Below are 72,089 nucleotides of genomic sequence, written 5' to 3'. Positions count from 1 at the left end.
TGGACTGCCATTTTGGAAGATCACCGTGTAACTATTCGCAACCTAGTCCAAGGTGTAAAGATTAGTGTGGAGTCCGTGGAAAAAATCATCCAAGACTATCTTCATATGCATAAGCTATCCGCTTTCTGGGATCCCCAGCTGCTCACACCTTTCCAGAAGCAGGAACGAATCGAATGCTCCCAGGCTCTTTTGGTGATGTGCTATAGAAACTAGGAGGGCTTTTTCAACAGACTGATTACACAGGATGAAAGTTCCATCACTATGATCCAGAGACTAAAGTCCAGTCGGTGCAATGGAAGCATGCAGACTCTAAGCCTCCAAAGAAGGCACACGCCTTCTCGGCAGGCAAGGTCATGCTTACAGTCTTTTGGGACCAGCACAGAGTAGTCTTAATGGATTTCCTAGCAAAGGGTACCATGATTACTGGGGAATACTATGCATCACTGCTGCAGAAATTGCGGGAGGTCATCAAAACCAAGAGAGATGGCATGCTCACCAAAGGTGTCCGCCTTCTGCCACACAATGCCCCAGTTCACAACTCAGATGTTGCCCAGATGGAAGCACACTGCTGCAGGTATTCTACCGCATCCCCCTTATTTACCCAACCTTGCACCATCGGACCTCCACCTCTTTCCAACAATTAAGTCGTTTTTGAAGGGCAAGCATTTTCCAGATGATGAGACTATGATTTCCAAAGTGATAACATGACTTTTGGAGCAAAATGTCGACTTCTACAAGCGAGTTTACAGTTGCATAAAGAGATGGAAGAAGTGTGTGCCCCCCGGTGGCACTTATGCAGAGAAGGACTAATAACTGTGCCAAGTTTCATTGCTCTCAGTCCACAGGAAGTGGGAGAGGGGAAATCTTTAATAAGCGCCCGTTTATATATATATATATATATATATATATATATATATATATATATACACACACTTCTACAGATCTATCCTATTAGGAGCCTGATGACCATTCTTAAAAGTATTCTAAAGCTCGCTATAACATCTCTTTTTGTCAACCATTACAGGGTATCATATCATAGAATGATAAAGTTGAAAGGGACCTCTAGGGTCATTGGGATCAACCCCCTGCTCAATGTAGGATTCACTAAGTAATCCGAGACAGATGTCTGTCCAGCCTCTGGTTGAAGACTTCCATTGAAGGAGAACTCACCACCTCCCATGGTAACCTGTTCCACTCATTGATCACCTTCATTGTCAGAAACTTTTTCCTAATATCTAATCTGTGTCTCCTCCCTTTCAGTTTCAGCCCATTGCTTCTAGTCTTTCCTTGTGCAAATGAGAATAGGGCTGATCCCTCTGCACTGTGACAGCCCCTCAGATATTTGTAGACAGCTATTAAAGGGGTTGTCTCGCAGCAGCAAGTGGGGTTATACACTTCTGTATGGCCATATTAATGCACTTTGTAATGTACATCATGCATTAAATATGAGCCATACAGAAGTTATTCACTTACCCACTCCGGTGCTGGCGTCCCCGTCTCCATGGCTCCGTCTAATTCTGATGTCTTCTGGCATTTTTAGACGCGCTTACGCAGTCCGTGCTTCTGCCTGGTGAATGGGGCCACTCGTGCCGGAGAGCTGGTCACCGCGTCGTCATCGTAGCTCCGCCCCATCACGTGTGCCGATTCCAGCCAATCAGGAGGCTGGAATCGGCAATGGACCGCACAGAGCCCATGGTGCACTATGGGAGAAGACCCACGGTGCACCATGGGAGAAAACCGCAGTGCATCCCTGGGAAAGGACCGGCGGCCATCTTAGGGAGAAGAGTTTTAAAACTTCATATTTCGTCAGATCGATGAGTAGCAAGCGGTTTAAAAACCGCTTTAAATTGCTATTTTATGCCAGGGGGGTGACAGGGGGAATGGGCTAATGTAAAATTTTGATGTTTGCCGCGAGACAACCCCTTTAAGTCTCCTCTCAGCTTTCTTTTTTGCAAGTTAAACATTCCCAGATCCTGCTGCTTAGGACATTGCATTTCTCCTTGTTAAATACCATTCTGTTAGTCGTCACCCACTGTTCAAGGTTTTCTACATCCTTTTGAATCCTCTCTCTCTCTTCTCTAGTGTTAACTAGCCCTCCTAGCTCTGTGTCATCAGCAAATTTGATCAGTTTCTCCTGAATTCCCTCTTCCAGATCATTTATATAAAACACTAGGCCCAGTGTTAGTCCTTGTGGTTCACCACTTGACACTGTTACATACTGTTCAGGAATTCAGATGGAACATGGAAATAGACATAAATCAAGACAGAACCCAGAATCAGACAGAACTTGCCATGAGACAAACTCAGATAGAGATGTAGAAATGCGAAACAGACTCCATACTCGCGGACAGACATAAACCAATGACTGACAAGCACTCAAAACACTCACCTGCATACCTGCACACATAGCCAGATGGAATAACTATAGAATGTACAAGGTATTCCTTTGTATTTCGGCCAAGATACTTAAGCCTGCGAGCCCACTTCACAGGTCCTCGTTGTCTCACAGGTCCCTACTCTAACGAGACAACTAACCCCAGGAAACCTGTCAGCATGTGGGGCAATCATCCCGATAGGGACAACCCAACACTGGAACCTATGGACCTGCCTGCATCCTAGATGATGAAGAATCCACAGCAGGACACAGTTCACACTACCCAAAAGGCAAACTGCACAGACACGCTGGAAAATGACACAATTCACACTGAACATACTTAGCGAACAAAGGAAAGACCAGCAACCATAGCAGCTGGTCTGAGGGTTTGGCTGGCTGGAGCAATCCACACCCAGCCAGCACAATCATCCACTAAATGTGGAGCCGTGCTGCTGGGAACCATGTAGTACAACAGATTCCAGCAGAATGTTCTAACAGTCACAACATTCTTCCAATTGGATGTGCAGCCCTTTTGACCACTCTTTGAGTACAATCACTCAGCCAGTTGTAAATCCACCTAACAGATGCCTTATCAATCCCATTGGTCATTTTTTAATAAGAATGGTATGAGATACTTTGTCAAATGTTTTACTGAAGTCAAGATATACTATATCTACCACATTTTCCTGATCAACCCAGTCGGTGATTCTGTCCAGAAGGAAATTAGATTCGTCTGGCATGACTTGTTTGTAACAAACCCATGCTGGCTCTGGTTAATTATTCCATTCTCATCCAAGTACTTGCATGTATGCTATTTAATAGTTTGTTTAAAGATCTTTCCTGGTATAAAGGTCAGGCTCACAGGCTTGTAGTTTCCTGTATCAACCTCCTTCCCTTTTTTAAAAATAGGGAGAGCATTTGCCCTTTTCCAACCTTCTGGGACTTCTCCTGAGTCATTGTTTAACATGAGTCAACAATGTGATACAGCATCCAAAAAGGCAAACACAATTCTGGAATGTATTAAGAGAAGCATAGAGTCTAAATCACGTAAGCTAATTATCCCCGTCTACTCTTCCTTAGTCAGACCTCATCTGGAATACTGTGTCCAGTTCTGGGCACCCCACTTTAGAAAAGGCATCGACAAACTGGAGCAAGTTCAGAGAAGAGTTACCAAGATGGTGAGTGGTCTGCAAATCATGTCCTATGAGGAATGGTTAAATGATCTGGATAAGTTTAACTTGCAAAAAAGAAGGTTGAGAGGAGACTTAATAGCTGTCTACAAATATTTGAAGGACTGTTACAGTGCAGAGGGATCAGCCCTATTCTCATTTGCACAAGGAAAGACCAGAAGCAATGGGAAGAAATTGAAAGGGAGGAGACACAAATTAGATATTAAAAAAAACTTTCTGACAGTGAGGATGATGAATGAGTGAAACAGGTTACCATGGAAGGTAGTGAGTTCTCCTTCAATGGAAGTGTTCAAATAAAGGCTGGACAGACATCTGTCTAGGATGATTTAGTGAATCCTGCACTGAGCAGGGGGTTGGAGCAGGTCCCTTCCAACTCTAGCATTCTATGATTCCTGTTCTCCAGGAATTTTCAAAGATTATGGCGAGTGGTTCAGCAATTACCTCTGCTGCTTCCTTTAGTATCCTAGGATGTAATTCATCTGGCTATGGAGACTTGAGTTAATTTAATCTAGCTAAGTGTTCCCTCAGCATTTCTTATAGATAGCCTGCATTCTTGTATTCCACATAATATCATTAAACATGGCACCAGGGATGTGCTCTATATAACTGCCACCAACAAACTCAAAGCTTCCCAAAATAAAACTAAGAAAAAAAGACTTTTTTTTGTTAAAATACATTTAATTTTTGAAATAATAAAAAAATTAATACGATATATAATATCCCTGCTTTCATAATGACTGTAGAAAAAAGATAACATATTACATGGTGTGAAAAACAGCACAAGAACATTACAGAATTGCTGTTTCTTTTCGCATTACCCATAAAAAATGTTATGAAATTTACACAATAAATGATATGTATATATACCCCAACACAGAGCAAAAATCCCTAGAATGTGTCTCAGAAAGCAAGCTCCCTGTGACGACATTGTCAAAAAAAACAGGGTGACACAAAAATTATTATTTTTCAATAAACATGCTTTGATGCACCAAAGGTTCTAAAACATAAAAACTATAGAAATTTGGGGTGACTGTAATAGTACACACTTAAAGGGGTTGTCCCGCGCCGAAACTGTTTTTTTTTTTTTTCAACAGCCCCCCCGTTCGGCGTGAGACAACCCCGATGCAGGGGTTAAACAAGAACACCAGACAGCGCTTACCTGAATCCCCGCGCTCCGGTGACTTCTTACTTACCTGCTGAAGATGGCCGCCGGGATCTTCTCTCTCGGTGGACCGCAGGGCTTCTGTGCGGTCCATTGCCGATTCCAGCCTCCTGATTGGCTGGAATCGGCACGTGACGGGGCAAAGCTACACGGAGTCGCTCTCCGGCACGCGCGGCCCCATTGAGAAAAGAAGAAGACCCGGACTGCGCAAGCGCGTCTAATCTGGCGATTAGACGCTGAAAATTAGACGGCTCCATGGAAACGAGGACGCTAGCAACGGAACAGGTAAGTGAAAAATTTCTTATAACTTCTGTATGGCTCATAATTAATGCACAATGTACATTACAAAGTGCATTAATATGGCCATACAGAAGTGTATAGACCCACTTGCTTTCGCGGGACAACCCCTTTAAAGGATAAAGACTAGAGATGAGCGAACGTACTCGTCCGAGCTTGATGCTCGTTCGAGTATTAGGGTGTTCGAGATGCTCGTTACTCGAGACGAGCACCACGCGATGTTCGGGTTACTTTCACTTTCATCTCTGAGACATTGGCGCGCTTTTCTGGCCAATAGAAAGACAGGGAAGGCATTACAACTTCCTCCTGTGATGTTCCAGCCCTATACCACCCCCCTGCAGTGAGTGGCTGGGGAGATCAGGTGTCACCCGAATATTTAAATCTGCCCCGCCCGCGGCTCCTCACAGATGCATTCTGACAGAGATCAGGGACAGTGCTGCTGATGCTTCTGCTGCTATAGGGAGAGCAATAGGAGTTATTTTAGGCTTGAAGAACCCCAACGGTCCTTCTTAGGGCCACATCTGACCATGTGCAGTACTGTTAAGGCTGCTGTGAGCAGTGTTGCACTTTTTTTTTTTTGTATATCGGGCGTGCAGAGCATTGCGTCCTCAGTCTGCAGTCCTTGTACATAGTATAGGGCCAGTACTGGTGAGGCAGGGAAAGAGATATACTGTCTATATAGGCAGTGGGCTTTTTCAAACAAATTTGGGAAAAATACTATCTTTGGGCTGCCTGTGATCGTCTTGAGTGTACTGCGTCTCTGCTGGGGGTAGTAGTCCTAATTATTACGCAGCTAAGTGTTACAGCAGGCGTGCGCAAAATTGTTTCCTGGCTCTGCGTTGCCCGTTACATCACCGCCGTCATCGCGTCCAGAGGGAAACAGTCTGCAGTAATTTTACATAGTATAGGGCCAGTACTGGTGAGGCAGGGAAAGAGATATACTGTCTATATAGGCAGTGGGCTTTTTCAAACTAATTTGGGAAAAATACTATCTTTGGGCTGCCTGTGATCGTCTTGAGTGTACTGCGTCTCTGCTGGGGGTAGTAGTCCTATTTAATATGCAGCTAAGTGTTACAGCTGGCTTGCGCAAAATTCTTTCCTGGCTCTGCGTTGCCCGTTACATCATCGCCGTCATCCCGTCCAGAGGGAAGCAGTCTGCAGTAATTTTACGTAGTATAGGGCCAGTACTGGTGAGGCAGGGAAAGAGATATACTGTCTATATAGGCAGTGGGCTTTTTCAAACAAATTTGGGAGAAATACTATCTTTGGGCTGCCTGTGATCGTCTTGAGTGTACTGCGTCTCTGCTGGGGGTAGTAGTCCTAATTATTACGCAGCTAAGTGTTACAGCAGGCATGCGCAAAATTCTTTCCTGGCTCTGGGTTGCCCGTTACATCACCGCTGTCATCCCGTCCAGAGGGAAACAGTATACATATATACGCTGCCTACAGTATCTGTCTGCTGTCTCAGCTCAGCCTTTAAAAAAATAGAAGCAAAATACTTAAGGCCTACTAGTGGCCTTTGGATACTTGACTGCTTCTGCGCTGTGAATTCCACTAGCTCAGTCATACGCACCTACGTCTCACTACAGGCTTGCGCAAAATTCTTATCTGGCTCTGCTGTGCGTTCCGTAAGCGAAGTCAGCCTCCAACCACAGGCCAATAAGCGGCACATTTAATTACAGCGTTCTGTTTCTGCACTACTGGTAATACACCATGCTGAGGGGTAGGGGTAGGCCTAGAGGACGCGGGCGAGGACGCGGAGGCCCAAGTCAGGGTGTGGGCGCAGGCCGAGCTCCTGGTCCAGGTGTATCGCAGCCGACTGCTGCGGGATTAGGAGAGAGGCACGTTTCTGGCATCCCCAGATTAATCTCACAATTAATGGGTCCACGAGGTAGACCTTTATTAGAAAATGAGCAGTGTGAGCAGGTCCTGTCGTGGATGGCAGAAAGTGCATCCAGCAATCTATCAACCACCCAGAGTTCTACGCCGTCCACTGCTGCAACTCTGAATCCTCTGGCTGCTGCTCCTCCTTCCTCCCAGCCTCCTTACTCCATTACAATGACACATTCTGAGGAGGAGGCAGACTCCCAGGAACTCCCGGGCCCCTGCCCAGAATGGGCAGCAATGGTTCCTCTCCCACCGGAGGAGTTTGTCGTGACCGATGCCCAACCTTTGGAAAGTTCCCGGGGTCCGGGGGATGAGGCTGGGGACTTCCGGCAACTGTCTCAAGAGCTTTCAGTGGGTGAGGAGGACGACGACGATGAGACACAGTTGTCTATCACTCAGGTAGTAGTAATTGCAGTAAGTCCTAAGGAGGAGCGCACAGAGGATTCGGAGGAAGAGCAGCAGGACGATGAGGTGACTGACCCCACCTGGTTTGCTAAGCCTACTGAGGACAGGTCTTCAGAGGGGGAGGCAAGTGCAGCAGCAGGGCAGGTTGGAAGAGGCAGTGCGGTGGCCAGGGGTAGAGGCAGGACCAGACCGAATAATCCACCAACTGTTTCCCAAAGCGCCCCCTCGCGCCATGCCACCCTGCAGAGGCCGAGGTGCTCAAAGGTCTGGCAGTTTTTCACTGAGAGTGCAGACGACCGACGAACAGTGGTGTGCAACCTTTGTCGCGCCAAGATCAGCCGTGGAGCCACCACCACCAGCAGCGCAGGCATATGATGGCCAAGCACCCCACAAGGTGGGACGAAGGCCGTTCACCGCCTCCGGTTTGCACCACTGCCTCTCCCCCTGTGCCCCAACCTGCCACTGAGATCCAACCCCCCTCTCAGGACACAGGCACGACCGTCTCCCGGCCTGCACCCACACCCTCACCTCTGCTGTCCTCGGCCCCATCCAGCAATGTCTCTCAGCGCACCGTCCTGCCGTCGCTAGCGCAAGTGTTTGAGCACAAGCGCAAGTACGCAGCCACGCACCCGCACGCTCAAGCGTTAAACGTGCACATAGCCAAATTGATCAGCCTGGAGATGCTGCCGTATAGGCTTGTGGAAACGGAGGCTTTCAAAAACATGATGGCGGTGGCGGCCCCGCGCTACTCGGTTCCCAGTCGCCACTAGTTTTCCCAATGTGCCGTCCCAGCCCTGCACGACCACGTCTCCCGCAACATTGTACGCGCCCTCACCAATGCGGTTACTGCCAAGGTCCACTTAACAACGGACACGTGGACAAGCACAGGCGGGCAGGGCCACTATATCTTCCTGACGGCACATTGGGTGAATTTAGTGGAGGCTGGGACCGAGTCAGAGCCTGGGAACGCTCACGTCCTACCCACCCCCAGAATTGCAGGCCCCAGCTCGGTGCTGGTATCTGCGGCGGTGTATGCTTCCTCCACTAAACCACCCTCCTCCTCCTACGCAACCTCTGTCTCGCAATCAAGATGTGTCAGCAGCAGCACGTCGCCAGCAGTCGGTGTCGCGCGGCGTGGCAGCACAGCGGTGGCCAAGTGTCAGCAGGCCGTGCTGAAACTACTCAGCTTAGGAGAGAAGAGGCACATGGCCCACGAACTGCTGCAGGGTCTGACAGAGCAGACCGACTGCTGGCTTTCGCTGCTGAGCCTCCAACCGGGCATGGTCGTGTGTGACAACGGCCGTAACCTGGTGGCGGCTCTGCAGCTCGGCAGCCTCACGCACGTGCCATGCCTGGCCCACATCTTTAATTTGGTGGTTCAGCGCTTTCTGAAAAGCTACCCACGCTTGTCAGACCTGCTCGGAAAGGTGCGCCAGCTCAGCGCACATTTCCGCAAGTCCAAGACGGACGCTGCCACCCTGCGCACCCTCCAACATCGGTTTAATCTGCCAGTGCACCGACTGCTGTGCGACGTGCCCACACGGTGGAACTCTACGCTCCACATGTTGGCCAGGCTCTATGAGCAGCGTAGAGCTATAGTGGAATACCAACTCCAACATGGGCGGCGTAGTGGGAGTCAGCCTCCTCAATTCTTTACAGAAGAGTGGGCCTGGTTGGCAGACATCTGCCAGGTCCTTGGAAACTTTGAGGAGTCTACCCAGATGGTGAGTGGCGATGCTGCAATCATTAGCGTCACCATTCCTCTGCTATGCCTCTTGAGAAGTTCCCTGCAAAGCATAAAGGCAGACGCTTTGCGCTCGGAAACGGAGGCGGGGGAAGACAGTATGTCGCTGGATAGTCAGAGCACCCTCATGTCTATATCTCAGCGCGTTGAGGAGGAGGAGGAGGAGGGGGAGGAGCATGAGGAGGAGGGGGAAGAGACAGCTTGGCCCACTGCTGAGGGTACCCATGTTGCTTGCTTGTCATCCTTTCAGCGTGTATGGCCTGAGGAGGAGGAGGAGGAGGAGGATCCTGAAAGTGATCTTCCGAGTGAGGACAGCCATGTGTTGCGTACAGGTACCCTGGCACACATGGCTGACTTCATGTTAGGATGCCTTTCTCGTGACCCTCGCGTTACACGCATTCTGGCCACTACGGATTACTGGGTGTACACACTGCTCGACCCACGGTATAAGGAGAACCTTTCCACTCTCATACCCGAAGAGGAAAGGGGTTCAAGAGTGATGCTATACCACAGGACCCTGGCGGACAAACTGATGGTAAAATTCCCATCCGACAGCGCTAGTGGCAGAAGGCGCAGTTCCGAGGGCCAGGTAGCAGGGGAGGCACGGAGATCAGGTAGCATGTACAGCACAGGCAGGGAAACACTGTCCAAGGCCTTTGACAGCTTTATGGCTCCCCAGCAAGACTGTGTCACCGCTCCCCAGTCAAGGCTGAGTTGGCGGGAGCACTGTAAAAGGATGGTGAGGGAGTACGTAGCCGATCGCACGACCGTCCTCCGTGACGCCTCTGCCCCCTACAAGTACTGGGTGTCGAAGCTGGACACGTGGCCTGAACTCGCGCTGTATGCCCTGGAGGTGCTTGCTTGTCCTGCGGCTAGCGTCTTGTCAGAGAGGGTGTTTAGTGCGGCTGGGGGAATCATCACGGATAAGCGTACCCGCCTGTCAACCGACAGTGCCGACAGGCTTACAATCATAAAGATGAACAAAGCCTGGATTTCCCCAGAATTTTCTTCTCCACCAGCGGACAGCAGCAATACATAGGCTGCACCCTAAACAATACATAGGCTGCACCCGCGGATGGAAGCATCGTTCTCTATCACCATCAAAAACGGGGACGTTCTAGCTTCATCAATCTGTGTATTATATTCATCCTCCTCCTCCTGCTCCTCCTCCTCCTGAAACCTCACGTAATCATGCCGAACGGGCAATTTTTCTTAGGCCCACAAGGCTCAGTCATATAACTTTTGTAAACAATGTTTATATGTTTCAATTCTCAATTCAATAAAGCGTTGAAACCTGCACCTGAACCAATTTGTCTTTGAACTGGGCTGCCTACAGGCCTAGTTACAAATTAAGCCACATTAACCAAAGCGATTAATGGGATTCACCCGCCCTCTTGGTTGGGCATGGGCAATTTTTCTGAAGTACATTTGTACTGTTTGTACACCAATTTTTTGGGCCCTCGCCTACAGTGTAATCCTACTAATTTTTAGCCCACCTGCATTAAAGCTGACGTTACCTCAGCTGTGCTGGGCACTGCAATGGGATATATTTATGTACCGCCGGTGGGTTCCAGGGAGCCATCCATGCTGTGGGTCCACAGGGACTTCACATTAGGGATTTGTACCTGCCAGTGTCTATGTATTAAAAACCCCGGTCAGACTGGGGCATGCAGTGTGGGCCGAAGCCCACCTGCATTAAACCTGACGTTACCTCAGCTGTGATGGGCACTGCAATGGGATACATTTATGTACCGCCGGTGGGTTCCAGGGAGCCACCCATGCTGTGGGTCCACAGGGACTTCACATTAGGGATTTGTACCTGCCAGTGTCTATGTATTAAAAACCCCGGTCAGACTGGGGCATACAGTGTGGGCCGAAGCCCACCTGCATTAAACCTGACGTTACCTCAGCTGTGATGGGCAATGCAATGGGATATATTTATGTACCGCCGGTGGCTTCCTGGGACCCACCCATGCTGTCGGTCCACACGGAGTTGTAACTCCATGTGTCCACTTCTAAAGAACCCCAGTCTGACTGGGGCATGCAGTGTGGGCCGAAGACCACCTGCATTTAATCGGACGTTACCTCAGCTGTGATGGGCACTGCAATGGGATACATTTATGTACAGCTGGTGGGTTCCAGGGAGCCACCCATGCTGTGGGTGCACACGGAATTCCCATTGCGGAGTTGTACCTGCCTGTGACTATTTATAAAAAAACCCGGTCTGACTGGGGCATGCAGACACCTTGACAGAATGAATAGTGTGTGGCACATAGGTTCCCCATTGCTATGCCCACGTGTGCAGCTCCTGATGGAGGTGGCACAGGATTGGATTTCTCATTGCTTCTGTACAGCATTATGGGCTATCGCCCCGCCCCTTTTAAAGAGGGTCGCTGCCTGGCCGTGCCAACCCTCTGCAGTGTGTGCCTGCAGTTCCTCCTCATGGCAGACGCACTTATAGATAGACATTTGGGTGGTGTGGCTATGAGGCCAGCGTGTGGCATGAGGGCAGCTGAAGGCTGCGCAGGGACACTTTGGTGTGCGCTGTGGACACTGGGTCTTGGGGGGGGGGTTGGGCAGCATGTTACCCAGGAGAAGTGGCAGTGGAGTGTCATGCAGGCAGTGATTGTGCTTTGTTGGAGGTAGTGTGGTGCTTAGCTAAGGTATGCCTTGCTAATGAGGGTTTTTCAGAAGTAAAAATTGTTGGGAGGGGGTGGCCCACTCTTGCCGCTATTGTGGCTTAATAGTGGGACCTGGGAACTTGAGATGCGGCCCAACATGTAGCCCCTCGCCTGCCCTATCCGTTGCTGTGTCGTTTCCATCACTTTCTTGAATTGCCCAGATTTTCACAAATGAAAACATTAGCGAGCATCGGCGATATACAAAAATGCTCGAGTCGCCCATTGACTTCAATGGGGTTCGTTACTCGAAACGAACCCTCGAGCATCGCGAAAAGTTCATCTCGAGTAACGAGCACCCGAGCATTTTGGTGCTCGCTCATCTCTAATAAAGACATATTATTTATACTGCACAGTCCATGTTCTTGAAAAGATTAAAATTAAAAAAACACAAAAAGCAATATGTAAATTGCGAAATTGCAGTTTTTTCCATTTCCAAGCAAACAAAATTATTAAAAGTTAATCATTAAATTACATCTACCCCAAAATGTTGGAAATAAAAGCAACAACTCCTACAAAATAACAAGCCCCCATACTGCTTTGTTGACAGAAATATTAATATAGTTATGGCTCTTGGAATGGTCAATGAAAAATAAAAAAAAAATACTTGGCCCTGAAGGCACAAAATAGGCTGGTAAAATAGATAATGAGGCACATTTATACTGAATGATCACTGCATTAGGAACAACTGACACATGACATCTTGTGATCACTAATGTGGTAACATGATGCTGACCTCTCTTCTGCCCAGCAGAAGGCAACATTTGGTAGTTATAGGTAAATGTGGTACTTGAATGACTGACCGTGGGCAAATTGTTGGTGCCTAGAGATGTGGTGTAAGTACTTCTTAAACAGTCAAACTTATTGGCTTTTGCCAAACCACAGTATCCAGAGTTTACCAAGACTGGTTGAGCCATGGACAGACAAAAGATCAAACAGCTGCATGCCACATGTGGTTGATCCTACAGGTGAGAATTGGGTGGCATGCCTGGTATCTTAACAGTGATGTGTCCCAGTGAACCAACTTGACCCAGCAGTACAGCTGTGGAGAAATTAGACAAATTTCCAAAATGACCATGTGGCATAACCTTGCATTGACTGCGGTTCAACAGTTGAAGACCAACAAGGGTGCCCCTGGTAACCCAGCATCATCGCCAACACACCTCACATGGACCCAGGAAAGTTGTCAATGAATTTGTACACATGGCAGAAGGTCATATGGAGTGATGAACCACATTTCTTGCTGAACCATACAAATGGTCGGGTTCACATCTTGCCAATGCACCATGCAGCTGTATCCTATAGGTTCATCATTTGGGGTTACCAAGGCAGTGGTGGTGGCATCATGGTCTGGAGAGCATTTTCCTGGCATGGCCTATGACCATTGGTCATCATACCACAATCCTTGAATGGTAAACACTACAGGGACCTGTTAGCTGGCCATCTACACCTATAGCTTCAAAAAATCTTCCCTGACCACATTGCCATCTTTCACACTGCCTTGGCCCCCAAACTCACCAGACTGTAACTCCAAACTCCATTGAACGTCTTTGAGACATTCTGGAAAGGGCTGCCAGATCTGCTTCCACCTATTCACAAAATGTGCTCAAAATCACGGCACTGCTGCAGCGGGCATGGGTTGAGTTGAGAATGGAGGATGTTTGCCCCCTAATGGAATCTGTTCCCTTATTACCAAAGTTGTGATCACCAAAAAAGGTGGACCAACCCCTAATTAAGTAAGTGTTCCTAATGCAGTGATCGCTCATTGTATTACTGTTGTGCCAGAATTCTGGCATAGGTTGCACCTTTTTGACACAAATCAGTTTAGACAGATTTACTATTGACGGGTGTCTTAAAAGATAACAGATGTTACAGAGGTTATACTTCTCACTGCACTTTTCAAAAGTGTCTAGAAAAGGGAACGTGGCTTGCTGCTTGGCCAGAAGTCATTTATGACATGCAGCTTTTTAAAAGTCCGAATATTTTGTGAAACCTCACTCCTCTAACTTGGTGGTATACAAAATGGGGGGAGTTTATTATGTGGTTATTTTTTACGTCAGCTTTGCTGGAGGTCACATTGTTGTGATTTGCAAATTTATGAAATGTCCCGCACTGATGAGAAGTTAGTTGCATCTTTAAACATTTGTTTAGAAACATGGAGTCACTTTACACCACCCAAGATACTGGAGTGTGTTTTTAAAAAGTCACATTTCTGAAATCTGTGTAAAATCTTCACTACACATAGATCCTTTCCTCTTACTCAACACTTCGTTTCTCACCACAACAAAAGTCACAATTTTTTTTTAGCAAAACCCTACTTGTGCAAACATTTTTGATATTTTTGATGACAGAAACGTACTGCACAGCCCTTGACAAATTTCCGTCAATGACTTCACAGCTCTAAAACTATATAAAGATGCAACAAATTTATCATCATTGTGCGACATTTTATACATTCATCGCATTTTAAACTGAAGAAGGGAAATAAAGCTGCCGGAAAACTGGCATCAAACATTCTGCTCATGACAAATACCCCACAATGTTCGGAATTTAAATTTTTCTTTGCAATCCATTGGACACTGACCAAGCTGCTCATAATAAAGTATGTGAATAGTGCTTCCCTTTAGTACAACAGGAGGCAGTAAATACATGATTGTCTGCTGCATAGTTCTGATGCTGCACCTCAGAAACCAGTGAGAAGTGCATTCTCAAGAATCTGCTTTAGGGCTCCTGTCCACGGGGGATTGTTCACTGGGTTATCCGTGGCGATAATTTGGCAGCGGGTAACGCAGTGAACGCTTTCCATAGAGTTGCTATGGAAAGCACAGCCCCCTGTCCACGAGCAGAGAATCATAGCTATTCTCCGCTCGCGGGATTCAAATTGCGGCATGCCGCGATTTGCCACGATTCTCCGTGGTGACCCTATCTGTCACATAGGCTCACCGCAGAGACCTGACAGGTCTCCCCCCTCGCCCCCCGCAGCGGAATATCGCTAGCGATATACTGCCTCGCCCGTGGAAAGTGGGCCTTAGACACCAGGAAAGCTCATCCTTTTCCCTCGTGTTCTATCATCTATGATTGCTAGCTGCTAATGAAGAGCAACTGTCATCTGACTGATTCAACCAATCTATGTATTACATGGTTATCAAATTATATATATAGTCAGCATCTAGTACTATATTTCTCTTACAGTTAATTGTATGGCCAGACCAGGTCAGACTGACAGTGTAGTGGGCCTTAGGGTCCATTTACACGGGACGACTACCGGGCAAGCAATGCCCGACACTCGTCCCTGTGTGTTCGCGCTCCCGTGCTCCTGCATGGGAGCTACTATCGCTGGCTTGCTCACGGAGTGGCCAGCAAGGGGGCGGCGCAGGGCAGGATATTTCTCTCCTCTCGCTCCCCCGCCCCTCTCCATTGACATAACACAGCGAGCGTTCACTACTGAACAGCCGCTATTTAAACTAAACGATGAGTGATGAGCGGTAATACTTGGAAAATTAGGGAAGTAACATAGTGTCATAGGAAGGCACCCTATGGTAATGCACAAAGCAGCCATAGCTCCATAGTATGGAGCTGTAGGTATTCCATATGTCATTCTATGGTTGAAACATGTGCATCAATGGCTATCTTTGCAGATAGCTATTTCTCCAGGCTCTCCTATGCTCATAAATGCTTGGTTCCTGTGTTTTCAATGAGCAGAGGGGCTAATAATGATAAATCTTTATTTGTATAGTGCCAACTTATTTCGCAGCGCTTATAAGTGGATGTAAATCACTGCCAAATACCTCTCTCAGTAACGTATCTCCAAGGAGAACAAAAGGATCAGGCATTGAAATTCAGTGTGCCTGATCTTTATTTCAGCCAGCATCATCTTTTGGGGAGAGTGGGGAGGGCCCTATTAACCCCTCACTGACCACCCATTTGTGTTTTTACATCCTGGTGTCTGAGCTTTATTCTACAGGGCTGTGAAAACATGTCAGCCCTGTAGAATAAAGCTGCAGGCCAGGGAGTGTGACAGCTTGGAGCTGTCAGCGTGGGCTGCGGTGTGCGATTCCCGTTCGCATGATCTCCTTTATGTAACGGATAACGATGATCAGGTGAAAGCTAAAATGTCATCTCCCCTCACCGATTGGTAGATGAAACTTCTTATCAGAGGTCTCCTCTGATCTGCGCACAAACCTCTGTCTATTCCAGACTATGCATCCCCACAAATGTCCTAGAAATAAAAAAAAATTGGGAAATTGTTTTATCAATGGATCTAGTAAATAAAACCCTCTATCCGGCCATCCTGGTCTACCAGTGCTGTACATGCAATCCCTATACTTGTGTCCGTTATGTCCCGACACCACTTTGAAAAGATAATGCGTTTCCTCCATTTCTCTGATTATTCCAAAGACATCCCAAGAGCTGACCCTGCTTATGACAGATTGAAGAAAGGAGGAAAACCTGTTAGTTGACGAGTCCCAATGAGCTTCAAGGGCCGGCTTTCCTTCCGGCAATTTATCCTATCCATTTTGCAAAAATATGTAATTTTATTTCCTCTCCTCTAAATTGCATTAACTCCTCAAAAATTGTGGGGTCACATACAAATACTCATGACATCCCTCAGTGAATATATTAAGGGGTACATTTTTAAAATGCAGTCATTTGTGGGGTTATCTATCATTCTGACACCTATGAGCCTTTGCAATCTTGGTTTGCTGTAGCAAAACAAAATTTTAACAATCAATGTTGAATTTGTATGTCTCCTAAATTGCTAAAAATAAAGTTTTTCAAGTGTGCTTCCAGAGTAAAGTAAACAGATGGAAATATATATAAAATGTTCCCAATTTTGTCGCTTTCAATAAATATACACAAATTCTATCGGTCTATTTTTTACTACCTAAATGAAGTACAATATATGGTGAAAAAAGTATGTCAGAATTACTTGGATCTGAAAAACCTTTATGGAGTTCTCCTATGTTAAAGTGACACATGTCAGATTTCGAAAATTTGGCCTGGTCATTAGGGCGCAAACAGGCTTGGTCACTAAGGGGTTAAATTACAACAATTTTCAGGTCCTGCCAAAATTGGCTGGTTCAGATGACATTTCCCTAATGTGAATTGGGTGCCTTTAGATCGCCTTTAAAAAGTTGAGAAGGAGGGGAAACATGTTCACAATCTCTTGTATCTAGAGAATGATCAATTTATCACAATCACCTACTCCCACCATTATACTCTTAAACATCTTCACAGAAAGCAGAATCATGCTGAAAAGAATGATGTTATGGCGCCTGTTCTAGAACTTTAATCCATGAAAATAATCCCAGGTCAAAGACAGATCCAATGCAGATATTTTAATTTTCCCACACTGTGGTTTCCAAAGTTGAAATACAGAATAAGTGCAGGTTGGAAGTTCATAAATGTAGTCACTTAAGCACAGGCGGACAATATAATATATAGCTGCATTATGACTTGAGCCTGTTCCAGCAGATCATATACAGCCATTATTTGGAGAGTAAATATTATGGGAAGCTACATATGTTCAATCTTCCAGTATGCTAAGAGCTTAAAGCAAGAGGCAGAACATCAGCAAACTATGGTCATTATATGTTTCCAATCATTCATACAGCTCATTTCACCCCATTACTATCTAGATATTGCAGATCAGCTTCTGAATGTGAATTAGAATGGAATGAACCTGATAAACATTAGTGCAGGTGCAAACTATGTTGTAACACATGAGAAGAAAGGCCTATGATTAACATTTGGGAAATGATCACACAGAGAGCTTCAGCGAAATCTGCAAGTCATTAAGACAGTGGTTACTCAGCTGGCCCTCGCTCTATTATCGTGTCACATCCCAGTGAAAAGTTAATTTCAGGTCTGAAAAAGTGCACAGAGAATAGATACTGATCTCATACTTATTATTATTATTAGGAAGGGGTCATGTGTCTCCATAAAAATGCTATATTAATTATTTTCAGTTTGTGCTAGAAACATTTACCCGTGACCTGTGTCTAGAAATTATGCAGTCTCAGAAGCAGTGAAAAGTATATTCTACTTTGACTGTCCATACTTAGTGACATAGATAGAGACCCCGAGGACACGGTACACAGCTGGATACCCCAAAGCCACAGTCATCTAATTCATTGTGCAGTCTCACACTAATAAATTGAAAACTATTGGATGGGACCTCAGGTATCAAAAGAAAGAAAATTTGGCGATAGACATTAGGTAAATGTCACTAAACCTGCCGATTCAGTTGACAATTTAGTATGTATAAGCATCAGCTGACTCTTCCAAAAGCAGTGAAAGAAGAATCAGACATTTTAGATTGTTTTGTCCCCATGGGCAGAGGGGTCAGACAGTGGTTTGTTTCTCTCCTCTTTGAAAAAACATGCCCCTTGGCAGTGAAGAGAAATAGCTGTTGACAAATGAGCACTCATCCGAAAGCTATCTGAAATGTATGGCCACTTATAGTGTCCATTGTAATCAGAATTTACAATGGACTCTGGTTCTTAGTTAAGACAGCAATCATACGTGAGGCACATTAAGGCTGGATTTAGACGACCGTATATCGGCTGGGTTTTCACGCCCAGCCAATATACGGCGTCCCTCTCTGCAGGGGGGGGAGGCTGGAAGAGCCAGGAGCAGTGCTCTGAGCTCCCGCCCCCTCTGTGCCTCCTCTCCGCCCCTCTGCACTATTTGCAATGAAGAGAGGTGGGATGGGGACGGGGCTAATTTGCAAAACGTAGCCATGCCCCCGTCCCGCCTCCTTTCATTGCAAATAGTGCAGAGGGGCGGAGAGGAGGCAGAGAGGGGGCGGGAGCTCAGTTCCCCTGCAGATGAGGACATCGTATATTGGCTTGACATGAAAAACCCAGCCAATATACGTTCGTCTGAATCCACCCTAAGAAAGAGAATGCAAAAGAAATGCACAATGACCACTTATAGTTGCCCATGTATGCAAAGGCAACCATTCGGTACTCTATAGAGGTCTCCTACTTTTTGTTAAAAAAATATTGATCACAAACCATCCACATGTTTTGCCAAAACTATCTGAAATTTGGACTTGTATATCATGGATTTCTGCATTAGCCAGATACATGTTTTTCTTCATACATGAATTCTGGATTTCCTTTTGTAAACCTATGGAACCAAAACTAAGATCAAGTGGAAACTTTAGAAGAAGCATGAATTTGGATCCTGAGTAGGAAGTGTAGATGAATCTCATCTTCTCTTCCATTTTCAGGATTGGAATGATTATATCAATATTTGTCAAAGATGATTGAAATGAAGAGCTCGTTCCCAAAGCAAGTTCAGTCCAGTAATGCTGAAAATTAGTTATATCCTAGATGCTTCACTTATAGACTACTCAATCAAATGGCAGAAACAATCATTTTGAAAATCAACTCCCTGGGGTAGAGAAAAGACTGAGTTATCTTTGAGCTTCGAGTAAACAAATTCAGTCCAAATTCCGAAGAAATAAAAACTATGATTCTTGGTTCTGTATAATGATTACATATATTATAACATAAGCTTAGTGTATGGCACTGACAACTGATTGACCAGCTGTGATTAATCAGAGGAGGTGAAAATATATTTCTAGCTTCTGGATAATGATTACTTATTTCATGCCCACATAAAGTACACAATCTGCTGGAAAGCAAGCTCAGTTCATAGACTTGCCTTGTTCTGGTCAAGATTGTTACCCTTACCATTCAATAATAGACACTCTGCAAAGAAGATTTAGCATTTTCAGTCTATGGAGAGCTTTATGATATGTAGAACAACTACAACAAGAACTCAGCACAGAACACAAATAGCTTTGTTGTTCCAGCGTTGTTGCTCTTCACAAAAGTTTGCAAAATGGACCTAGCTGACTTTGGGAACAAGATCTACCCGACATCACTTCAATTAGTTTATAGTATCAGACCACATAGAGCTATCGTCATACTACTTTACAAAATCGGTGTAATGTACAAATCATAGAAAAATGACAGAAAAATGGCAGTACTAACTAATACAAGCATGGAAGAGCAGGTACAAAAACTAGTCTAAGCAAGTAAATACTATAGGGAGGAGATAACAGGTGTAAAATATTGATGAACAACCATTCACACACCCGAGACGTATTGGAGGGATGGCTGCTTAGTAGTATACTTGCACACAGACAAAGCTTGTATAGGGTGCCATTGCCACAAGTACATGTAGCACACCATGCAGGAATCAGCACAGTTAGTTTCACCCGTACTATAAGATAAGATGGGCTAATAACCTGGGCTCCCCCACCATCCCAGGGCCCAACTGCTTGTCTACAAAACAGAAACTATCCAGATAAGACTGGGGTGAACATCTGTCGTGTATTTTCTACTTAAGAGAAGCCGAAATGCAACAGCAGAGCTCAGAGACTGAGCCATTCAATGCATTTGCAACACGGCATCAATAGCAGCTTGCAGGTAGCTACAACATTTAGGCATTGCTTACTCTTAGAACCTCAAAACTTGAATAAGAAGGTTTTATATTTTAATTACTTTTGTACCACTGGCTGGAAATTGCTTTTCCATAATGCTCATCATTTCATCATATGTAAGGTATAGAAAAGGTTAATAGAGACACAAATTCCAGTCTATCCTTTATTCCAAAATGTAAATCCTTCTCTATATCAGAGCAAACTGGGTACATTCTCTTTGGGATTTAATTCATGTTAAACTCACACCTTGTCTATGTTAAGACATTAATGTGTTAGCTGAAGAGTACTTGCCAAAGTATTCCATGCTGCCTAATTTTACTTCAATGTGTTTTATGAGCAAATGTTCATGACCTTACGAAGGAGGAAGGTCAGTGTTAATCCAAACCAGTTTGCCCAATCCCTAGTGCAAACACAAATCTGGCTTGAGCATTTCTGAAGACCATCTGACTTTAGTAGGTACTGCAATGTAAAATATACCAAATGTTCAGAAGCTGCTCAGAACAGCGGTGCCTTTGGCAGAGTTAGAAAGGCCGTGTTGTATCCAGGTCCTGCTTCCTCATGACGTCAGCTATAATGTTCTAATTAGTATGTCCATCTGCATTAACATTAGAACTTGTTTCTACAGGTGGTTAATGTTTCTACACATGTTTAAAATGTCATCAGACAAATGTCTTTTTGTGTTTCTGTTCTTTAAATATATTACATATCCAGTAGATGATAAAGTTGGGATCAGTAAGAACATAATTACCATGTATGTTTTTGTTTATGCCTATGTTTCAAATACATCTATAGGTCAACTACAGATAGAGTCAGAAATGTGGATAATGTGAACATTGTCTGGTGATGACTCTACTCTACCGTGTTTTCAATGTGACCTTGACAACAGAAATTAGCATGAAGTATATATACTGTATATATTCAGCGAGATATATACTATATCACTTTACATTCAGCTATATACAAAGTCTTGTGTGGCATGTTGAGAAACTCGGACAAATTGACAATTGCCATACTTTTCTAGTCCCCTGTGGTGTACCTAGCGTGGAGGGTCCTCCTCTTCAAGTGCCAAAACCAGTTCTTAGGTGATATTTCAGTGCCTGTAATGATCTCCTCCACACCTTTTCTTGTGTTGCCTGCAGTGTTGACGGAGGTTACAATTGTTCCAGGACTTATGATGGGACCATAAAGGACCAGGAGGTACCTTTCATCAGAATCAACACATGGGAGTGGGGATAACGTGGACCAGAATTGGGTGGTGCAGCATCTTCATCTTGTTTTAGGCCCCCTTAAGTGAACTTATTTGAAACATCAATTGTGATATTTTTGTAAAATATGGACAGCAGGGTGACTCAGTGGTTAGCAGTGGTTTACAATGCTAAGGTCCTGGGCTCAAATCTGACCATTGACTGCATCTCCATACGGTTTGTGTGTTCTCCATTTGTTTGTATAGGCTTCCTCTGGATGCTCCAGTTTCTTCCCACACTCCATAAACATGTTGAGGGATTAATTTGGACTTTAATCTCTGTCAAGGGCTTCGAAATATGTTGGTGCTATATAAATAAAAAGTTTCTCATGACTGAATCTTGTGGAGCACAAGGCTATTTGCTTGTTTTCTTGGACCTAGGTGACAGGTGTAGAATATGATGTCGGTGCTAGAAAGACTTTACACCAGCTCAGTTGAACAAGCAATGCTTTACTGAATTTATGATATAGAATCGTTTGGCAAAGACATACAACAGTATTAGAATTATCACAGTCAATCAATGGTTTACCCTAACCAGGGTTAAATAGGTTCAAAGATGCTCTTTAAAAATAGTAACTTAGCCTTTCAGGGACTTCGGTTAATGAAATAATTAAATATACTAACTGAAATATGCAGCCAGTGCCTCCTGAACAAATTATTAGTGCAATACTTTTGTGGAGGCTGTACAGTGATGAAATCACAATAATCCATTTTTCTGGTCATGAGCCTGGGTCATGCTACTTATGATTACACACCACTGAAATTAGATTTTCCAAATACTTGCTGTCAGTCTATCTGCTCTCGCTGGTGGTCTCTCTCTCAGTGACAGCTTCGCACGTGTGGTTGGTAATTACAGCTGATATTTCCTTGGATGATCGGCAGGTCTCCCTCTGACACTCGCGTTGCAACAGCTGGGTAACACCAATCTAGAAATCCAAATTGAGCTTCCCCCCGTGGTACAAGAAGACCTAGCTCTCCAGGAACATTGGGGCAGCTGACTCCTCACAAGGCTCTCTACAAAAACTGTTGGGTCCCACCACTGGACAGTTACATGACCTGCCTTTTATACCTAGCTCATCACTCAATCAATGGGCAGCTCACTCCCTATTAATCCACAGGAGCAAAGTTAGAGTAAGAATAACAGTTATGTGACCTTGCTGAAGGTTCTAGACAGAGTATATATAATATAATGCGATAATAAACCTAGATATCTATGTATGGGTACTTAAACCCCTTACACCTGATAACCATACCATGCCTCTACACCAAAGTCACAGTTGCCCATCAAACATCTTCATATTACCCAAAGACCAAACTAGAATACACGACATAAATTTATGCGAAAGCACCTAATTTTGATAATCCAACTTTAATTTTGCATTATAACCATTCATTTAAAATAAGAGAGATGGATTTGATTAGGAAACCTAAAGAATAAGTCTGGAAAATCTTTCACCATTGAAACAATAGATATTCCTTTCTCGATAAACTCAAGGAAGTTGAAGGAAAAAGAAGTGGAACATTTTGTCCGGTTTATTCCAAGAATTCCAGAAACATGACCTTGGAAAGTCTTTTTAGCCAAAGCATACAGAAAACAAATTATATGTATTTTAAAACTCAACAGAACAAAGTTATTTTGTGGACTAAATATGACAGAGACAATTAGTGTAAGAAACAGAAAACTAAGTTACTAAAGAGCTATGCATCTATAAACTGAGTTTAAAGGAGAAGTCTCCATGTTACTTGACTTATCGATTTAGCTGCAGTCATAGTCACACAAAGACTACAAGTCCATGACCATATTATCAGATAATTATACAGTTAACTCAAATACAATGTCACCACTTCCCTCCTCCATCTCAGCTTATCCACATTCAATCAACATTGGGAACCTCACAGAGAAGGCATGAGAGATTTACCATAAGGCCTCTTTCACACGGGTTACAAAATCGCGAGATGGTTTCTTTCAGGCTACAAAATATCTCCCATGTGAAAGAACCCTTTGGAAACCATGGGTTTCACATTCATGCGTTTTGTAGTAATGTTGCATTGCTACAAATCTTGCGATTTTGTAGCCCGTATGAAAGAGGCCTAAGTCTTTTTGTTGTCTATGATCAGTCAGTGCGTTATTTTCATGGCAAGAAGACACCAAATTTAAACTGTTTAACTTTGCTTAATCCATTCACTCATATGTTGGTGAGTGAAGCAGTAGTTCCAACAGGAGCCTAACATGGCCCTTCATAGAACCTAGAATAGCACATGTTAGTCGTACAGTTTCGAAATGCATTCTAAATGAAAACTACCAGATATATTCAAAGGCTTTAATGAAAATGCTTATCTATATATATAAAATTGAATGTATGTCTGTCTGCGTGCGTGCGTGCGTGTCTGCGTGCGTGCGTGTCTGTTTGTCCTTTATGCGCTACTACACCATTCATCCGATCGCCATGAAACTTTGGGAAGTTGTTAAGTACACTCCTGGGAAGATTATAGGCATAGTACAAATATCCTACGATAAATGGCGTGCGAGCGTCGTCGAAAGTTACGCCCCCCCCCCACGTAGATCGAGTAAGTAAGCCACCTGCTATTGTGATGTCATCACTGATGTCATCAACATCGGACGCCCTTGAACATGCCCCAACATGTTCTATAAAGCTGCATTGTGATGTCATTAAGGCTGTATTATGACACGTACAGCTTGGAACCACTAGAGCACGCCAGCCAATTACCATTGGAGTTGGAAGTGGGTAAACAAGTACTAGGATATCTTCCTAAGAAGCCACAGCAGCCGGATAAATTGTATGTTCCACCCAACGGCTATTTTATTCAGCCCGCAAGGGGGAAGCAGCGGCCTACAAAATCTCATTCAGGTAGGTAGGTTCAGTTCTTGGAGGTTGGGGAATGCTTATGGGCAAGGCCTTATGTCTCATCCCAACTTAATTCTCTCACTTCCCAATGTCATAGAAACTTAAAATTTGGCACGAGCATTGATTATGTCATAAATAGGAAAAGTTAATGGGTCCCAACTCGATTATTCAATTCAAAGCGCCAAAGAATTAGCGTTCAAATTTTACGTACGGAATCTAATTCTCTCATTTCCTGATGTCATAGATAGATAGATAGATAGATAGATAGATAGACTGTATGCAATAACCCTGATAGATAGATAGATAGATAGATAGATAGACTGTATGCAATAACCCTGATAGATAGATAGATAGATAGATAGATAGATAGATAGATAGACTGTATGCAATGACACGTACAGCTTGAAACCATAAATACTAGAGCACGCCAGCCATTTACAGTCAGTCTCCATTGGAGTTGGAAGTGGGCAAACATGTACTAGGATATCTTCCCAAGAAGCCACAGCAGCCGGATAAATTGGATGTTCCACACAACAGCTATTTTATTCAGCCTGCAAGGGGGAAGCAGCGGCCTACAAAACCTCAGTGGTCGCTGCTGCCGTCATCTAGATATATAAAAACGAATGTATGTATGTATGTCTGTCTTCGCAGCAACGCGCGACGGGTACGCTAGTTTATTATAATGATAATGTATTTACAATGGAATAGGCCGAAGTATGCAGTAGCATTACTCTTAATACCCCCATGACAACTTTTTCTGCTTTTTTGTAACAAGGACACTGCATAGATCCAAATTATTCAGAACTTTTGGGAGCCCTAGCACTACCATGGAAACAAATGTAGCACCACATGTGTATTCAACTAACTTCCTACCCATTGAAATGTTTATTCTGAATATCTTTATTCTTGTATACGTTACTTTGCATCACAGCAGCGGCCTCAATTATCAGGAGCATGTACCTTGTGCACCATATCTATTTGGCTCAGGAAGTAATTCAGGCTTTCTCTATACATAGTTTTCTTCCTGTAAAATAATAGTAATGTCTTGGTCAACAATAACCTTCTTGAGAAGAACTGATTTGTTAGTGAGGCTTTTTTTCTGTCTGTTCCGTTTTTGGAGCAGAGAAAAGAAAATTCAACTGAAATAAAATGTAAACAGCTGATCGGCAGGAGTCCCGATAGATCCTTCCTTATCTACTATTGGTGGCCTATCCTAAGAAGAGGTCATCAATAGTTAACAAATGGACAAACATTTAACTGGCAAAAGATCTTTCAAGTAAAGAGACAAGATTGAAAGTACTGGTTTCAAAGGTGCTTTGCTCACTAAATAAAGGTACACAAAGCCTTGTAAGGTTTTGTTCATGCCAGCATTAAGGCTTTCCTTCTCTCTGTTCCATTTTTGGAGCAGAGGAACAAAGTTCTATTTGTTCCATTCAAAAAATGGAAATAGTACAGAAGCAACTGAAAACGTTTCATTTTTTTTTTGACAATCTATTAAAATCAATGGGAAAAAAACGTAAATGTTTATTACCATTTCATTGTGATTTCTCTGCTCCAAAAACAAAACTCAGAAGCAGACAGCTCCATTCAAGGCTTGTTTGTGCGGGTCAAGTTCCCATTTACTTCAACAACTGCAAGACCAAGCCTGGCCACTGCAGTGAGAATGGAGCTGTCTGCTTCCTGTAGAAATCAGCTCAGTGCATGAGCACAAAGGCCTTGTTTACAACTGATTGGCAGGAGTCCCAGTTGGCAGACCCTTGCAGATCTACTAATTATGACTTATCCTAAGAATAGACCATCAAGGGTTTAGAACTGAACAATCCCTTTAACTCTTGGAGGAGTAATTATTAATTACTAATTAACACAGTGGTTGACTTATTTTTTCTCAATGCACTGTTGGTGTTCACTTAATGCACTCAATAAAGACATGAACAATACAACTCTTTGAGGCACATGTTTAAAAACTAATAAGGAAAAAACAATGAGGGACGGCGCTCCACCCACCAAAGAATAGTGCTTAAAATATAGCTGGGGACTTACCCGCTGCAGGTAGAGGGATCACAAAGTGAAAACCCTCCACCTAACACCTCCACGTCCTGATGAGCGTTGAATATATAATATATTATATATATAATATGGTGTCCTCTCTCCCGTCCGAAATTTGCGGAGGTGGATGCGCAGGAGCAGGCACGGATCTGTCACACCTCCCAAACCCGAGGGGTGCGACCATGCAATAATAAAAGAACAAAAAACAAAAAAGATCCAGCGCTCCCAACAACAAGGAAGCCTATATAACTAAATGAATAGTAGGCTCCTTCAATTCCAAAGCAAAAGTAAAACTTTTTATTTAAAAATGCGTCCGACGCGTTTCGTCGCATAAAAGCGCTTGAAAAAGTCGCTTTTATGCGACGAAACGCGTCGGACGCATTTTTAAATAAAAAGTTTTACTTTTGCTTTGGAATTGAAGGAGCCTACTATTCATTTAGTTATATAGGCTTCCTTGTTGTTGGGAGCGCTGGATCTTTTTTGTTTTTGTTTTTTGTTCTTTTATTATGTTTAAAAACTGGTGTTTCACATATCAGTCTTAATAACAGGGTGCTTGAGTAAAGATGCACCGAATATGTTATGAGGTGTGTGCCTGTTTACAAATTAGGTGCATCTCTGGCTCTTCATGTGCCTAAATGAAAATTTATGCCAGCTATGAACTGGGGTAGATTTCCAATATAATTTACACCAGTTCCCAGTGTAAATTATAGTAAACCTGACAGGCCACTGGAGGCCATGGCCATTCCAACTATGTCCCATTTACTTTTCTCAACACTTTTCAAAAATGCTAAGAAAAGGTAAAATTCATACATTTTGCCGCAAAACATTTGCGACTTTTATATGCCAGTTAGACCGGTTTCACATGGACGAGAAAATCGCACAAATAGCGCAAATCTCACATGAATATGAACCCCATTCTTTTGAATTGTGTCATATACATCACTGTATGTCCCATCCTTCCGTGATCCTCAGAACGCATCGCCCATTGTTTTCAATGGGACAGTAAAACACATCGTACAGCATTAGATTGAAAACAATGGGAAAGGCGTGGCGATCCCCTGAAAATGGAGGATCACTACTTTACTGAAGTGATGGGAGGCATCTTTTTTTTTAATATAATCTCTTTTTATTAAGAAATGCTTAATAAAATGTATAAGTTTGAGAAGCATATCTATACAGATTGCTTAAACATACATGAAGAAACGTACATGTATGATTGAGACACGCAGGTCTCGCAAGAGATACAATCTGTCCCAGTTTAAAATGGCCATGGATGTTCTCGTAAATATTGTAATTCCATAGGGATTATGTATTTTAAGCACATCATAAGACAATGATGATGTCAATAATCATAAAAACAGTAACCTATAAACCAGTAAAAAGGGGGGAGAGGTGAGGGTAGGAGAGGTAGAGAGTCATTTACGCTGGTTCTTAATAGATTCTGGCCTAAAGACTTGCTATTTGGTTACTTATGAGGCATTTCCTCCATAACTGTATGTGAAACCCTCAATGGATGAGGGGGATGTGTTTGAGTTAAGCGGAAGTGGGCTACCAGATTGATATTAATGTGACCTTCTGGTTATTTTTTTAAATCAATCCATGGTGACCAGATGGTTAGAAATTTATTTCTGGTACCGTTCTCCCTGCTTGTGAGTTCCTCAAAGCTGTATATTTGGTGTATTTTGTTTTTCCATTGGGTTTTGTAAGGGGTTCTTTTGTTCAGCCACATTAGGGGGATGAGTAGCTTGGCTGCGGATAATAGGATTGTTGGCAGGGAGTCTTTTTTGGAGGTAAAGTTTTTAGATCGTTGCCACAGTAATACCTCCTCTTATGTCAATTTTAATGAGATCAAACAGATTTTTTTGATTTGGGAAAATATTGGAAACAAATATGGGAAGCGTCTTTGACATAAAAATACCTTGCATCGTAGTGAAAACATACGTTGGCGAGTGTGATAACGGGCCAAGTTTCTCAGCCCGATATCACGCTCGCCCGTGTGTTGGTAGCTTTACTGGCATAAACTCTGTGATAAATGAGTTATTAGTTTAGCAACATTATACTTATCTGTTATTGTGACTTAAAGGTGTAGTACCAAAATCAACTTTATCACCTATCCATATGATAGGTGATCAAAGTCTGATCAGTGGGAGTGTCATCACTGAGTCCCCCACCTTTTCCACAAACAGAAGTACACTGTCCCCCTTTCCTCCTCGTTGTGGGTTCACTGCACCACCACGACTACCCCCACAGAGAGGAGAATATTGAATGGAGCAGTGGTCAAGCATGCTTGGTGCCACTCTGTTTATCTTCAGTGGGACTTCCAGAGAAAATCGAGCACTTGTACTCAGCTATTTCTGGCAGCCCCATTGAAATGAATGTAGTGGCATCATGCATGCTGAACCGCCACTCCATTCAATCTCATCCTCACTGCAGAGCGTACAGTGAGCACGCAGTTAGAAGGAGTGGGGGACACAGGACCCTTGTCCTTGTGATCAGTGGAAGCCTCAGCAGTGAGATTCCCACTGATCAGACTTTTATCCCCTATCCTGTAGATAGGGGATAAAAGTCAATTTTGGTACCAGGTTATTCATAGTCTCTCAACTTGTGAAACTACATGGCACAGGTGCATGTGATACATGTAATACCTCTAGGCTATCTTTTCTGTAGCAGACTCCCTCTTTAATTGTTATGGGGGCATCTGGCTGCCCTTGAATGGGTAGCATTGTAGCTGAAAATGCAATGAAACAATGTGATAGGCTTTGCTATGGAAACAAGATGGTTGATAATATTATTCAGAAACTATGGCACCTGAAATATTTGTCAAGATCTCCACAGAGTGCCATAAATTAAAGTTTCTCTTTCCTTACTTCAAAAGTTGGAGCTATGCAGTCACCACTTCTACATCTCTACATTTTTAATGATCTAGCTTACATTATGTAAAATAAAACGCTGAAGCAAGACTAGTGGTGTACGGATCCTCAGCTACGGTCCAGCTCTACAAGACAGTACAGGTACTCCCTGCTGGGGCTTACCTTGGCTTGCTGGCTTGGGTCTCTGCTCCAGGATGGTCACTTTTTGAACAGATAGGTCCCACTCTGGCTCAGGCCACAACGGCTCCAAGGAAGGCCTGGTTTTGAAATACACCTAGCTGTTTGAAGTAGCTCAAAGGGATCATGGTAATGTGTCATAAAGCAATTGGGAGGCCACATCAGGAAAAAAATGGAACCATTTTATTGCAACAAAGCTTAAACAACCTTAAACAGGAACAGGCTCAACAGTGAAACTTTGTATACACGGCGATGGTGACAGTGTCGTGGCATGGTGGCCTGGATGCAGGCCAAGACCTGTCACCTTGTTATGAACAACAAGGGTTAATGCACCATGAGCAGAAACTGCGGGTCCTGTCTTTCTTTGCTGCATGGATGCATGATGGATTAGTCATGCCTGGGAGAAGGTTGGAGGTGTGTTCTCTAATTGGTCTGCCAGTCCTCAGGCGTGGTGTAGCCTTATATTCTCACCCCTTCATTTGCTGAGTGCTGCTTATTGAGCTCCATATAGGAGTAGTGGAGAGTGCAGCTCCTCTGTGCTGGGTATACTGCTACTTCCAGATAAGTTGCTGCGGTTTACTTTTCAGTTGTGCTTTCTGCTTTCATTTCTGTACTGCATTGCTGTTCAGTTCATCACTCCAGGGACCTCTATAGGGACAATCAGGGCCCAGGAAGAAGATCGTGAGGGGGCCGGCTCTATCGAGGCGATTACTCCGCTTCTAGGCAGGGACCCTTCACCCCCTGCTAGGTTATAGTCAGGCTTCTTTCTCCCTGGAGTGGTGTTACTGTTCAGCACAGCGTAGTGCGCACTGTTCTACAGTGCATAGTAGTATTCAACTGCAGTGGTTGTGAATGTCACCCTGCGTCCGTGCTGAGTGTGGATGTGACAATATATCTATTACTAATACTAATTTTTACCCTTTGCATTTAACGATTTTGAGAACAATGTACAACAGGAATTGAAACAACTTTATAATGCTGGGAAAAAATATTTAAAAAATCCAATTAGTCAAGAGATGAATGTAATGCATCGTTGAGTGTTGGACTTGTCTGCGGCTGGAGCGGTTTCTATGATCTACTTTGGAATCAATCAGACTGGGTCCGGTTTTGGTTGAGCTGGTATTCATTCATTTGATTTCAAAAGGTTCACTGCATGATAGTGAAAACAAAGATCTGTTTAGATGCACTACACAAGCAGTTATTAGCAAGGCCATAGAGCTTACAATAACAGTTTTGAGGTCCATTTCCCCTATGCGTAAGAGTTGTGTTGGCTGCACAGATTAATATTGCATTTGTATGGCCAAAAACCTCTCAAGAGTGCAGTCAACATATATCAAGCAGGTTCATTAATCCTTTTTTAAGTTTTTAGAGCATTAACAGAGTTTAAATTCCATGTGTAACGCTCTGGACATGGGCCTGTAGTCTAGTGGCTTCATTTCTATATTCCTGTCCAGAATCTTTATATCAACCCTATAAACTTTGCACATAATTGGATGTACTTCATACTCCGTGGCCTGGGCTCCTTTCTTACGCTTTCACTCTTCGTAATATTTTATAACCCATATGGTTTGCAGATAGAAACAGCATGCTTACATTTCATGCCGTATACTGTCTAATACACACAGGGTGTTGAAATAAACTAAGATTAATGCTGTGTGATATTAAGAGATTAGCCTTTAACTGTTGCGGTGACTGTATCAACATAAATTAGCATTTTCAGATTAATTGGGTTTCAGAAAATTAGATAAACTTGAGGAAATGTTACTGATTTCATCAGTGGAAATTTGTCTGCAATGTCCTCTCTTATTAGTCACTGCCAGTAATGTGAATGGATGAGACAGTGACTCATATGACTGGATGAAAACAACAATTTTTAACTACAGAGTGGTGGAAATATATGAAATACTACAAATTATGATTTTTTTCAAGCTGTTTTATTAACTTGCATCAGACATTAGTAGAAAGCATGTCATGGAGACTATCCGATGTCATTAGGGCCAAAGGAGGCACCATTAAGCATTAACATATGGAAATAAATACTACTTTGGATTGTTGATACTTTTATATTACTGATACAGTCTCTGTGACACGTTGTGTTACACAGCAGTATATTTCGGGAAAGATTGAGTTCCTAAGGCCTCATGTCCACGGGCATGCACGGTTTCCTCATGCAGAATCGTGCAACGGATTCCACTCTGCCCGCAGACATGAAGCCAAAAAATACATTATACTCACCTGTCCGGACGCTGTGGGGCTCTCCTCTGTCGCGGCCAGATCTTCTTTCTTCTGCACAACGGATGCACTCTGGACCCTCGCAGCGTGGGGGAAAAATGACATCCGCAGGTGTTTAATTACCTGCGGGTGCCCAATGATTCCCTGTGGGTGCAAATCGCATGTGCAGGAGACCTGCACGGATTTTGAAAAACAATTTATTCTGTGGGCATGAGGCCTAAAGCTCCATAGTGCCGAGGAAATGGCAACGTCTACTTGTCAATTTTTTCATAAGTTCAAAAAAGAAAGTCCAGCATCCACAGTGCAGGATCAAATCCGAAGCTTTATTAATTACTTCAAAGGACTCATACAAACAGGACAAACACGGCTAAAATGTGTCAGACCTAGTATAGGGGCCTCTTTACACATTAGACTACATCTGTCCAAACAATCGAATTTGGTGGGACCTGTTAATTCTTGTATGTGTATAGGGCCCTCAAGAGTTGTTTGGCTTTCTCCACTGTCTCCATTGTGACTGTCCCCATGTGTATGGGGGAGTCAGGAGAAATAGCCATAGCTCGAATGAGTGTTTGGTGGACAGCTCTTGAGGGTCTGTGGGCAACTTAGATCCTTAGTCAAAGTGAAGGTCCTATGGCTAAGGACTTATACTAGGTCTGAAATGCATTGGAAATGCAACAATGCTTGTTTTGTTTCTATATGGAGCCTTTGCAGTAATTAATAAAGCAGTTTTATCCTAAACTGTGGAGACTGGACTTTCTGTTTTGCTCTTTTGACTTTATGGTGTGATAGTGCCCCTTTGCCTGTGCCTTACAGGTTATGTTGAGCTGCATTTTAATATTTCCCCAATGTATGCAAACACTTCCAGGATAAGTAGCAGAAAGCATAGTCTAGAATAGTCATTTTATAGATGCAAGTATTTGCTAATGAGAAACGTATTGAGGGCTCTGCTGTAAAGCCATAAATTGGTGCGTAATACGAAGACGCCGCCACCGTCGCAGACGTCTATTCACATATAGCTCTTGCTGTTTGAGCTCAAGGCAATAGATATAGATATGAAGCTGGTGTCAAATAATTTATGCTTCCTTTTATTTTTTCTGAACAACTATTTATAATAAATTGAACAAGGCACTGAGAACATGTTACGGTTATTGTCCTCAGAGTCCTGCCATATTTAGGTTTTATCCTTATTTATAGTTACAGCAAAATCACGTAATAGCTTTGATTATGCTTCCCCGGAGCCTGGTCATGTACGGAGCAGCCAGCATTCACAAGTGTCTATATATCATGACTATCTTTGAGTCACTTCTTTGAATCACTGCAGGTTGGAAAGCTGGACACTGGGGATACAGTCAGAAGTAAAGAAGTAACATCCAAGCATATAGTCTGATTATCACATATTTATTTTTCTACTATTTGCCCTGTGTGTTTTTTTCCTTAGTTTTTTACATTTTGTCGAAGACTAAAAACTAAGCAATCTTGAAAAACAACCGTACACAAACCTTGGCTTTACATTTTAATTTGCCCAACAGAATGTAAGTATTTTTCAATGATTATACTAAATTTGCTGTAATTTCTCTTCACGCAGATCATGCTGTCAAGTATAATAAGAGTCCGGGAACTGACGAATACATGACCCCTGGGTGGCTCGTGAGAATGATGCTTGGGTGGATACACTGAGTTGTAGCTCAAATGGTGACTTGACTCCATGCAAATATTGATTTCCCGAATTGCAGTTTTTGAGTATTTTAGGGCTAGAATCGTATATGCAGCTATTGATGCATTTTTTGACCCAAAGTTAGGTATGAATCCAACAGGAAGGAAACACATGAGGCTATGTTCTCATGGCGGAATCCATTGTCAATTCTGCCTCTAAAACCTCGGTAAAAATCCACAGCTAACCCATGGATTTTGCTACCAATCCACAGGTGGATTTAGCCTTTCTTGCCAATATCCACATGTAGAATTTCTACCATGTGGATTTTGGAGCAGATCTAATATTAAAATCTGTGTGAACACACCCTTGGACTTTTTTTTACTTCCCCATCCTTTTGGATCCACAAATGACTTTGGCTTAAAAATGCATTTGTGTTTCAAACCTTAACATAGTCTGTGATATTTTTCTAAAAACCATGTAATTTTACCAAGTGAGTGGTACGGTCCTTAAATTCAACTCTTAGGCCAGGCTCATATCTGCGCTGGAACCTCCATGTGGCACAAAAGAGCGGAAGAAATAGTGCTGAAAGCAGTGCTTTTTTTTCTGGCAAAATGCTAGTCAGCTGAGCGAAAACCAAACGGACCCCATTATAGTCAATGCGGTCCTTTTGGCATTGTTTGATTTCGTCATAAGACAAAACCATTCGGCAAAGGGATGTCTCTTTCCTGCTCCCATAATGGAGCAGGAAAACGGAACCCCTACTGCAGATGTGAAAGCAGCATTACACATCTTATAGCATACCTGAGTTTTCAAAAAGTTTTCACAACCACCCTAGGTCTTCATTGGTGGCTGCTTTGCTGCTTTTTGAACCCAGTTTGAGCTCTGGCAATTTAGTTTTCTATGTAGATTTCCCTATTTTTCTGCTGCTCTGCTATTTAAAATCCACTTACAGGTGGAGAATGTCCTAATTTGGGGGTCTGGCCAACCAGGAGAATATTTATTTTTTGGTTACCAATGGAAAAACACAGCATATGTTACCCTGTTATATCCCCACAGCACCAAAACCTAAGTTAGGCTGGGTTTACACGGGATGGATTTCCGGTGGAATTCTCGCGGATTGGCCGCATGCAAAAATCCATGAGAATTCCACTGGAAAACTGCAGCTGCGGGTTTTGGAGCGGTTTTGCAGCCTAAATTTTCACTGCGGCCTTTTCTCCCCCCAAAAATAAAATGACACTCTGCATCTTTAATTTCCGCGCAGCATGGCCGTTTTCACATGGTTTGGCCATAACGAATTGGCCACAGCAAGTGGTCAAAATCTCGTCCACCTTGCTGGCTAATCCCAGGATTAGAAGCCGTGTGCAGAATTCCTGTGTGGACAATCCGCACGGAAATTCCGCAGCAAATCCGCTCCGTGTGAACCCAGCCTTAAGGTGCTGTTGGGACATGAGAAGGACCAGAGGATGTGATTTTAGTCACTGGGTCCATGCTGACATCGTTTCTTCTCCCCTGCAGTAATGGCTTCGCCCTTTACGGTACTAAAGCGAGATATCGCCGGCTTCGGAGGAGGACCGGCTGTCCACGGGGACAAGTGTAACAACCACATTCCCTGGTCCCTGACATAACAGGCTGTTTTTCGTGTGAATGTCCATGTTTGCCAGTGTAATCCGCTCAAAAGATAGGTCAGTGCCTATCTTTTTGTGCGCTGGAAATTCCGCCAACAAATACGCTATGCTAGTGTATTTGGTTGACAGAATTTCCAGCAATAGTTAACTAATCATATTGTTAAATTAATTGCTAAACCAAATTATTTTTTTCAGATTTGTAAACAATTCAGCTTTATTTGGAATTGAAGCTATTAACATGTCAGGCCAATATATACACAAATCTGGCGTACAAAAGAGAAAACTACAAGCTGAACGACAATCAAAAGAGTTAACTGGCCGTCAGCTCATAACAAAACTTTTCAAGAAAGAAAATGTCACAGAGCAGGAATCTACTAGCGATTGCTACACTACTGTGAACACATCTACTTCTATCCAACTATCGACTAGGTGGTTAGTTCCGGAAAGTTCACTTTAACTTAAATTTAGATGATGTCCCTAAAACAAGAATAAATGAAGATGAAGATGTCAGGCAAACCTTGTTGTGAGGAAGAAAATCATCAAGATGTTTTTGGAGAGGAGCTCATTAAGCTTGATGATTTAATTCAGTGTTCCCCAACTCCAGTCCTCAGGGACCGCCAACAGGCCATGTTTTCAGGATTTCCTCAGTATCGCACAGGTGATGTAATTATTGTTGGTGCCTCAGATATAACCACAGGTGTTCCTACCATAGGATATCCTGAAAACCTGACCTGTTGGTGGTCCCTGAGGACTGGAGTTGGGGACCCCTGATCTAATTGACACCGCATCATCTTCTACTGCAATATCTACTACTGTTTCAACTTCCAGTAACATAAAATATGATGATCCAGGGATATGGCTAACAGAAATATCTGATGACTTAAGACAAAATATTATGCTGCCAGTCATTTTCTATTGTGGATCATAACGTGGACCTTTGGTTCTTTTTTGGTCCGGACCTGGCTTATGCATCATTTGACCTGACCCCTGATAGGGTTGAAGTGTGCTGCTGGTGTACTATATTTTGTTAAGACAAAATATTGTTACCTCATACATTGGTGTTGAGTTTCACAGTATTCAAAAGCTCTCTAATACATTCCTAACTGATCATAATTGGAAAAAAAATTCTAAAAACCTTGCTTTACTCGAAAACAAAAGATATAAGTATAAGTAAGACATTTCTTTGTGAGTGGTTGATATGGAGTGAGTCAAAAAAGTCTCTTCACTATCTGTCAGCAAAACTGAATGCCCCCAAAATATTATTTTTAGCGGGGAAATGGGGGTAGAGGGTGGATGGTCTAGGAGGGCAGGGTGTGACGGGGAGGACCGGTTGGCATTCTGGTAAGGGGGCCCCTGAAAAAATGGTCCTAAGCCACGCATTCTGCCATTACTGTATTGACCAAGATTTCCTCTCCTACATTTGCCATGTTGCCTTGCATTGCCCTTGTCTGAACAGCTACAAGACAGCATTGCAATGCCGGAATGCCCACATCTCTGTTGCATGTAGTAATAGAGGAGTCAGACAGTCAGCAGTGTATCATTATAAATGGTAGATAATATTATAATGCCGTACACACGGTCCCACAGACCCCTATTAATAGTGCAATGTCTGCTCTTCTATCTGACAGCAGATCCAGATGATCTGACAGCAAGTATAGCCATGTCCACCCCGAGTGCAGTTAACCATCTTGTTAAGATAGCCCACCCCCTCTTCTACCAGGACGTCCCCATGTCCCTGTTACTAGAGCAGAAGAACACCTAATGAATCCTAGTGGATTGCAAAGGTGCTGGAAAGGAAACCCACTATTGGTAGACACTTCAAACTTGATTTTTAGTTCTAAATTAATACAAGTATATGACAAGATTGATGATACTGACATAGGCTATTAGAAAAGCATAAGTTCTGTGAAAAGTCAGTGTCCATCTAAGCTATTTCCACTATTTTTGAATGTTTACAAAGGTACTCAGCTTTTTATGCAGATTACTTAAAAGTTTGATTGAAAAAGGCTTTTATAAGCTGAAATGTCAAGTCTTTAAACTGTGTATAGGATGTTTAATAAAGATACAATTATGATATGCTGACATTGTCAACTTTTTATTCTGTAGTTCTGGAGCTGGCGAGGATCGTCCTGGCTTGATGTTCTGCTGCATTGTCACTGGAGGCTGTAAGGGGATACCTGGTGCTGTCTTCATTTGTTTCCTTGGATAATGCAATTCAATATCACTAAAAACTAAAGGTTCTTTTACATGGCTCAGTATGAGCCATGTAACAATTGCTTTTAAAGAGTCTGATTCAGACTCTATGGGGGTTAACATTCATTCATATGATCAGTCATCCGCTCTTCACTTTCATCAATGCCAGCATCATATCCTTCATTCATGTGGGGTGATATCCTGACATCAATGACCATTTTTGGCGCCACATAAAAGGTACGATTACCCAACAAACAACTGTTTGTTCGTTCATCAGGGGATTGGCTGTATTTAGCAATGTTCTTGCCCAATCAACAGACCATGTAAAAGGCCATTAAGTTTTTGACAAGAACCACTTGCCACTCAAGCCAGTTTTGGCCTATGTGATCAAACCCAGTTTTTCAAACCAGACATTTCACTTTAGGTTTAGTAATATCTTTTGAATGCTATTACTTTTTCAAGTGATTCCGAGATTGGTTTTTCATAACATATTTACTTTATACCCATGGTAAATTTTGGTTGATATGTTTTGCGTTTATTTATTTTTTTTAAATCCAAAATTTAGAGATAATTTGGAAAAAGTAGCATTTTTCAAAATGTGACAATTCCTGCTTGTAATACAGATAGTCATACCACACAAAATAGTTAATAAATAATATTCACCATATGGCCACATTATGTCTGCATTAGAGATGAGCGAACGTGTTCGGCCCCGCCCCTTTTCGCCCGAACACCGAACTTTGCGAGGAATTCTGTGCTCGGGCGAAAAAAGTTCGGGGGTCGCCGTGGCAGCGCGGGGGGGGTGCGGCGGGGAGTGGGGGGGAGAGGGAGAGAGAGAGGGTTCCCCCCTGTTCCCCGCTGCTGCCGCCCGCGCCGCCGCGCCTCTCCCTGCCCCCCGGCGCCCCCCGAACCTTTACGCGCGAACACTGAAGTCCTCGGAAAAGCCGGTGTCCGGGTGCGTAAGTCCTCGTTAAGAACACGTTCGCTCATCTCTAGTCTGCATCATTTTTTAACATTATTTTCTATTTTTATGGATGTTACAAGGCTCATAAATAAAGCAGCAATTTTTTTTTGCATTTGGAAGAATATTCCCAAACTCAACTTTTTCACAGCCATCACATGCCTGGAGATCATGCTGATAGTTCTCCAGGCTAAGGAAGGACCCTTTTACACGGAACGATTATCATTCAAAAAATTATGAACGATAACCATTCAGTGTAAACATGGCCAAGACCTGCACGACGAACAATAATTTGTTCACTTATTATCTGTCATTCATTTTATGCAGGTGTAAAAATACTTGTTGCGTGTAAACCGCGATTGTTCAATCGTTCACTTTCACTGAATGATCAAGTGAACAAAATTAAAGCGATTTATCTGAGTGTCTAACTTGTCTGTATGAGCACAGAAGCGGTCTCTGTCTTTGTACGCTCGCTCACTCATGCAACGGATTTTACTCTCCCTTCGCATGGGAGTATGCACAATTCTGTGTGACTCAGCACAACACATTTGCGCTATAAATGAGTCCTGATTGCAAGTGTATCGGCATATTTTACTGCACTTTTGGAGCTTGCAGGGCATATACATTCGCGCGGACGACGAACACACCCTGATTTAAATGGCTATTCAGCCTAATGCGTTCCAGATGTGTCTTCTTTCTCACAGAATTGTGTGCAGGAAAATAGAGTACGTTCTCTTTTTTTTGAGGCGCACAAAATCGGGAACTCATTGACATCATTGTATTCTATTATCCGCATATTGCATGTGTAAACTTTATGCACAGAAAAATGCAAGCACGTGTGCCCGTGTGATGGAATCCTAAGCCCTGGAATCTCAGCTGTCAAAGCGGCTATACAGTTACGTCTCAAAGTAGTTCCACCCTTGGCCTATGAAAAGGGTCCCAGAGGCTTTTGTATATAGTGACCTCTTTTTCCGCTTGTGTAGATCTTGTTGACCAGTAGACACCTCTATGACACAATCAAAGACTTTTCGCCCAGTTTTAGAGTTTTAAAGGGGGCACATTATTAAATGCAAGAAGCTGGATGTTCCTATTGACGTATTAGCTGCCACATGGGCTGTTCTGACCAGACCGTTAGGATATGTTGGGACCAGTGGATGCATAAGGGCACACACAAAAACTGACCAGGATCAGTATGCTCTCAGCAGACCATCATTAGAGAGGATTGTCTGATGGTCTAACAACCACAAGCAGCTCCAACTCTTTTGTTATCTGCCATCCAGAGAGCAGTGAAACCATCATTACAGGCCCCTGTATCTGTTGGAACCAATTCCAGGTGCTTTGCTGAAGGATATTTGGTCTCACAGTGCCCATTATGTGTACTGCCTTTGACACCCACCATTGCCTCCATTGGCAGTGGTGTCCTGAACGACAAAACTGGACTGCTATGGCATTCAACCAGGTTGTCTTCAGTGACAAATCCAAGTTTAGTTTGGAACTGACAATGGCCTTGTTTATGTCTGGGACATAGTGGTCTGGGGGAGCCAACGCTTACATCAGTCAGTTACCCCTATTAGTGGTATGTGGGACAATGACAGGTCATAGCAGGCATTTTCCAGCAGTATAATGCTTGGCCGCACCCACAAGGGTGTCACAGGAATGCCCTCACAATATTCTCACAGTTCCGTGGCCTGCATGATTGCCAGGTTTATCGCCAATAGAACATGTATGGGACAACAACTTCAACAGCCTACTATATTTACTACTAGATAACATAATGTAGAGGTCAGTTACAGCAAATGTGGAGCGATATGCTGAAGGATACCATTCAAAACCTGTATGCCTCCATGCCCACCCATATCCCATCTTGTATCCAAGCTAGAGGCAGCACAACAAGGTACTAGAGCCTTCATGCCCTCCCATATCACATCTTGTATCCCAGCCAGAGGCGGTACAACAGGGTACTAGAGCTTCCCTACAAGGGGTCAGTTTTCTGTAATGAATGATCCTTTTGCTCTAATATCGTAATCACGATACTTATACCAATGTTACGATCACACATAGAAAGTCTCATTCGATTCCGACAACTCCTTCTAGGTGCTTGGTTTCTTCTTACAATGAGTGTACGTTACAGTTATGTATAACTTGGAACTTGTACAGAACCATAATAGGGTCGGGTACATGAGGCATAAAATTGCTTGTTTTTAAGAAGAACGTAGCCTCTACAATATGGCAGTCAGGAGAATACTGATGATATCTGGGAAAGTAATTAATCTCCATAGCTCAATATAAAAATGCTGCCTTGGCAGATGATGACTTTAAAGTTAGTTTAAGTATACCACTAATTGGTAGGGGGAACTCAACTGGAAACGTCTTTTTTACTATTTCAGTGAACAGAGATGATCTGTTGCATAGGATCACACGGTAAATGTCACAAAAAGTTATCTCAATTAAGTCATTCATGTAAAATCTAGTTATTGCCTAAAAAGTGCTCATTTAAATCAATACTTTTTCCCTTTATGTAACACATCTGGCAGGACTCCTGCATCCAAAATACAGTTTTAAAACTATATGACGAACGTAGGAAGCAGACTGAGAATTGCTTGTTTAACCTTCTACTGGATGATTAGTTTCCAGTAAAGGATAAAGAGCAGTTTTCTTAATTTCCCAACAACCTGCAGAATCAACATATGACAAAGTAGTATACAGTTTACCTTGGGGAGATGAGTTTCTCCAAAATTGTTCATTCAAGCTTTTCTACAAACCAATGTTATAAATAATCTGTCAATCAGAAGAATAATATGTGCATTAGATAATTATTTCCTGATTCAACCAATTATGGAAAGATTAGGAGACAGCATTGCAGACTGCCCATGTAAGCGATTCTCCACACTGACTCATAGGATAGGGGACCCCTCTCTATATGATGGCCATATGCCCTAGTAGGGAGCATTGAAAATGGTTGTCTTAGTGAGACAACCCTTTTAAAAGAGGTTTTCCAGGACTAAAATATTGATGACACTACATTTCCCCTTCAATAGTAATATGTGTCTGGAATTAATTCCCAGCCATTGATTCTTCAGTCATTGCAGGGGGTTTTAAAAGCCAAGCCAGCAGCTCATTTCAAAAGGAAGTTAGACATTGAGACATTCCCTTTAAAGCGGAGAGCAACAAAGCTGTGTAAGTGTCCACCTTACAGTTTTACATGTGCACATCTTCTTTTAATAGCATTTTAACCCAATTTGTCATTTATGAATCAATCTATAAGGAAAAAAACCCTAGGACCAAGTCTTTGGCTCCAAATTAGTTCTAATTTTGGTTATTTTTTGCTAGTCCATTGGTGACATTTATATAAGTAGTCTATTGCTATGTGTCAGACCCTAGGCCTAATACAGGATTCCATGGTACTCTGGGGAGCCACTGCTAGAGACCCTAAGGCCTCATGTCCACGGGGAAAATCAGATCCGCTGCAGATTCTACATGTAGAATCTGCAGCGGGTCCCTCCTGCCCCGCGGACATGAGCGCTGAAAATAGAAATTTAAAAGCATTTACCTATCCGTAGCGGGCGGGGAAGGTCAGCTGTTCCTCACGGCCGGATCTTCATTTTCGGCCGGCGGATGAATTCCTGACGCCGGCGGCACGTCGCCGGCACGTCGTCGACGTGCCGCGCGCATGCGCCGGGCACATCCGCCGAGCCGAAGCAAGGGAGATGCGGCCGTGAGGAAGAGCAGAGCTTCGCGGCCCGCTGCGGGTGAGTAAATGCTTTTAATTTCTATTTTAGGTCTCCCGCGGATCCGGACGGCTTCCATAGGCTTCAATAGAAGCCCGCGGGAGCCGTCCCCGCGGGAGACCCGCATGAAAATGGAGCATGGTCCAGATTTTTTCATGCTCCATTTTTTTAAAAATCACTTTTATTGACGATCCGCGGGTATTTATCTACCCGCGGGTGGTCAATGCATCCCTATGGGGTGCGGATCCGCGCGCGGGAGATCCGCTGCGGATTTTAAATCTCATTTTGCCCGTGGACATGAGCCCTAAGAGTGGCCATTCACTTGCAGCCAACAGCTTTCTTACTCAAGATTTCCATAGAGAGTCTGTGTGTGTTGAACATGTTGGCTATATGAAGCCTGGGTTGATGTTGAAATTGCTAAATAGTTTTCATACTTAGGATTCTTGTAGATCTTGTTGAGCCAGTAGTTTGTGGGATGTTACAGGGGTTGTCCAGTTAAAAACTATTAATAGCCTCACTTTAGAATAGATCATCAGTAGTAGATCAACAGTGGTCCACCGTTCTGAAACTATTCTGATGAGCTTTTTGCTGGGCTGGTGCGCTCTTACACTGTGTTAATTTCTGCAAGAAGCAGACAGCTCCATTCTCACTGCATTCACCCAGTTTAGTATTACAGGCAAGGTTCCCATTAGTGAATGGCCTGCAGTACCAAACCTGGCCACTGCAGTGGGAATGGAGCTGCCTGCTTCCTGCAGAAACCAGTTCAGTGTAGGAGCACACAGCTGATCAGTGGAAATCTGTAGCAATGAACCCCCACTAAACTACCATTGATTGGCTTTTATAAGGATAGATTATCAACAGTTTACAACTGGACAGCCTATTTAACATTCAGCAGCTTAACGTTTTTGTGCTGGTAAGTCAAAAGTTGGATACATCTTATACAAGTGTCATAGACTGGATTCTTGGTGTCCTTGGCAATAGGAGAATCGCCATCTTCATTCCGGCTGTGTCAAGCACAACATCGGCACTGATCGTGTGACGTAAACTCCCACGCTGGTGTTGTGCTTGACACAGCCAGCATGAAGATGGCGATTCTCCTACAAGTGGATACATGGTATGTACAAGGGCTATATATGGGTGTATTTATGAGTTAGGAATTTATGCTTGATGAAGGCGTATGTTACACCGAAACGCGTTGCATATTACAAGAGTTGTAATTTTACTTTTCAAAAGAAGCTTGTATGCTTCTATGGATTTTATATTTTCTGGAGAATAAACAGCATTTATTTTGGATTAGACTGATAACCGCTTTTGTTCCTGGATGAGGTATTTCCATTAGAGCGCAGAAAGAAAGACAAGTAGGGTGCACCAGAACATATTGACTAGCAGCAATATTAACTGGCCCTGAAGTTCTGGATCAACTAAGCAATGTAGCCAGATAGATTAGTTAATGATAAACAGCTGAATAACTTGAAAGTAAGAAGTAATCTGAACCATCGGGCGTGGTCACACAGCGGATCCAGGATAGCAAAAGGAATAATAGAGTTTATACTATAATGAGGCTAAGAAAGCTACAGTATTATCATAGCAAACTGGCAACTGCTTGTCCAAGTGTGGCTCATGACAGGTATAACCTCCGAGACAAGCCTGGGAACATACAGTGTTCATAAAGTTCCATGCACAAGGTAGGACTCGAGAATCCCTGTCACTGCACCTTCTCTCATTTTAAGCAAGTTCTATAGCTGGCATAATTAGAAACTAATAATAATTAATAAAAATAGAAAACTATCTGCACTCAAAATGAACACATAGTGATATCTCAGTAATTGCAGCATCTGAGTCCCAGATTAGTAGAAAAAGGACATTTCTTATAAAGCACAAACTCTGTTACATCCACAGTTGCTAACACTGAACATAGAAAGCACAATACTATTATCACTGATCATTATGAAAGAATATTATCTGACATTTACAATATATCACTGCTATCAAAAACTGACAGCATACGTACTGATGGAAAAGCCCACAGGAAACGGGTTTTCAAACCAAAGCGAAGAGTAAATACGGCTATAGAGAGCAACTATTAACAAGAATTAATAAGTTTACAATACATTCTTTCTGGACAGAAATTCCAGACGTTGCAATAAGGATGATAATGTCTATCAAAGCCCACAATGATTTTTCTTCCACATCCTTGAAGCTTCTTTTGGGCAAAAAAACCCTAGTGCCATCTCCTAAATGGTAAGCTCTGGACACAACATGGAATCTTAGAACAATCTACATTGAAGTCCTTGACTTGACTGATTAACAATCCTGAGATACTGAAGTTTGTTCGGTTTATGAAATCTACTACCAAACATTCGAGACAATAAATTAGTAGAGGGTGAGCTGCCATTCAGGGCCCTCATCTAATAACCAAAGCAGAGAGTGGCTCTTGCTCTGGAGGACCAAAGCTGTCCATGCTTTAAATGAAGAGCCTAATGATTTCAATGGGAACCATCAAATGCGTCATTTTATCTGTGAGAACTGAATACTTGCTGTCAAGTCCCCATCAGATTACAGCTGAATACTGTTGGTCACTCTATAATAAGTTTATCATTCCATTGAGTCTTCCAAATAGGAAGATTGTCTAAAGCAGATAATCCCTGTAAATTGCACATTTGATTAATGTCTAAATGACAATTTAATGTATTTGGTCACCTCCTGATGGCAGATATTGGAGAAACAAAGATAATATTATAGCACGCTCCATTATCTGTTGTGCTGGTAGATAAGCCAAGGATAGTAACTATCGGCGTAACCTGAAGATTCACGGCCCCAATGCAAAACCTGTAACAGGGTTCGCTATATGGAGAAATGAGGCCCTATGGGCCCCTTGAGGCTCCTGGGCTCGGGTGCAACGGCATCCTCTGCATCCCCTATAGTTACGCCCCTGGTAGTAACACTTCCAACTTGGCTTGTCTCTCTATCCCATTAAAATATAGTTGTATGCTCAGTCTAGCATGCATGTTTATGGTGAGATCAGGGAACACAGCTGTTTTCTAAAAGAGTTTCTTCTTATATGTACAAGCCAACTTTAGAATTAAAGAGGTTGTACCAAAATCTAAAATTATCCATTGGATAGGGGATAACTTTATGACCAGTGAGAGTCCAACTGCTGGGACCCCCACTGATCCTGAGAACAGAGGTACCAACGGTCTCTTCATGAATAGAATGAAGTACATGTATGATTGCCACTAGAGTTGAGCGAACGTACTCTGCCGAGCTTGATGCTCGTTCGAGTATTAGCATACTCAATGGTGCTTGTTACTCGAACGAGCATCACGCCCTGTTCGACCCCGCCCCAGTTTTTGGCTCCTCCCCGCTGTGACGTGCCTGTTTTGGCCCCTCCCCGCCACGACGCAGTGCGCGCGTCAATGGCAAATGTTTTGGCTGGCAGACAGGGGGAGAGAGAGAGAAGAGAGAGAAAACACACGAAACAAGAAAAAAAAAAAAAAGCTTGGGATCCGGCGTCCCACATACATAAATGCTCGAGTCACCAATTGTAGTCAATGGGGTTCGTTATTCGAGTAGAGCTCTCGAATTTTACAAAAAGCTTGACTTAAATAATGCGGACCCGAGCATTTGGGTGCTCGCTCATCTCTAATTGCCACCATTCTAGTCATTTCAATGACAGTGCTGGACAAATACAAGTGCTTGGCAGTCTGTGGCGCTGTCATTAAAATTAATGTAGTGGTGGCACAAAAGCATGTCCTCCGCTCCATTCCCGCAGTCACCATTTGGCCCCCGTTTCCAGGATCAGTGGAATTCCAAGCAGTCAACCCCCCACAATCATAAAGTTGTCCTCTATTCTTGGAATGGGGGAGAACCTTTGATTTTGGTACACCCTCTTTAAGAAACACGTTAATTCTGAAATGGTAATTAATTAAATTTTGTTCTAAAATTTATCTCAAGGCTCCTAAATCTCATTGAGGAGACCCAGGGAGTGTTAAAGGTGATGTTCCATGGGAAAAATTATGCAAATTAGCTCTTCTTCAGAAGGAATAAAACTGCCTTTCTAATGCCACCTATAGGCAGCTACTCTGTAGGTCAATGCCCAACCCATAAAATTGCCTTGAAACATGACGAGGGATATTAGTCAAATTGCAGAAAAGCTCTGAATGTACGTTTTTGCACATGTAAGTAAATAAGCTCTCTAGTTTTCCTTGGTGTTTTGCCATTTTTGCTGGGTTTGCTTTGGTAAGCCCAATTAGTGAACACTGCGCCATGTATGGAACATTTACATCACACTTTTTATTTTCTTGTTTTCAATCAAAACAGTCGCCATTTTTCTCAATGGCTATGAATGTACCTCGAGTCAACCAGTTAAAGCTGATTTCTAGTACCTAATTTTTTTTTCAGAAAGACGTAGCAAAAAAAAATAAACACATAAGTCACCAATATTGTCCATGGCAAATCTCTCCATGATTAAAGACTGCAGTCCAATGTACACATTATGTGATTGATATGTGATTGTTTGCATACACCTTCAACAATGGGGAGTGGGACAGATTCCCACAGGAATCTATAGTGGTCAATGATTTCATTTTTTTGATTTTCAGCTGCTTTCTGCCTGACTATCACTGGTTTGCAGAATTAAGATGCTTTACAAGGAGCTTAACGGGGTTGTCTGAGTTGTAGGTTTTTAGTAAAAAGCCTTTCCCATGCAACAAAATAAGTAACAGGCATATACTCACCTCTCCCTGCTCCTCGCTGTGTCCTGTGATGCTGCTCCTGGTCTCCTCTCTGACATCACATTTATAGGCTGCCCCATGCAAGTTTACGGGACGTCACAGGCACTGCAGTCAATGACAGAGGTCAGCAATCAATTGCTGAGCTCTATTAATGGCTGTAGCAATTGTGACATCCCATAAAACAGGCGGGACTGCAGGCTGTAAATAAACAAAGCGGCGGAGGACCAAGCAGTAAAGAACCAAGCAGCGGCGCGGCACAAGGCGGGAGTGAGGAGAGGTGAGTATATGCCTGTAACTTATTTTGTTACAACGGGAAGGCTTTTTATTAAAAACCCACAACTCGGACAACCCCTTTAAATTTCATTGGGACTGCTCAAATATCTCTGTTTCTGGAAATCTGATAACAATATAAGCTAAGGCCTATTAAAATCAGTGAAAGATGAGATTAGTCATATTCTCAGTATCAGAAATCTCTGAGCAGTGCCAAAGTGGTTTGAGCTCTCAATAGACCCTGTCTATAATCAGTGATTGAGAATCACAGGCTTCACCAAAGTTATGTTCTCATATATAACCATGACAATTGGAAGATGATTCTGATTGGATTTCCCCTTTAAGGTTGCTTTTAACAAGTGTATTTTGTATTTTTTCCCCGTATTTGATCTGTGTATTGCTTGTGGACTGTAATACGAAGCTAATGTAAATCTATGTACTATGTCTATTTGCATGGCCGTATTTCCTCCTGCACTTCTTTTGTTTGTTTTTGCCTTTATATTGGCATTGATTTCTTTTCTATTGGGCATATACAGATACATTTCAGTATCAGAGCCTATTCTGGTGTATTCAGAGTAGTCTAATTGTTACAATAGCCAATGTACAATAATCTGATGCAGAAAGAATTATCTTTAATGCACTGCCCTAATGCATTACAGGAGACATGTAGTTAGGGAACTGTCTGACAACAGGCTTGTTGACTGTGTACTATTACAATTAGCTGAATTGTGAATGGAGCTTTACACTCTAAGGGCTCATTCACAGAAGGGAATTTGCACAGCTAACTTACATTTGCAAAAAAAAACACAGCTATTAGAACCATTGGTTTCCTATGGAAACATTCAAACGAAGGAATTTTATCTTTGGTGTACAAAGCGCAGAAGCCTCCATAGATTACTATGGGAGACTATGTGAGTCAGCTGGCAAAAGGAGATGAAGGAATTCCCTGGCAGCATGGCTGGAGGGGTTCTCCTATAGGGGAAATGAAGGGATTCCCCAGCAGCATGGCTGAAGGGGTTCCTCTGCAGGGGAAATGAAGAGATTTTCCAGCGGCGCAGCTGGAGGGGTTCCCCTGCAGGGGAGATGGAGGGATTTTCCAGAAGCACGGCTAGAGGGGTTTCGATGCAGGGGAGATGAAGGGATTTCCCAGCAGCACACTGGAGGGGTTCCCCTGAAGGGGAGATGAAGAGATTCCCCGGCAGTGCAGCTGGAGGGGTTCCTCTGCAGGGAAGATGGAGGGATTCCTTCACTGCAGGGAAATCACTTAATCTCCCCTGCAGGGAAACCCTTCCAACCATGCGGCTGGGAAATTCCTTCATTTCTCCTTGCTGAGATATAGGGAATCCTCGGCAATGAAGAGAACTCCCGGGGAGATGAAGGGAAGCCCTAGGGAGTCCCCTGATCTCTCTGTCCAGCAGCACATATTTTCAGTCCCTCCCATTCGGCGTGTAAAGATAGCTGCTGAAGCTTGTGACTTCCGGGCGGAAAAACCCATCTGTTCAGACAATTTTTTCACCGCTAGAGTTGCAATTTTTTTGCGCAGCTAACAACTGTGTGAATTCCAAATCCATGTGAATGAGCTCTAATGCCTCATTCACACGAGCGTGTGCGTCTTCACTCTTGTCTCACACGGCCAAAAGTCGCAATAATGAAGAATAGCAACGATCAAATTCCAAGTTTAATTAGCGATCATTCACACAAGCATATCGCGTGAAAAAAAAAGCGCTGGAGCACAGAATTCCATCGGTCGGCAGAAATCCTTTAAATAGCTTTAATAACTTAAAAAGAGCCAACTGTCTTCCATTCTGAGCACCGGACGCAGGTAAACTGCCTCTCCCTCCCTTTTTTCTCATCTCTCATGGGAGTCTATGCGAACCTCCAGTGTTTTTCATCAAAAGATAGGTCAAGAAAGACCTATTTTATGACGCTGCGAGAAAAAACAGCGCATAAAAACGGTTGTCGATTCGAAGGTTAAATAGTCTGATTTTTTTCACTGGCCAAAAATCACACATGTGAATGAATGCATTGGAATCCAAAGCTTCACATGGTCGTGATTTACGGATGAGATTTTATCGCGGCAAAATAGCCGCCCACAAACACCAGTGTGAATGAGGCCTAAGAGTGGCTTCACACTGGACAGCTATCGGCTGCAAAATCACTCAACAGAGCAATTTGGAGCGATAGGAAATATGAGACCCAACAGGTCATTGTTGCTACCGGTAGTTGCTTCATTTCAGTTCATTGAAAATGTAGCGACTAGTGAGCGACTCTTGCTCAGTGTGTAAACAGGCGGGCGTTCATCTTTGAATGACTGCCTGTTCACAGTGAATAAAGGCAGGCAGACAGTCGGAAGAGATCTATGGCACACTCCGCCTCCATTCACTGAACAATTGACAGTCGCCCTGTGTAAAGTTACGCTATTACAGGCTGTAATGCAGGATCAGGACAGGATAAGCATTAGAATATATATCTTCATACTATTTTTCATCCAATAGAAGGAAAGGGTGTAGTAGAACTCTTATTTTGATGATAAACTTCCATAGGAATTGGTGGAATAGGCAGGGGCATAGTTCAGAAGAGGCTGTTCTGGTGGGGCTTCCCCCCCAAGTTCTTGTTGCAAGGGGTGCCATCAAGCCTTGGTCAGAATATTTAGAGACAGGGATAGGACAATGAACTGAATGCCTCAAGTGAAGGAAAGGAGTTGTCCAACTTATATTTTCATTGTAAAATCACCTTCCCCATAGCATAAACTAACATAGAAGCTCATGTTCACTTCTCCCAGCCATCTGCACGTCCCGCACAGACAGATGCAGGTCTTCACTCTGACATGTTGTTTACAGGCTACAGCAGCCTTTGTAAGGAACATGCTGCTGCAGCCAACACAGAGTTCATCAGTCAATCGCTTTTGATTTTGTGCTATATGGAAGCTGATCTTACAATAAAAAAAGTTGGACAATCCCTATAAAGGGGTTTTCCAGTTGTTAACTATTGATTACCTTTTCTTAGGATAAACATACAATAATAAATTGACGGGTATCTCCTACCTGGGAAACGTGCTGATCAGTTGTTCTCTAGGCTGATGTGTTCATGCACTGAGCTGATTTCTGCAAAAAGCAGACAGCTCCACTGCCACTGCTGTGGTGAGGCCTGGTATTGCAGGTCAAGTTCCCATTGAAATGAAAAGGAACTTGGCCTGTAATACCAAGCTTGGCACTACAGTAGGAATGGAGCTGTCTGCTTCCTGCAGAAATCATCTCAGAGCATGAATGTACCAGCACAAGTATAATCTGATTGGCGGGCATTCCAACAAGTTTATAACTAGACAACCCTGTTAAGTATAACTCTGGATTCAGATTCTCTTCTGTTTCTAAAGGGGTTTTCCGAGCCGGAAGCCTAATAAGCGGCTTCCCTCCCATTGAAATCGAGCCAGCCAGTCAGATGAATAAAGGAGTTGCAAAAATGTCTGTGACAGATCTGATTCCAATGGGAGCAAAGCCACTTATTATACTAACAGCGGGCCGGGCGATCAGCTGATCAGGAATCCCGATTGGCGGATCCCCAGTGATCAGCTCTTGTTGACCTATCCTGAGGATAGCTCATCAATAGTATTTGCCCAGAAAATTGCTTTAAATTGTCACATAGCGATGCCTGTTCCTCTGAAAGGAGTAGTGCTCCTTTAAAATAATGATTTCTTGGTGGAAGCATTGATCTCTCACCCTATCATTGCTTTTGTAGTGTTTTTGTCAGATACTATTATATGACTGCTTACTTTCCTGGAAACGTAAGGGCAAACTGAGATAATAGTGCAGAATTCCTAAAATGTGATGAAGATGAAAAGACTCTAATTGATGTCTGTCTGTATTATTTCTAGTTGTGTGTTGTTCTTTTTTACAATACTCGCCTGTTTTCTTGCCTGTGAGTCGATGGGAGAACTCTCACACTCAGTGCGCCCCCTAGCTGCCACACTTGACATCAGCTCCATGTGTTTTAATGAGGAACATTTTCTGATGCACAGCAAATGACTTGCTACAAAGACACAAGAGAAGAGATTACTTATACAAAAGGAACTTATGAACTTTCAGTTTTTTTTACATTAATTAGTCAATTGCATCGGCTAATATTAGATTTTACATTTACATTTTTATTACCTTTTTTGTATTTACATAGCCCCCACAGTTGTATTTTCAATATCTAATGCAGATATATAGTCTATGCCACCAGCGTGTTTAGGAACCAGGCAGACTATGTAGAAGCAGCACTTTGCCTAGCCAGCTTCGAAACATTAACTTTTAATGCCCTGTATAAATATAAAGACTGACAGGTGCTCTTTACACAACACAGGGCGGCTAATAATATGTATTTACACAGTCTGCATATATAGGATATGGGTATGTTGATATGGGTATACTTGACATAACAACTCCAGCAGTGACTTGTACTGGCCGGTTTCAGGCGAGCGTATTGTATACCATCAGTATTTCATTGGTATTTAATCTGATTTGCCTCCATGTTTTTTACTTTCTACTGGACTAATACTGATTTGTATTTGAGCAATTGAAAATAACAACAATAACCAGGGGAAAAAATTGAAAAAATAGGTAAAAATACAACCAAGTGAATAGATGCACAGATTCCCATTAGCTCCGTATTACGGTCTGCAAAGCATGGACCAAATATGGAGCTAAAATACGCTTGTGTCTGCAATAAGCAGCAACTAAAGACATTTTGTCATGTGTTTCCATATTTATAATTATAATAAGCTATGATTATTATGACATGCTTATAAAATATGTAGTAAGAAATCAGTTGCTAAGAAAACACAACAAAGAAAAGCTGTCATACTCTGAAGAGCTACAAGGTGGCTACAGATATGGGTCATAATCTGACCATATGATTAATGATAATGAATGCTCTCATTTATGCTCAGCAGCAGAATTGTTGCAGAAATGTCTGATCTGGCTTTACACATTCAGCAGTTTTTTGGAAAAATATCACTGCAGTTTTTGATGCAGTTTCTTGAGCCACAGCCAGAAGTGGATCGAGCCATAAGGAAACGTAGAAGCCCTTTCTTTATATTCCCCATGTCTTTTGAATCTACTTCTGGCTTGAGCACAAATAAACAGCATGAAAAATTGCCACAAAAACATGGCTTTTTTGCAAAACCGCTACGTATGAAATGAGGTTTTTCTGCAGCATGAGCAGTTTTTACAAACACATTCAGAAGTATGGGAAAAACTTCTCTGGTGTAGAAATGTCTGTCAGTGGAAACATTTGCTCCATACATCTAAATGATGTGTGTAAAAAATCAACCCCATTCAGATATGTTACAGATTACACATACAACATTGCCCTAAATGATATCTACAACAGCCCAAATAATTTTCTACACTGGAAACCCTTACCATCATTGCCAATATCTTTCAATATACCATTTAGCCCTTTCACAACCACAAAATATTGGAAAAGCAGTTTGGAAGTAAATCTTCCCATCTATGGCCAACCCAACACCCAAAAGCTTTATTTGTCCAATGTTCTAATACAGGCTTTTATTATGTGGCATGTGGAGAATTCCCAGTGCCAGAAAACCCGAAATGAATGACACATCCAGCTATTATTATATCATAATGTTATATTATAGATCATATAATATCATACATTTAGACCAGAGCAAGCTTTTAGCTGCGGTTGGTTACGAGCGATGTTATTATGGTCAGATAATCACACCGCACAAGAGCACAAAACTGCAGGATGTATTATAAAACTATTATACTGCATACACACATAGATCCAGAGTAATAAATTAGAGACAGATATACGTATGAGGCCAGTTTCAGACATCGCATACGAGTTGCAGAATGTTTCCACACCATTATTCCACAACTATGTACAGTACAATGTTAATGAATGGAGTTTTAGCAGAAACCCTATTCACAAAAAAAAAGTTCCGCTGTGGACTTGAGCAGTTGGGATTTCATACAGACTCTACTGATGTTTGGATAAAAAGACATTCTAATTAAAGAGTTCTACATTATGTGGCTAAATGTGTTGCTGGTAGAAGCACGACACATTATATGTAGACGAGAAAACTGTTTAAATTAGTACAGTGAAATTAAAAAAGATAATGTGATCGACCTAAAAAAAAATAATAGGAATAAAGTCTCCTGAAGACAATGAGATAAAACGTTTTTTTCTGAATAGAAATTATTAATATTATTGCAAATATTATTTTGCATTATTATTAACACCATTAATTTGCATTTTTGCTGTGATTGCATTTATTTTTACTATGTAATATTGTTCTGGTGTCTTCTTACTTATACTGTGTTTTGTATTATTCTTATGATATTCTATTTATTATGTATGCCTTTCACTTGTATTATAATTTTTATTAAAATATGATTATTACTATGATTGTTTAGAAAGATAGATAATAAATAGATACATACTAGATAAATAGATAGATTAATAGATAATAGGTAGATAGATAGATAGAAATGGGACAGATAAATAAATAGATAGATATGAGATAAATAGATATGAGATAGATAGATATGATATAGATAGATAGATAGATAGATAGATAGATAGATAGATATGATATAGATAGATAGGACATAGATAGATATGAAATAGACAGATAGATTGATAGAATGGTAGATGGATAGATAGATAGATAGATAGATAGATAGATAGATAGATAGATAGATATGAGATAGATAGAATAGTAGATGGATAGATATGAAATAGACAGATAGATAGATATGAGATAGATAGATAGATATGAGATAGATAGATAGATAGATAGATAGATAGATATAAGATAGATAGATAGATATGAGATAGATAGATAGAATGTTAGATGGATAGATAGATAGATAGATAGATAGATAGATAGATAGATAGATAGATAGATAGATAGATATGAAATAGATAGATAGATATGAGATAGATAGATAGTATGGTAGATGGATAGATATGAGATAGATAGATAGATAGATAGATAGATAGATAGATAGATAGATAGATATGAGATAGATAGATAGAATGTTAGATAGATAGATAGATAGATAGGACAGACAGCTAGATAATATAGATAGATATGAGATAAATAGATATGAGATAGATAGATAGATAGATATGATATAGATAGATAGATAGGACATAGATAGATAGATATGAAATAGACAGATAGATTGATAGAATGGTAGATGGATAGATAGATAGATAGATAGATAGATAGATAGATAGATAGATAGATATGAGATAGATAGAATAGTAGATGGATAGATATGAAATAGATAGATAGATAGATAGATAGATAGATATGAAATAGACAGATAGATATATATGAGATAGATAGATAGATATGAGATAGATAGATAGATATAAGATAGATAGATAGATATGAGATAGATAGAATGTTAGATGGATAGATAGATAGATATGAAATAGATAGATAGATATGAGATAGATAGATAGATAGTATGGTAGATGGATAGATATGAGATAGATAGATATGAGATAGATAGATAGAATGTTAGATAGATAGATAGATATGAAATAGATAGATAGATATGAGATAGATAGATAGATATAAGATAGATAGATAGATATGAGATAGATAGATAGAATGTTAGATGGATAGATAGATAGATATGAAATAGATAGATAGATATGAGATAGATAGATAGATAGATAGATAGATAGTATGGTAGATGGATAGATATGAGATAGATAGATAGATATGAGATAGATAGATAGAATGTTAGATAGATAGATATGAAATAGATAGATAGATATGAGATAGATAGATAGATAGATAGTATGGTAGATGGATGGATAGATAGATAGATAGATAAATAGATATATAGTATGGTAGATGGATAGATATGAGATAGATAGATAGATGTATATTAGATAGATAGATATTAGATAGATAGATAAGAAATAGATAGATAGATGTATATTAAATAGATAGATATGAAATAGATAGACAGATAGATGGGTAGATATGAGGTAGATAGTTAATAGATAGATAAATATTAGATAGACTTGTTTTGTGATATGTATTCTTCCTATTATTATTATTGACAATCTGATCTGCTGAATGTATGATAACAGTCACGCTAGCAGTGTTGGAATTATTAGATGTGAGGGTTATATGTACTCTACAGTGCCTGTGCACAGTATTTGCTTGGAGTCTGGTTATAATATTCTGTTTCATTCTATTTGCATTTGTTTTATTTATGAGATATTCTGTAAAACCGAGACTTTTACTGTTGGAAAACTATTGGATTATATAAGGTTTAACTAAAAGTTTGTTGTTGATGAACTTTACTTGTCTTCTATCTCTCCCCTGAGGTATTTCTTCTCTACCTTTTTTCTCTCCCTCCTTCTTCTGTGCAGTCCTCATTCTTCTCCTCCCTTCCTCTCCTCTCTCCTTACAGTATATCTCTCCCTAGCATTTCCCCTCCCTTCTAACTTTCCCACCCCCCACCTCTCTTATAAAACAAACTCCTGCCTAAGTTTTCCAGTCTAAAGAAGACAGGCCTGTGCCAAGAATAATCAAATAAAGTGCCTAAGAAATGTGCCTCAGTTCAGTACAAGAACCAAATCGCTTCTAATAAATATTTAGCCCCATGTTCTTGGGGAGGGAAGGCCAAGAGTAACAAAGCCTGGGCCGGGCTGTTTACATTGCTGGCACAGTGCTGGATCCCCTTCTCTACAGCTGACCATTGACACTTACAGGTTAATTTCCACATGGTGATGGGGAAACTCTATCCTGCTTTGTGAGGAGCAGGTCAGGCTAAGCATGTTAATCTGTTTAGCATGTGTGCAGGGGAAGGAGCTAGACCACCGCAGCAGCAGTAATTCTCTTCCTTTGGGGCAGTTAATAAAGAGGAGCTTATTGGAGAATCACTTTATAAAGGCTGTACTTTGTAATCTTGTATCATTTTTGGCTAGGACTTGTCACCAGGCCTTCCCCAAAGAAAAGCACAGAGTAACTTATTTGTGCAATTCTGCACTCGGAAGGGTGATATAATTAGTGTATTTAGCCCATGTCTTTCACTAGGAGGAAAAGTCTTTGACAAATTGCTGGGAGGAATTATTGAACCACTCACACGTGTACAGTACATTGGGGATGAACACAGGGATCTTTCTTCATCTGTTGATATAACTTGGGAGAACTGTGCCAGAATGTGCCAGCGTTGTAGAAATATAACCAGTGATTTGTGTCTCCGTTACCGCATCTACCACAGAGGGCCTACTTACACAAGTCATCAGAATATAATGTACATTGATCGGGCATCAGACTTATTATTCTGCTATATTAAATTTCATTTGTACATATATGAAACTACAGTAATGGAGGGACGAGACTGAAATCCCAATTATAACCAATTTTCAAAAAATAATAGAATAGTAAAGGGTAATAAGTAAAGTAACCACTAGAGATGAGCGAACGTACTCGCTAAGGCAAACTAATCGAGCGAGTAGTGCCTTATACGAGTACATGCCCGCTCGTTCTAAAGATTCGGCTCCTGATGCGGGTGAGCGGTGAATTGCGGGAGTGAGCAGGTCACATGTTTATTACACCAGCACATGCTCACTTTCAGTGCTAGACACCATTGGGGACATTTCTCTGCCAGTTTATGGGAAGATTGAACAATACCTCTACAGCGCCACCAATTGGAAGGCAGCATTCCTGCAAGTCAATGTCAGACTTTTTAAGCAAGCTTTATAACAATGACTGGGAATTGTTATATAGATGTTCAATCTTGCCATTTGCATATTTTCCAGAGACGCATGGATAGCCTTATAGGTCTCCTCACACACCCTCTAGGTGCTCTCCTTAAGGAGAAAAAATATCCTTCCTGGCTCTTGTCTACAGGTCTCTTACTAGCAAAGCCAGAAATCTACCGCACACTGATGAGGGGTGAGAACTCCAAAACAGCCATCTGTGTATAGTTACTCTGGCTTTGTCTTATAATTCCCAGTCATTGTTATAAGGCTTGTATAAAAATTCTGACATTGACTTGCAGGAATGCTGTCTTCCAATAGGTGGCGTGTAGAGGTATTTTTCTATCTTTCCATTTGCATATTTCCCAGAGGAGCATGCATGGCCCTATAAGTCTCCTCATCTCACCCAGCTAATCAGCTTTAGTTTCTGTATATTTATTCTGGCTCCTCCTCACAGAGGACGCTGGTTATGCACTTAGTCTGAGGGTGTTTCTGGTCCTCTCAGCAGCTCCTGGTCCTGTCCTGAATCTGAGTTAAGATAAGTCTTCTGATTATCTACTTATTTGTTTGGGATACTTGAATATCCGTTTCCCTGTACTCTTATGGTTTATTATACATTGAGTGTCATCTAGCCTTTGCTATTGTTCTCTTTCACCATATTGTGAAATTTGAGGCCACCCCAGGTTCCACACATGTGTCAACCTCATCAGGGCAAGGTAGGGGTTTCTATTATCTGAGTATTGCTTCTGTTATGGTTACACTTTTTGGATGAGAGTATAACACAGTCAGTATGAGTCAGCCGAAACAATTGTTCGCTGTTAAATTTCACCCAATGGATGGTCATTTTGATTGAAATCATCCATTTTCATCAGATTTAGTCTAAAGTGTATGGTCCCCTCTAGGGTATGTTCACACATGGCATTTCCACCACAGATTTTCGATAGCAATTTTTTTTCCACTATTTGTATAGAAAAACAATTTTAACTACAAATGAGGCAAAAATCTGAGACAGAAACCATGTGAAAATGTCATGTGTAGAGATGAGCGAGCATACTCGCTAAGGGCCATTGCTCGATCGAGCATTGCCCTTACCGAGTACCTGCCCGCTTGGGAGCAAAGATTCGTCTGCCGTTGGCAGGTGGGGAGCGGCGGGGGTGAGCGGGGAGGAACGGAGGGGAGATCTCTCTCTCCCTCTCTCCCCCCCGCTCCCCCCTGCTCATGGCCGCAACTCACCTGTCACCCGCGCCGGCAGCCGAACCTTTTCTTCAAAGCGGGGAGTTTGCTCTTCCGATCGAGCAATTGTCCTTAGCGAGTATGCTCGCTCATCTCTAGTCATGTGTTATCAGGCCGGTGTCACACAAGCGAATTATGACCACATTTCTACCGCCATGATACAGACAAGTTTCCGTGGGTTTAGTTACCCAAATGTAGAACATCGTAGATTCCTATGTCAAATAAATAAATATTAAAAAGAAAGAATTCCTCATAGGGGCAAAAAAAATAAAAATACTAGAAAAAAAAGTTTTAATAAGTTCTAAAAATACACAAGATACAATTTTTTGACATGAAAAATATTTTGAGATTGCTTTAGCTATATTAAACTATGTAATACATTACTTAATTTGCTCATGACGTTTGGTAAACATTAAAACCACCTGTTTATAGTTGTTTAGGTCCTCCTTGTACCATCAAAACATCTGTGACCTGCATGCACTCCACAAGTCCTTAGCATGTGCAGTGTGGTATCTGGCGCAAGATTCTTTAAGTCCTGTAAGTGGAGACACGGAGCTTACTTTGATGGGACAAATATCAAGGAGTCATGGGTGCCCATGACGTTGTTGCTGGATCCCCAGTTGTCCTCCACGTTTGGTAGGTTGCAACCACTACATACCGGGACCACCTCACAAGACCTGCTGTATTGGAGATCCTCTGACCCGGTCATCCAGCTACTACAATTTGGCCCTTTGCAAAGTCTCCCAGATCCTTTCGCTTGCCAGTTTTTTCTACTTCTAACACATCAACTTCAACCAACTGTTCACTTGTTGCCTAAGGGTGGATTCACACATGGCATAAAAAGACACCACAAACAATTCCACACCCAGAGCCTCATCAAAAACTGCATGTTTATGCCACATGTGAATGCACTCTAATATATCCCACCAGTTTACAGGTGCCATTGTCAATTAGTAATTCACTTCACCTATTGTAGATGATCAGCATATGCATGTATGTATTTAAAATGTATCCTTTCCCCCAAAAAACAAGAAAAATAGAAGTCAGTTGAAAAGCTCAAAGTTCTTGAATTTGATGGGGTAGAAAAAAAGAATAAAGCTATTTAGTCCTAAAGTGCATGACTAGATCCAACACATTTTTGGTACATCTTTTGAGCTCATGCACAGGCCCATATTACAGCTCTTTTTGCTACACAGCGTAATAGGACTTAAAGGGGTCATCACAAGATTGAAAGTTATTCCCCATCTGCTTTGACCCACAAAAATCATGCGAATGGGGGGCCTGTGTCCCTCTGTGTGAATGGGACAGTGACCAAGCATGTGCGCTGCTGTAAGGGGGGGATGTGAGAAGTTAAAACCATTTTTGATATGTCTGTCTATAGGACCTTCAGATGACAGCACCATGGACTTGTAGTCTACGATAGCTGCAAGGAATGTAAAACCGGTCCAATTACTTTAGTGTGTGCACACTTGAGGCAGTGACTATGACAGATCAGTCCGGACTGAGGGATTATCTTCCCAGGAGCTGTGATACGGGGAATGCAAGAATTGTTTAGCAAGAAAATGGGAGTTATATGTTGTTTACCCGATGATCACATGACATAGGATGTTCATTGATATGATGTGAAGTGTAAAACGGTATGACAAGGCACTTCAGGGATGACAGCGCTACGCACTTATATGAAGTGATGTTAGATTCTCAACAGATTAAAGATGCTTGGGATGATATTCGCACCTAAGGGAACGTGGGAGCCCGCTCTGACACGGTGCTCCTAAATTTAGTGACATGCTCTACTGCCTACGGTGCATTAGGCCGCAAAGGTTGACATGCCACGGACCTTCGGTAAATGGAGTACAAGGAGTATGAAGTACCATGAAAGCAGTAGTTAGTGATGATGGATATAAGTACAAGTACTAAGTGCCTTGTCCCATCCCCTTATGTGTCATGGACATGGTGGCAAGAAATGTAGTGGGAAGTAGAGGAGATGTATCTTGCAGCTACGGTGCATTGATCCCGCATGTGTGGAGTACGGAGACTGTTCTATGGAGACGTGTTATAAGCATGAAATTTTAGATAATTATTAGAGATGACCGAGCACCCAAATGCTCGAGTCCGCGTTATTCGAGTCAAGCTTTTCGTAAAATTCGAGAGTTCTACTCGAGTAACGAACCCCATTGACTACAATGGGAGACTCGAGCATTTTTGTATGTGGGATACTGGGTGCCGAGCTTTTTATTTTTATTTTCCTAGGTTTGTTTCTCTCTCTCTCTCTCTCCCCTGCCAGACCAAAAAATTGCCAATGACGTGCACTGCGTCGCCGCAGGCAGGGGCCAAAACAGGCACGTCACAGCTGGGAGGAGCCAAAAACTGGGGCGGGTCGAACATGGCTTGATGCTCGTTCGAGTAACGAGCACCATCGAGTACGCTAATACTCGAACGAGCATCAAGCTCGGCAGAGTATGTTCGCTCAACTCTAATAATTATATGTAATGTTAAACATATTCTCACCTGCCCATTGAGTAATGCATATAATGTGCCACCTCCACCTATCACCGCCACGCCATGCTTAACATCACCACCTGCTTAATTGCCACTCCACTCATCTCTACAATACTGTCAAAGTTAGTGAAGCTCTTGTACTCAGCTATGTCCATCCGTACACCTCTCCATTCTCAAAGTGGGACCCCATTCTTGTCTTCAGTGGAGCACCCAGCAGTCAGACCCCCAATGCCATGGATAGGGGATAACTTTAAGGATATATTCTCATGGGTCAGAAATGCTGTGTAGTTTCTGCAGCAGAAAATCCACAGCGGAAATTCTGCAGATTCTGCTCATTTGAAGAGGTGGAATCTGCACAAAAAAATGCACAGCATAAATTGTGATGCTGTGGATCGAATTTCTAAAACCCCATCCACATTGCTTTACTGCAAAGGCGGCAAATTTTCTGCAACTAATTCCACTGCAGAAATTTCAGAACCTTTCCAAGTTATTGGAACATACACTTAATCTTGGGATAACCCTTCAAAATAGAGGTCCATAAGCATATACCTCCAAGTGCCTCAGATTTTATATGGATCCATGCCTGGCATTGACTAGAAAGTTCAAAAAGCAGCAAAAGCTGCATAAAGACATGTTTCTTACACGATCACATGCACATACAGACTGTGTCTTGTGCAATTACTTTGATAAAGTCATGATTTCCTAAGTTTCCTGGAAGCTGTGCCGCTATTCCATAACCTGATAGACTGATAGAAGAACTAATTACATCTTTTGTGTGGTCCATAAATCCTAAAACCAGAAGCTTAACTGTTGCATCTGCCCTTAATTCATTTCTTAATGTGATCTGCTCTTTTCTCCGGCTCTGGATCATCTGCTGTGTCTGAACATTGATTATTATTCTTAAAACAATGAAATTGAAAACTCTTAAAGCTAATCAAAGCATTATCTGAGAAAGTGTTTGTTTTTCCAAGAAGCCTTTGTTTTAATGGCTGGCTGGAATCCTCTGTTCTCGACGTGTTCAATCACATTTTTCAGGAGCTGAAGTTTTTTTTATTCTTTAAGTTTACAAGTCTGGCCATTTGGGAGAAGCTTGCCAAGTCCGTCATAATTGCTTCGCTCGATGCACACCACAAGTCTGGACATAAAAGAAGAAAAAGAAGAATGTGAGCATACATCTAAGGCCAAATTCAGACGACTGCATGCGAGTTGCACCTGAGAAACTTGGGTGTAACTCGCACTGGACAGCACATGGACATTCGTCTGTGTACTGTCCAATATACACATTGCATGTGCTATTCTCATCCGTGAGAGATATACAGCAATTTTTTTTCATGGTCCATGTGAATAAATTGGGAATAGCCACATGTGCTGTCTGTGGAATTCACGGACAGCACACAACCTGAATGTACAGAAATGTATCCCCTTCCAATCTGATCTCAGTACCTGCCATATTGGGATCCATTTACATGGGACAAATGTCGGGCAAACGATGCCAGACACTCGTCCCTGTGTTTCCTCGCTCCCGTGCTCCTGCACGGGAGCTAGCAGAGCTGTTTTACTCATAGAGAGGCCAGCAGAGGGCGGGGCAGTGCAGGAGATTTAGTTCCTCTCACTCCTCCGCCCCTTTCTATTGACATAACACAGCGGCCGTTCACTACCGAACAGCTGCTGTTTAAACTGAATGACGAGCGATGACCTCATCGCTGATCTTTCATGCGGCATAAATGATGAGCAATGAGCTCATCATTTAGTTTAACAGCGGCCGTTCAGTAGTGGTACTACATGTTCTATACCACCCGTTACTTGTGGCAGGAAGAGCTGCTCCTTTGGCCACCGGGTGAGGGTGGCTCCATGTTATTTTCCGAGTACACTATGTTCTGTACAGGATCCTGAAGAAGCTCTTGTCCTCTACATAGAAAGTGACTTACAACTTCCAGCAGCTCCCAATGACTTTTAAATGTAAGGACTTTTCTTATCTGTATTACTTATCTGCTTTATTTTCTTTAAACTTCAAGTTGAGTAACTTTTGGTTGACCTTTTTCATTTTTCCATGGAGTTATGGTTTCAACATACAATGGTTGTCCCAGAATCAATCCATATTGTATGTTGAAGGATTACTGTACTAGCTGTAACTCAGGATCAGTGCAAAGTAATATTGCAATACATGAAAACATACATAATATAAGTGAATATACAACATTACTCGACTTTTTATGTAGATCATGGGATAAATATACCAAGACTGGCATTTCATAGTCAATCTTAATGCAAAATGCGCTGGACTAAAATGTAACAAATTTATTACGAGGCGCCAATCTCTTCATACATTTATCCCATCTTTACTTGTACATGTGCCAGAAAATCTACACTCGCTATAAACTAGTACTTCAAGACTTACTTTATTCCAGTGATGACAATCTGTCATTGGACAAAAGTATTTTTCTTGCTAAATGTCATGTGATGAGTTATCGTTAATCCTTGTGGTTGAAATCATTGATTTTGATCAACATTAGATGAAAGTGTACGACCACCTTTACACATCAGTCATAAAGAATAGATTAATGCAGAAGAGGGGATGTCATCTGTATCAAGTCAAATTCTCATTACTATCTTTTTCCATGAATATTCAGAAGTGATCAAGCAAACTCTATGACAACCGTGTGCTGTTTATTCATTATGTTACCAGGATGAGTCAGACTACGTAGGACCGCTGGAGAAATAGTTGTGCACAGTGGAGAATATTTCACTTTAGTGGAAGAAATGTGATCATAGATGTATCATGTCCAGTAGTTTGGTTAGTGTCTGTAGTACAGATGTCTGAGGGGGGTAATCGATGATACATTACTTTATATAGAATGTGTATCTATCTATCTATCTATCTATCTATCTCATATCTATCTATCTATCTATTTCATATCTATCTATCTCAAATCTATCTCATATCTACCTCTCTCACATCTATCTGTTTATCTAATCTAATCTATCTATCTATCTCATATCTATCTATCTATCTATCTATCTATTTCATATCTATCTATCTATCTCATATCTATCTATCCATCAATCTATCTATCTATCTATTTCATATCTATCTATCTATCCATCAATCTATCTATCTATCTATTTCATATCTATCTATCTCAATTCTATCTATCTCATTTCTACCTCTCTCATATCTATCTAATCTAATCTAATCTAATCTATATCTATCTATCTATTTCATATCTAACTATCTATCTCAAATATATCTGTTTCTCAAATCTATCTATCTCATATCTACCTCTCTCATATCTATCTATCTATCTATCTATCTATCTATCTATATCTCATATCTATCTATCTATCTATCTCATATCTATCGATCTATTTCATATCTATCTATCTCAAATCTATCTCATATCTATCTATCTCATATCTATCTATCTGTTTATCTAATCTATATCTATCTATCTATCTATCTATCTATCTATCTATCTATCTATCTATCTCACATCTATCTATCTATTTCATATCTATCTATCTGATATCCATCTACCTATCTACCTCATATTTATCTATCTTTCATCTCACATCTATCTATCATCTCATATCTATCTATCATCTCATGTCTATCTATCTAGTTCATATCTATCTACCTAGCTATCCTGCAATTTTATATAATTTCATGTCATATTATGGAATGTTACAGTATATAAACTGTGTAAAAAAATCTGCATAATTGGGTAATTTGAAGGTACGGTATATTCCGGTATCAATGACTATATAAAAAGGTCATTATCATGGGCAACAATGTAGCACCAGTATATTCCATAGCTCTATAGCGTAACATAGAAGCATGACGAAGATAATTAAAAGAGAAGATGCTGTAGGGAAATGCTCTTTAGATATGGGATACAAAGAGATAACATTTAGTTGTAGTATCAAATCCCAGGGCTAGTCACTTCTTGAACTGTTTGCTGTCACTGCAAATTTTCATGACACCACAAAATGTGAATCTGAATTGACAATTTGATAAGCACTTCATAGTTAAAGGCGTATTCCCATTTTAGTTATTTATGGCATATCCACTGGTGATATAAACTCAGTGTCAAAACAAAATCCAGCATCTAGAAGTACTTGTCATTTTGCTGCAAAACTCGGCATGCAGTTACATCTCAGGCAGATATACAAGTGACTAGACTTGTGGCGTGTTTAGATGAACGGTCTTGCCACTTCCTAGGGGAGCTGCAGAAACGGCATATCAAGGGTGCTTGGCTGTTTCTGTAACACCCAGCTTAGATCTTGCACTCTGGATACCACAGCCAGTAGAGAATTGAGGTGGGATGGGATTAGGAGTTCCGTGTTCTAAGGTTAGGTGAGGGTCCCAAATGGGAGAGCCACATCAATAAGGCATTTATGACATATCCTGTTGATATGCCATAAATGTCTCAGATGGGAATACCAATTTAAAGGGGTCATTTGGTTTTGAAAAAATCACAATATTAAAAGCTGCACATGTAATAAAGTAAAAATAAGAAAAAAAAGAGCCACCACTTAAATCCCTCTGGCAATCCGGCACAGATATTCCAGCGGTTGCCTTCAAGTCTTTGTTTATAGTCTTTCGGCAATAATGCGTCCTATGGTCATGTGATCAATTGCCGGTCTCAGAGGTCACAAGCTGTACCCACAGAGCACTGAACGGTTTTGCCAGCAGTATGACAGTGACAGGTCCCCAATCTACCCATTGGTGTCTTCTTATATGGCAGGGGTCCCCTGATGTGACTTCTACCTCTGCCCCCCCCCCCCCCCCCCCTATAGCTACATCCCTGTTCTCTAAGTTAGGGAACACTGTGAAAGTATAAATTATCTGTCTAGTGTTACGGCTTAAACACATGACCGTGATTTTGTCACGTTTTGCGCAAAATGTAACAAAACTATTGACTTGGTTTTGTTTTGACTAGTGGGATTCTCATGCGATATTACTACATGCAAATAGGACAGGACCTCTCTTTCTGCTTTTTTTACCACGTGCAATAGCGCAAAATTTAAATGGTAAAAAGAAAATAATTTTGACTTGTTAATGCGCAAATACGCTTCGTAGCGGCTAGTATATTTGCATATACTCTCATCTATTTAAACGATACACATTAAGTACCGGTATAATGGACATATATGTTTCCACTGACTTCTAATTACAAAGTTTGCTTTCACGTAGCAGTAACCTGTATTTTGGTCGGTGCGGCTGGGTCAGTGACACACATGGTTTGTTTCAGACCTGCTTCATATTGCCACAGCATTTTGTGTTTCTATCCTGGTGCCAAAGTGATTGATCTGCTTGGAAGAAATGTTTGTACTCACTTGGAAGCTGCCAAAGCAAACATTTAGGAGGGAACTGCGGAGGAGCCAGGCGCTCTATAGTCAGCGCAGAGCGGTGTATGGGGAGTTCACACAGAGGTGAGACAGCAACATGCAGAACACATACAAACACTCTACACACGGTTAGACATCACGCAGCGAAATGCGTCAGGCCAACGGTTTCTTGGTTTTGCTGTTTTCTTGCTAACAAAGGCTATCAGACAACTTTACTTACATGAACAGCACCTCTGCTTTGTATTACCTGAATGCAGTCTTCATATATTAAATAATTAGTTTCAATTTGCACAATAAATGTATATGCATCTGCTTTTTGTGTTTTCTCCTGTCATTGTCATATATGCATCTTGTCATTCTGTCTCGCAGAACCTGTTACAGTAGTAGTAAAATTAGAACTCACTTCTTATTGGGAAGCCAAACTCCATATACATAGAATGCCTGCACCACTTTTTCTGACATACGTTTTTCTGACCTCACTGATCGTTGGTGAATACGCCCATGCCAGAATTATGGTACAGTGTGTCACTGTTACTATACAGGGTGACTATAAAAGTAATAGACACCCTCAATGTTTTACAGAAACTAAAGTTTTATTCACATAACCAAAATACTTTTTTTTTTTAAATCTTCTAGGAGCAAAGCGGTCCGGTACTGTTGTATCTTGTCTCCACCAGAATAATCGTGCAGACATGCTTTGGCAGTAGGGGCGTACCTAAAGGTTTAGGGGCCCGGGTTCAAAAATTCAGGTCAGGCACCGCCTTTTCCCTGGGCCTCCACACCCATACCTAGATCGTGCTGCATACAGCTGCAAAACGAACTTCCATACATGATCTGGCCCCTTGGCGTAATCTTTCCAAACATGGTTCATTTCGTGCACTACATGAAAATGAGTTTGCAGCCCCTTAGGCCCCTCTCTCACGCGCACCGCTTTTACCATTATTAGTGCGGCGTCCCGAGCACCGTGCTAACAGCAGTACAATACTACCATTAATTTTAATGGGGTTACTCAGACTTGAGCTCGAACGCGTTGTTTCTAATGATGCTATCTTTGAGAGCTGCCTGTTCTATTTTTGCGTTTTCGCAGTTTTTAACTCCTCACCCATCACATCGATGGGGTGCATTAAAAAGCACTGTCAAATGCTGTACCCTGTATTCAAAAACGCTGCTTGAAATTGCGGTAAAAATGACACAATTTTGAGCTGTGTTTTCTGTACGCATGCGTGAGAGTGGCCATAGAGTGTGTTCATGTTTTTCGTTATACTTTTGAACCACAATAAAGAAAAATACATTTAAAAAACTGCATGCGATATTCAAAGGCAACAAATGTTTTTAAGAAACTGCGTACACTATTAAAAAACGCCCGTGTTTTTATGCGTTTTTTAATTGTGTGCAAAGTGTGCAATTATATACAGTATATACAAAGAGATGTATTACTTATACTAGCCGTAGATAGATATGAGAGAGAGAAAGATAGATATATGAGAGATAGATAGATAGATAAATAGATAGATATAAGAGAGTGAGAGATAGATAGATAGATAGATAGATAGATAGATAGATAGATAGATAGATATGAGAGATAGATAGATATGAGATAGATAGATAGATAGATAGATAGATAGATAGATAGATAGATAGATAGATAGATATGGGATAGATAGACAGATATAAGAGATAGATAATAAATAAATATTAGATAGATAGATAGATCAATAGATAATAGATAGATATGAGATAAATAGATAGGAGATAGATAGATAGATAGATAGATAGATAGATAGATAGATAGATAGATAGGAGATAAATAGATAAATATATAATAGATAGATAGATATTAGATAGATAGATATGAGAAATAGATAGATATGTGAGTAAGAGATAGATAGATAGATAGATAGATAGATAGATAGATAGATAGATAGATAGATATAGATATGAGAGATAGATATGATAGATAGATATGAGAGTGAGAGAACAATAGAAATGAGTAAGAAAGATAGATATGAGAGAGAGAAATAGGTATGAGATAGATAAATAGATATGAAAGAGAGTGATAGATAGATATGAGATAGATAAGTATAACATAGATATAAAATATATAAAAATAGATAGATAGATAGATAGAACATAGATAGATACATATAATATAGAGTATAGATAGAAAAACAGACACACACAGATACAGATAGACAGACAGACAAGCAGATAGATAGATACATACCCGGGGTCCAAAGCAGCTGTACACAGGGTCAGCAGGAGGGGAGCAGCAGGGAGATGACATCATCATCCCTGCTCCACTCCATGCCATGGCTTGTTGTACAGTGCGTCTGTGTCTGCTTCCCCTCTCCCCTTTCCCCGTGCCCCCTTCTCCTCCTCCTCCCCCGTCCTTCCTCCGAGTCCTTTTCCTCCTCTCTGCTCATCTCCGGCTCGTGTTGTCAGCCAGACCCCACTAATCACGTGGACGCCGACAGTGCGACCTGAATGTGTATGTGTATCTGGTGGAGGGTGGCCTCTGGGCCCCCTTAAGTGCAGGGGCCGGGTCACCATTGCGACCCCTGATGGTACGCCTATGTTTGGCAGTCTTCAGTTAAAGGACACGCTCCCAGCGGCTGATTGGCTGACGCAGACGTGCCCTCCGGAGCTGGACCTCCTGCCTCATCCTCCCAAGCCCCACACACATATGCCGCTGGTAGCGGGGGCAGCCCTGAATGCCGCAGGGAGAACGAGGAGTGACAGTATCATATGTGTGTGGGGCCCGGGATGATGAGGCAGGAGGTCCAGATCTGGAGGGCATGTCTGCGGCAGTCAATCAGCCGCTAGGGGCGTGTCCTTACACTCAGGACTGCCAAAGCATCTCTCCACTCATTATTCTGGTGGAGACAAGATACAACAGTACCAAACGGTTCAGTGGGCTATCTCTCCTAGCAGCCTCCAAAACCCACCCTTGATGGTGTAGTGGCCCAGTACATACTTTTCTGGCCCCCTCCATAATGTCATACATGTCTGTCTCATGAGTATGCACTGTGCAAAAACTGTCTTGTCATTGTGTTATGCATATTGCACAGCTGCAGCGTGTGATGGGTTAAGTGTCTGCAAGGTATGGAGGCTGCCTGTTAATGTAACAATTCTATCCTGTCACGTGGTATGAGAGAGACTATAAATGTGAGTGCTTGAGAGTGGGAAAGGATGTGGAAGTGGCATTACATGACTAGCGTATCACATGAACATCGGGTTCATTAGCAGTTGTCGATGCGTGCTGCTGTACCCAGAGCAGTATTAGAAGGTGAGACCAGTGTAGGCTAAAATCAACTGCGGATTTACAGATGATTTTCAGTTAAAATCCCTCCAATGGTGCTGTTATAGACAGGGTTTTTGATGTGGAAATGTTCTGTTTTTTGCTGCAGAATTTTCTGCTGTGGAAATTGGCAGCATTTTGGCTACGCATGAACATACCCTTATGTCTCTATCACACGGGCATCATTTTGACCCAAAATAGGTGTGTCAAAAAATTGCATCTATTGGAATCCATAGTTTCCTATGGGTTCCTCCAGACGAACAATTTTTTGACTCTCCCAAAAAATTGTTTCACAAAAGAAAGGACATAGACGCGTTATTTTAATGCTAATATTTCTATTGCATCAAAAGATAAGTCTTGCCCTATCTTTTGATGGCAAAACACCAGAAGCTCCATAGACTCCTATGGTAGTCTATGCGAGCCAGGTGAAAAAGGGAGGTGGAGGGAGTTTAACAGCGGCTACTGTCATTAACAATGACAAGTGCCTCTAGTGAGGCATTTCAAGTCATTTTCATTGTTCTGGCGACCGCGGGACTTAGGGGCTGTGGCGTCAGTTCACTGCAAGATCCTACAGCCAGCCATGACAAATCACGAAGTATTCTTCATTCACGAGATGTTAAGCTCTGATAGTCGCAATTTTTTAGCCTGGCTGTCGGAAAGTTAAAATTACGTTTGTGTGGAAGAGGCCTTAGACTACCAATACATACTAATGCACAGAGACAGTACCGTTAGTCAGATGTGTTCTGACTATAGAATGATAATCGTTCCATCTAAACGCACCTTAAGGGCGAGCACCCACTGGCGTTTGCGTTTTCCGCGGGAAAAAAACGCAGCGTTTTCGCCGCGTTTCCCGCGTTTTTCCCGCGCGCTTTTCGCGGCGTTTTTCGCGGCGTTTTCGCGGCGTTTTCGCGGCTTTTCCATTAATTTCAATGGAGAAAAATAAGGACACATATGCAACTGACAGTTCCTATGTTAAAAACGCAAACGCAACGCAAAAAAAACGCCAGTGGACAGGAACACATGTTATCTCTATGCCTGTGCAGGAAAAACGCAAAACGCAAAACGCAAAACGCAGGTAAAAAAACGCCAGTGGGTGCTCGCCCTTAGGGTAGTTTCACACGAATGATTGCGATACCGCAGTGAGAAAATCGCGGCAACATTACAATTTTGCTCATGAGATGTCTGAGCGTCAGCGCCGCTTTTTCTTACAAAAACATCGCGGCTGCTTGCCTTTTTCTCGCTCACTTTTCTTGTGAGAAAGACAGTAGGACCTTATAATGTTAAAAATGCATCACATCCATCCTTCCGAGGTCAGTAAAATAAGTATCCAGCTTGCTGGGGGGGGGGGGGGGGGGGATAAATAAATTACCTGAAAGCGCTGTGGAATAAATTGGCGCTATACAAATAACAATATTTATTTTATTTTATTTAGATAGTCTTTGGTCCAGTGAAGGTCACATGCGAGTCATGTACTTCAGATCAACTACTTCTGATTCATAGTTCTTGCTGTCTATCATGATCAAATCCACCAATGACAGTGTACTGCAGGATGTAGGATCCTATGGTTTTAGTACTGTTTGTATAACAATACATGAAATAGATACAAAAGAATTGCAGAATACTTTATCATTATGCAGATGCTAGGTCAATGCCAAATATATGACTGAGAAATGTCAATAGAATCAACTATTCCACAACTACACATGATATCAGGCTTAGCTGTGAAAATGTGCCCAAGGTTGAGAGGTGACAAAGAAGGTTGCTGGCACCCTATCAGATTGTAGGTGTCATTTTCCTAAAGCAGCAATACAATTGGGTATAAACATCTTCCAGAATGTGCATTGCCCATATATGAGAAGATGTAAAACAGATATCTTCCTGTTCTCAAACCTATAGATTAGTCATTTTCAACCATCTTATTATCATGCAAACATCCAACCCCACACACACTTCTCATGCTCCCTGCAGTACTATACTCCTAAATAACATAACATTACTGCATTGAGCCTCGTGTGGCGCAGTGTTAGGGAACTGAAGGTTGCGGGTTCAATCCCTGCTTGGTTCAGGTTGCCGGCTCAAGGTTGACTCAGCCTTCCATCCTTCCGAGGTCGGTAAAATGAGTACCCAGCTTGCTGGTGGGTAAAGACTGGGAAAGGCAATGGCAAACCACCCTGTAAAAACAGTCTGCTGAGAAAATATTGCGATGTGACATCACCCTAGGAGTCGGTCCCGACTTGGTGCTTGCACCAGGGGACTTGACCATTTTTTACTTATTGCATTACAGATCCCCTACACTGACCTCAGCTGGATCAGACGGGCTACTTTCAGACAAGTGTATTTTACCCCGTACTTGGTCCATGTTTTGTGGACCATAATACGGAGCTAATGTAAATCTATTTGTCTATTTCCATGGACGTATTTTTATGCCTTGTTTTAAAATTGCAGCATGCTCTATTTTTGTTCATTTTTGCCTCTGTATTTGCATTGGCATTATTTTATATTGGGCACAAATAGATCTGTATTTGCCCAGTAGAAAATGAAACCAATTACAGCAAATGCAGAGGCAAATACAGATTAAATACTGATGAAAAACTGATGGCGTACGGTTGTAATCTCATCTATAACACGTCCATATTAAAGATCCGTGTTGTGGACAGGTGCAGGAAAGTTTTACCAGAGATTTGGTGAATGGTGTGTTTTATTGTGTGCCAGCGCACCCCTTAGTTCCATGCAGCCATGGTTGGGAAACTCTTTCCTAAATGTTTGTTGGAAAATGGATTTCAAATGTTCCTTTTTGTATAGCTGTAATGGATTAAATGCCCATGTATATATCTGTGAACAATTCTGTTCTACTTTATGCTCCTGCCATGACCTTCAAAGAAATCACGCTTCTTTTTTTTTTTTTACTTCACCTTTTCTGCTATGGGCAATAAGACCTGAGTTGCCTGTTGATTAGCCGATGGGACAGGTATAAAAGGCAGATCCTGCTCCAAGACTCTGGTGCTGACTCAGCAGTTTTTGCAGAGAGCCATGTGAGGAGTAAGGTCCCCCATTGCTACTGGAGAGGTGAGTTTTCCTGTACCAGGGAGTGTGACTTGTATTCTTGGAGTGGCAATACCTAGCTGTGGAATGTGAGTGCCAGTTGAAGGTCTGCCAATTGTCCAAGGAAATGCCA

The sequence above is a fragment of the Eleutherodactylus coqui genome, chromosome 5 (assembly GCF_035609145.1).
Source record: "Eleutherodactylus coqui strain aEleCoq1 chromosome 5, aEleCoq1.hap1, whole genome shotgun sequence".
Lineage (NCBI taxonomy): Eukaryota > Metazoa > Chordata > Amphibia > Anura > Eleutherodactylidae > Eleutherodactylus > Eleutherodactylus coqui.
Note: the sequence above shows the minus strand (reverse complement) of the source record.